Here is a 72089-nt window from a genome sequence, read left to right on the forward strand (position 1 = left end):
AATATGGGGGGGGGGGGGATGCTTTTGGCCACATTTAATTATTGGAGGGGGGGGGACTTGTCCTCCTCAATGTCTATGGTGGTTATGGCCCTGCTTCTAATTATGTTATGATGAATGCAATGCAAAGCAATTTAAGAAAAATTCTGACTTCAGAAAAATCATGGATGGATCTGATTAAATGTAAATGTTTGACTTTAGTTTTACTACTTTAAAGTATATGCAGCTTTTGGCTAACTACAGTTTAACTACAGTGTCAACATAGCTTCCCTAACACATTTTTGACTGATACATTTCCAAAGCTTTTCCAGATTTTCAAAGATTGTGGGAATCCTACTGTGATCAGTGATTTTGTCAAGTGCTTGATACTATTTAAGGGTTAATGTTTGGGGTTATGAACTTATAATGAAGGCAATTTGTGCTATTGCCTCATTTTCAAATTTCCATACTCTCCAAATGTTTTAAATATATTTCCCATCAGAATATTTTTAGACTTTTTATGGACTTCAATGACAATCACATTATAAATTATATGTTAGTGCAATCAACTGTGTCAACAAATCTTTTTAATGTGGGAGCTTACACTGACCTTTCTATCTAAAGTGACCCAGAAGCTTCAGTAGAGGGAGTCCTGTTGAAGCTCTGGCAATGACTATAATTTTCCAAAGCTCTAAACATCTCCAGTAGCACTTAATGAAATAGTTTTTTGGTTAATGTCAAATAATAGAATGAATTAATTGTATTCCACTTAAATTAAATAATAAATATATATACACTACTAAAAAACCCCACAATATTTATATACATATAGTTTTATGACATGAGCAAGTTGAGGTCATTTGTACATTTAAAAACAACTAAGACTCTAATGACAAATGTCTCAGATTTTTATGTTGACCAAATTATTGCTCTAGATTAAGCCGTAAAAACACATTGAAAATGGGATGTGTCAAAGAAATAAAGTCATATAAGTTTGGAATAACAAAATAAATATTGACTGAACAATCTTTAATACTCCTGCAACCAGCAAGTTTGGCAACTATCTGTGAAATATTTAGCAACAGTGCAAAAGCTGACAATAAAAAGCCCATATCTGACAGGCTTTTTAGATCTTGGCATCAAATCAAATAAAAATGTAAAAAATACAAGTCAAAACCCATACAATCAAAACCCAGTGCATAACAATAAAAAAAAAAAAAACACCTGCATTACATAATGGAAATCAGCATAAAATAATAAAATACTCCAAATATCCCCCCCCCCCCCCAAAAAAAAAAAAACATCAGGATGATGAAATACAGACCCCGTAAACACAACTGATTTTAGAATATTCAGAACCACACACACAAAAAAAACTTGCATACCGGAAATTTAAACACATGGCCAATGATATGGTTAAATGACAAATGTTTCAAGACTGCTATGGATATAGACAACCTTAATACCAAACATTGTCTCTGTGTTCCATATTGTTATCCATTTGTGCATTTCAGATTACAATTGAGCTCAGATCATATGGAAACCCTCACATTGGGTCTACATCGCAAGTGAATGATGACATGCAACAAAACTGAAACATTCCTATTATAAATCTTCACATCTGTCTACAGTGCTGCAAGCGTACAACTGGATGCTGACAACTGGAACATTTTAGTTTTTTTGCGTCTCATACTTGTTTGCAGTGCAGACACAGCGTTTCAGCCTCTTCTGCCAGTTGAGTATAAATTAAAACAAATGAAAAATAGTAAATAATCCTCTTGGTTAGTAGTATACTATGAGCCAAAAATAAACTATGGTGAGAAATGAAGAATCCAAGGATGAAACCAAAGTGTCTCTTTGTTGATATGAGTGGTCAGAATGTTTTTTTCCCACTCAGTATGGCTAGTTTATGGACTTACACTTACCCACACCCATCCAATCAGAGTCCCATAGAGCCAGGTATTGAGATAGAGTTTTCTACCTGACTCTGTAAACAGCATTGGCAAAGTGAGGCCACCCAAAATCAGCAGAGAAGGCAATGTCTTTGTAAGACTAAGATTTGATGTTTGGCTTTCTCCAGGGAACCTGCCCTTTTTCTCAGGATCTTCAGGATCATAGAAAGTAGTCAGAAGCCTTAAAAGAAAGAATAACAGATTTTGAAAACATGTTTTAAACTTGCAACTAAACCACCATTTTAAAATAATCCAGAATTTCCAGTACACAATAATTTGTTAATCAACAGCGATTTAGCATGAAGAATGGCAGCACCACTATTCTTGTCACAATGTTCTGTACACAATTTTTTTTTCTGTTCAGCAAACTGAGGAAATAACTCAACACTCTCCTTAAATGTTTATGTGGCTTGACTCTAGTTTAACCACTTTAAAGTATATTTAGCTGTAACTCTTGGAAACAGTATCAAAACACTTTTTTTTGACCAATGAACTTCTAGGACTTTTCCAAGTTTTTCATGATTATGGGAACCCTGATGTGATCACTGAATTTGTAAACATACCATATCCAAAATAAATGGATGTAGGGTACATATATTTTTTTTTTTACAGTGTCCTTGTTACACTTTACATGAACTTACTATAGTAATAACAATAAATTATGCAATTAAGCCTTACATGCAACTAACCCTAAACTAAACCCTCATCCTAACCATATAGTAAGTACAGGTAGTAACTTAATGGGGTCATATGATGTGATTTCAAATATTCCTTTCTCTTTGGACTGTTACAAGCTGTTAGTGAATAGATAGGATCCCTAAAGTTGCAAAGACTAAAGTCTCAAACCCAAAGAGATATTCTGTATAAAAGTTAAGATTTGTCCATGCCCTCCTAAAATGCCTTGGTTAAACGCCCCCACATGTCTATGTAACTGTGTGGGAAGATTTGCATATCACCGCCCAAATGTTCACGCAAAGAAAGAAGGTGTAACTTTGATTCTCGCTGCTGCTGCCTTGTTGTGGAGACCTCGTTTATAATGGGTTTTAAAGTTTTTTTTTAACAATTGCTATGACAATTTTTTAAATTCTCATAATTTTCCAAAACTCTTAATGCACCAACACACCTACAACACACAATTGGCAAAACAGTTATTTTTCATGCTCAAAATCACACATTGTAAACTAAACTCCAACACTAATTTTCAAAATACAATAATACACTAACACAATACACCTTCCAAAACACTGCAAACATATCTCAAAATCAAATAATTATTCCAAAACACTAACACGTTCTCTTCCAAAAGGAACATTAAGTCAGTCATAGCACAATGTCATAAAAACACTAACATAAGATGGAATTACAGAAATTGCATTAATTTGTGCGTCAGATCTTCCCTTATACAATAGTATATTGTAGTGATCATAGAATGTGTTCTGCAGTTTTTTTAAGCCTATCTACATTTTTTTTTTTTTTACATTTTTTTGGTAAATGCATGCATTTAGTTTCTTTTGCTGCAGAAATTCAATACAAAAAAAAAAGAAAAAAAGGATGACCCATCCTGGAGTAGCTTTATAGAATGTACGTTTTATGAAAAAGATGACAGAGACAGAATTATTTGTGTGTAATTATAGCTTGTGTGTAAAAGAAGTTCAAGCACTTTAAATTTGTGTTAACTGCATGCATTTTGTGTCAAAGCAACAAGAAATGTGTTAATTGTATAGCCTACACAGACTGATGTTGTGCTAACTGTGTTAAGAGTTTAGGAAAATTGTTGAAAGTATTGAAAAAATGGTCATAGCAATTGTAAAAAACTGTACTGTTTTTGTCTCGTCGTCGGCACAACAATATGGTAAGGGGCGTAACATTTTCGTCACACGCTTGAGGCATCCTGTCAATCACAATGCATTGGATAGCTGGCCAATCAGAGCACACCTCGCTTTTCAGAACGATGAGCTTTGTAAAATTGACGTGTTTCAGAAAGGCAGGGCATAAGATGAGAAACAATAATGTACAATATGTGGAAAATAATGTTTTTTGAACCTTAAACCGCATAAACACATTTCATTACACCAAATAAACAAAATAATGTTCTTTTTTAGCAACATCATATGAACCCTTTAATATTACCAAGCAGGGCTTGACACTAACACCCGCCAACCCGCCAAATGCGGGTGGATTTTGCTCGTGGCGGGTAACACAGTGACTCCAACTAGCCACTTTGGCGGGTTGAATAATTGAAGTGTTTTTAAAAGGCATCTGAAACTACAACTCCCATGAGTATTACATGCACACGAGTGATGCGCGGGTCAGGTTTTTTCCAACCCGTGGGTCCCGCTTTTATGAAATTATTTGGCCCGCCCCGCAAATAAAGTAAAATTTCCTTACCTGCCCCAACCCGACACGCAGGTTATGAGGCGGCCTTTTATAATTCAGCTATCAAACTGCCCAGCTATTTCACTTCAGCACCGCATTTCACACACACGCGCGCAAGCGCACGCAAATGAGGATTAGCGCATGTAGCCGGTGAAGTCTCTATCCACAAACAGACATATATCATCTGCAGATATAAGGTGTTTCATTGCCCTTTAACAAGTAATCTGAAGGGCCTATATATGTGCAATATTTTAAACGAGCCCTCACTAACTGAGTTTATGGCACAGTTATGTTAGAATGCATCTCCTCCTTGTTTCTGTGGCGGCGTGTCGGGCTCGTCATGGGGCGCACGGGCCAGACCGCTGTATAACTGATGCATCAGTTTAATTCAACTTTACTCCAAATATATGAACTTACCTGTTTTGAATAGCCTACTTTATATTTAACGTGTTTGTTTATGTCCAATATTAGTGTCAAACTGTTGGACTTCAAATGAAATCTACTATTGATTTTCACCGTTGACTGATTTTGCAGAACATTTTGACTGATAACTTCCGAGCGCAGATGGGCAAATTTGTCACAGGACGAGTGATATGACAATTGCGTCCAACTATATATGAACTAGCTGTTTTAAATACAGTATTTTTATATTTAATGGTAGTTTATCAGTATGTTTGAAAGTATATATTTTAGATTATTGGTGATTCCATAGGCTCCCTCTCGGGCATCTGCGCAGTTTAAAACAACAAATAGTTATGCTATGAGAAGAACAAAGAGTCTCTCTCTTGCTCCACCCATGCACGATAATATCGTGTATCGTCGATCTGATCTGATTTGAAAAATGACCATATCGCCCAACACTACAACACATATGGATTTTTTTTTGTTTTGTTTTTAATGACCCGCCCCAACCCGACCCGCAGGTAACCCGAGACGACCCGCGCATCACTAATGCACACAGTGTTGCCTTGCGCACTATTGACAGAAACGAAGAGACAGCTAGCTGCCCTGCTGGAGTAACATCGTTAGACGCTAGTGGAGCTATGTGGCGACACATAAAAGGTGTAACAAAACCCGGTGAGCAGACCACACACAAGAGAAAACCTGACGATGAAGAGACAAAGAAAAAACAAAAGACTTTTCAACGAAAAGTGGAAGTCAGGTCGAGAATGGCTGGCATATGATATGAGAGTATATTCACAACAACAAAATTGTGGCTAGTAAAAATGCTGTGTAGCTAGTAACTTTGGAAAACCACTAGCCACATTGGCTAGTGAGCAAAAAAGTTAATGTAAAGTAACCAAGTTACCAAGTACTTAAATGTGTAATTACACTGTAACAAGGACGCCAAAAAATAAAGTGTAATCATAAGTAGTTACAGTATGTATATGTTATTGTATGTAGTATATGTAGTTCGGATACTCACTTGTCCTTGATTTCAAATCTTTCATGCAGCCATCTGCGGAAGAACACTGGCTCTGCAGGAATCTCCCTCATGTTCAAGCGGCTGAAGTGGATGTGCACCCTGGGGCATTCCTGGCACAGGAACTCTATCAAACAGAGAATACAAATTAAAGGCATTTCAGACAACCATCAGATAGAAAACAATCAAACAGAAAACCGAACACAACAATTAAAAACTGTTTATGAAAGTGAAAATAAAAATGATTAATAATTAAATTATTTCACTTTAACATAGTAAAATTTGTTCACTTCCAAGGTTTCATTTTTGACAGAAAATCTAGTAACATGCTGTCTGTCTACAAAAATGTTATAAAATATGCAAATGTGAAATGTCTGGCACACACTGTGTTCCAAATGCACATTGTGTTCCAAATAAATGTATCTGTTTGCTACATTTATTGTGAATCGAGTCACTCTAAGACAGAAACACCTAATCATGAGTTGCTTGAATGTAAATGAACAGACTACAGTTATTTAATGAAATCACAGCCTTTCATGATTTGATAAGTGCATTAAGTCATATAACAATTTATATGACTATTAATATGACTAATATAAATATATTAGACAAATTAGACTGTGGTGGGCCACTATTGGCTCTTTTTCACTGCATGGTACGGTTCACTTTTGGGGGGTTTTCCACTGGGTACAGTACCTGGTACTTTTTTTTAGCACCACCTCGGTTGAGGTTCCAAGCGAACTGTACATTACCAAAACGTGAAGTGTAAACTCTGCTGATCACTGATTGGCCGGAGAGAATCAGCACTACCTGCATCACTGAACTTACGACACAAACACAACAGAACAGCTAGATTTAAATCAGCACAGCGAAAGATAAAACACAACTGTTTTGAACGAGCGCACCTTTTTTAACAACCAAAAATTGACTGTTTCGTTGTCTGTTGAGGAAGTACAGACGTTCCTCTCGTTGATAGCCGAGCAACGGATCCAGCTTGAGCTTGATGGGGCGATGCGGAATGAAAAAGTTTTTCCAGGAGTCGTGGCAGTAGAGGCAGCGCAACAATAATGGCATGTGAATAATCTGCCCACTCTAAAGCGGCACTAAACTGCAGTGGAAATGCAAACTGAGCCAAGCCGTGCCGTACTAAGCCGTGCCGAGCTGAGCCGTACCACGCAGTGGAAAAGCTCTATATGTAATAAACAAGGAAAACAAAAATGTGTGACCAAAAATAAAATTGACAGTGAAAGTGAAAGCAACATACAGCCAAGAATTCGTGCTCTGCGTTTAACCCATCCAAGTGCACACACACAGCAGTGAACACACACACACACCATGAACACACACCCGGAGCAGTGGACAGCCATTTATGCTGGGGCGCCCGGGGAGCAGTTGGGGGATCGGTGCCTTGCTCAAGGGCACCTCAGTTGTGGTATTGCCGGCCCTAGACTCGAACTCGAAAGCAAGACTGGACTTTTTTTCCCCCCTCACTGAGTCAGTTGGTCAGTCTTGTAGGATACTCTATAAACTGTAAAAAGTTGTTTTCTATATTTAAGATATTTTCAGATTTTACCACATGCATCACTGGATGAAACTGGGTGTTAACTAAAAAATTATTAACATTAATTCTCTCTCTCTTTTTTTTTTTTAAAGGATTATGAACAATATCAGAAGTTTTTACTAATATCCGCTAGCCAGTCATTACGTAATGAATACTCTTTCTGCATTTAATCTCTACAACGTTTCAAGAGCAATTTATGATTACCATCCATTTATAGCATACCTGTAAGCAAAGCTTTAAAAATGTTAGGTGAACACTACCATCTCCATGCTAACAGTGTCCCAGATACCAATATTTTAATGATTCATAAAAGATGAATCACTCAGGATCAGGATCAATGTCAGGATCACGATTTTTAAGTAGTACTACAGCACACCGTGAGTGTAATGTATATAAGCATCATTTTTTGTTTGCTTCTGACGGAGCACTTGGACTGGGAAATGTGACGCATGACTGAAACTTTTAATATGGTGACAGAATCATTGCTTACCAGTTTTGTTTTGTTTAGTTTTTTATAAAGAAAGGTGTGACAATATCCTAACAGCTACCTAAATGTTGCTACTCTTTATGTTTTTATGTAATGTTTTCTACATGAAACCTCTTACTGCTTTAGTGATTTTGGGACCCAATGGAAAAAAAAAACACATTGTAACAATCACTGTTTACAGGAAGTAACAGGAAATTCACATATCTATATTTTTACAGTCCTAAATCAGTGGTTTAACACTGTGTGTTTGCCTTCTTTCCCGTTTCATTTAAAGAAAGTAAACATGCTGCTTGCAAACAATGTATGGCAATAACAACATACCTGGCATTGTAGGAGCTGGATGTCTCTGGCCGTCTGCTGTGAGTGTTCCCTCATATGCAACGGTTATGTCATAGACAGCATCCAGGTGTTCCTTCATAGTCTCAATGGCAACATGTGATGCTTTCATTCTTGGTGTTAAAACGTGCTTCAGCACAGCAAGTCCTGCAATAGGCAAGACAACATGATTATTACAAGTAAATTAGTTTGAGAAATTGCAATGTAGTACATTGAGAAAACATTCAGAAATGTTAGCCATCTATTAGTGATTGAAAAATAAATTATACATTTTTTACAAAATTCTATATATTTTTACGATGCCTTTGGGAAACTCTTCGTACTTAAGCACTAATAGTCTCTGCTTACTGTAGGCCTAAAAGTGAGCAAAGAATGGTACCTTTACAGCAAGGTTGAAACAATTAGTCAACATTATCGACAATGCCTACAGTTATTTTTTTATTTTTTTGTTGACGAATAATCATTTGATCTCATATCAAGAGCGTGGAATACACTAGTCAAACCACACTATTGCAGAACCTTACATTAGGTCTAATGTAAGGTCCTGCAGTAATGTGGTTTGACTAGTGTAATCCATGCTCTTGGCTACAATCCAACAGAAGGAGACATGAAATAAGTGCAAACGAAGCTGAACCAGTAGAGTTTGGTAAGGTTTTATAAAACTACAATTAAAAATGCTGTTATGAGCAAGGGCTCACTGCAAAGTTCTTTTTCGTTCTTCGGTTAGGGGGAAGCGAACATCCCAATGCAGCCTGAACTGCTGAAAGCGGTGTTTAGATGAATGTGTAAATATGTGCAGTGTGCTTCCCTCTCAATAACAAAACAAACACACAATAATCATGATGCTGTGGGAAAACAGCAGTTAAGAAAGCAATCTGATGATAGCGATGTGGATATGTTTGCACCAGCTTTGCAATCGGCATTCTGGTAAAGTCATGTTAGCTTTACATTATTAAATGTGAAAAAACAGTGTCGTTTTCAGTTACAACTTGATTTTCTGCAATAACGCAGCTCTGTGTATATAAAAAATTTATAGAATTTGTATAACTATTTTAAATTGCAAAAGCTGAATAATCAAAGCCTACTGAATAATCAGTGAAATAATCAACGATTAGTCGATTAATCTTTCTAATAATTGAAAGATTAACCAATTATCAAAATAATAGTTTGTTGCAGCCCTACTTTACAGCATAACTTGTGCAAAAACTGTTATAGCCCTTAGTCAGTTTATATGCCATATTGAATTTAATGTGCTGAAAATTAGGCTTTGAGGGATAGACTTTACAATCATTACAATGGCACGCACTATATAAAACATCACGTAATTTTCACCAACTTTCGAAAAAAAATTTTCGGGTGGCCTTCAAAGTTTACTAGAGTGCTCCCCATAAATCTTGAGGGCCCAGACTGGGCAAAGAAATTTAGCTCCCTGCTTGTCCTCAGAGGGAGGCAAGGCTAGCGTTGTTTGGGGAACCACAACTGCTTTCGCTAGAGTGAAGCCACAAGTAGAACTGAACATCCATTCTCCCTCATCCGTCTGATGACCTGAGGGAGCAGAGCAATCAGGGGAAAGATGTACAGGCGGGCTTTGGGCCATTCGTGGGCTGGCATGTCCTGTTCCTTGGAAAAAAAAATTGGGCAATGAGAGTTGTCTTCTGAAGCGAAGGTCTACCTCTGCCTTTCAGAAGATCTCCCAAATCAACTGTTTTGGGGGTAAAATCTCCATTCTCCTGGAGACACACTGCCCCGGGACAGCATGCTCCCTGGTTTAGTCTGCTAAGCACATGCACCGCCCACGATGAGCCCAGATTGCAGTCCTAGGAGGAGGCATCTTGCCATCTTGTAAAGAGACCATGAACAGAGGCTACCCTTGCAAATTAATGAAGGCCACCACTGTTGTATTGTCTGAATGGACGATGACATGGTGCCCTTTCAGGGCAGGCATTAAGGTTTTAAGGGCTCGAAAAATCACCATCATTTTTAGACAGTTGATGTTCAGGCATTGCTTCAGCCTGGACCAGGAGCCGAACACCGAGCTGCCCTCACACAGAGCTCCCCAACCCAAGTTTGGAGCATCTTTCGTAACAACCTTCCTTCTGGAGGTCAGTCCCAATTGGACTCCTATTTGATACAGGCGAGGGGCCTTCCAAGGGGGAAGGCCCAAAGGTATCACAGGGGACACAACTGCCATCAGCCTCTGGATTCTCTGGAAAGCTTTGGGGGAAAGAAAGCCCCTATCTTTAAAGATGATGCTAGCCAATGAAATCTCAGTGAGCATTCTGGCAAGAACCAGGATTCTAGCCAATTGGTCTGCTCTCACTGTAGTAGTTTGCTTGGGTGTGTGCAAAGTGAGAGTTGGCAGTGAGAACAAAGCCTCAAACACCCACAGCTGAATGGGGGATTGGAAGGCAAACGCAAGGCCTCAGTGGGACATAACCGTCTACTCTCCTGACAGATCAGGATAGTTTCTGGCACATGGCCTTCAATGACATCTGAACTGCTGTGAAGCATTCAATAAAATCATCAACAGTGGATCTTTGTGATCGCTGGCTTTGCCTACAACTTACTCCAATCTGCAGTCCATTGGGAACACCTGTCACTGTGGTTCAGATGCTCCTTCAAAAGAGATTGGTAACAGAGTCAGAATGGGGACGTGGGCTTGGGACACTCTGTTGTATTTGTTTTGAGCATTTTACAACACTACAACAGCAAATTACACATTCAGCCAGGTACCTTGCATATCACACTGTTGATGTTGATGTTTACAGAAATATCATTGACGTTTTTGCTTAGTTTTAGCTTTATTATGGAGTTAATTTTTTATTAATAAAGCCTTACTCCTCTGAGCCTAAATCTGATCGTGTGTGTCCCTCGTTTTGTTGCTTCCATTTGATCCACAGGTCATAACAATAGGCAATCGGCCCACCTGTTTTGGTGGGCTGAAATGCCATAGGTTTATGCAGCTGCACAAACATGAACAAATCGGGCTTCTGTATTTGGAGGAAAACTGAGTATGTCCCAACCATCATAAACTCAACTTGACAGATAAATTTGATAGGGAACTCTTTGTATTGTGTCCACACTTTCTTTGTTATAATGAGATGATTTGCGAGTGTGTAGAACGCAGTCAGTAAACTTGAGGCAAGATATTGAGATTGCAAATACTTCTGATTAGTCATTGCTTTCAACATGCCTGTAATTGGATATGATACTCATCACTGCAAAAACATATAAACCAGAGCAAACACACAAGTACCATCACTCCAACCCCCAAATCACACAACTGACCTATTTTGAATTAAAAACAAAAGTTTGCATTCGTATGTTCTATAGATATGTCAAATAATAGTGTAAATATTATGCTTTTCAATATCAAATAGAAGTGAATTTTGAGTAAAAGGTGTTTGGTTCGTTCGCTATACTCCAAACCATACTGTACTGTATAACAGCTGACTCAATCATTAAATAACACCATAAATAATATAAAGAAACACACAATGTTAAATAACTAATGGCTGATTTATCTATTTATTTATTTGACATTAAATAAAAAAAATCACTATTTTCTAAATGCATATTATTTACATTTTTTTTTTTTTTGACCTTGTAAATGCTTAATCAAAATGTCATAACCGGATCTTCAAGTGAAATGACTTCTATCTGATGACATATGCAGGACTTCTTCAACTAGGGCTGCACGATAATGGTTAAACTGATAATCACAATTATTTTGATTAAATTTATAATCACGATTATAAATAACGATTATTCTATCCTGCTGAAAAAAAAAAAAAAAAAAAAAAAAAAAAAACACTGCTAAAACCAGCCTAAACTTAGCTGGTTGTTCCAGCTGGTCTCCCAGCCTGACCAGATAAGGAAGTGGTCAAAACCCCTCTAAAACCAGCCTTCTGACCAGCTTTGACCAGCAAAGACCGGGCTGGATGACCAACTAAAAGCAGTCAACCAGTTTTTTTTTTTTTTTTTCCAGTAGGGAAATGCAATATTATTTCATGTTTCCTTTAACCAACCTCCACTGACTGTACACTGACTTCATTTAACCAACTATGATAATACAAACTCATGGTTTTGGTTAGTGTTTTGTAATATGTATTCACATTAAATTTTCTAAGTGACAATTTGTTCACAAATGAGAAAAAGCCACTCAGATCGCACAGTAAATTTGCTCAAAGATCGTTAATACACACTGAAAACTAACATTGCCATGCCATTTTCAACATGAAAACTAGTAAAAATTTTAGAAACTCTTAATATAAATTCCAACAATTTCAATTTATGTACATTTTTCCCCATTGTATTGTCACAGGAAGGAAACGTGCATTTATTCCTCAAACACAATAGATCCATTATTGAAACTCAGTAAAAGTTTGATCATGGCACATTTGGTAACACAAACAGTACAAATGGCTTGTGAAAAAACACACATTGTCTATATCAGGAGTTTTCAACCTTTTAGGACATGCGCCCACCCCCCCACAAGTTTGTCTAATTTCACTCCCCCCACACCCCACCATTATTCACACCGAATTACTTTATTAACAATAACATAAATGCAAATATCCATTAAAACTATTAAAGCACTGAACAATTTTTCTTTTGCTCTTTTTGATTAACATTATTTTAATAAGAAATGCACGGATCCATTATACTGATGTAAATTTTATATTTTCTTTACTGTTTAAGTTCACTTAAAACAACCGACTGTGCTTACAAAGATACTTGTCAAGACAACCATTGGTATTCACCTGCTGTCTGAGAAGGCTACGGCTATTTGTTTGTGCACTTCACGTGTGCATGCGCGGTGCGCATAGAAACGCTTTATCACAGCGTGTGAGTACCGCATTGAGATGTCTTGGGCTTAAATGGCTTAAAATTACTTTAGTGTTTAAACTGACAAGACTTAAAACATGTGAGAATGAAAAACCTTCTTGAGGAAGCAGCACTGGCCTGATTGTTAAGACAGTTTTTGGGGGCTAAGGTGACAGACAGAGGGGCTGAAACCCACGTAAAAAGGGTTTAGAACCGCCCCTGGTATAGCGTGCATAATTATACTGAAACATAAATATATGACCAGTTTACCTGATTCAGTGTGATGGCTGAGCGTGTTTCTGAGTTAACAACATGCCGACACGGCTAACCGTAATTCATCTTACACTGTCAATAAGCGTGACTGATACCAGAGCCCGTCTACGGAGAGCCTTCCCACTCCCTATTAAGTCCTATTGTACCGAATTTTGGTTGCAGTTCCACCAGAGTTCCACTGGGGGCGATCGCCATGAGTGCAAAATGAATGGGTGTCTATGGGGCTAGACGGCTAAATTTGTCACTTTCACCCGATTGCCGTTGAGAAATCTCAGATCTGATCGTAGGTTTTGCAAGTTCAACATGTGTTATAGGTCGAAAGTTGAATGAACGAGTACTTATGTCCTTTCGATTTCTTACAGGTTGAGTTGTTGTTGCCCATAACACGCTAGCATTCTGCTAAATGAACGTATGACGTATGACGTCATTGACATTTTAAAAGACTTTTTAAAGCAAATAAGTGACTCTAAAAAATCTAACACCCAGCAATGTGTAATTTATTTGCATCTCCTTTCGAATACAACATTCAAATTACTAGACAAAAAATTATATCCTGAGAAAAGTGGATTTTGAGGGGTATACCGCCATTGACCTCCATTCATTCTGCACTCGTCCTGTGAGCACCTTCATATGGAATCAGAGTGGAACTGCAACCAGTTCAGAAGCCGGAAGTGTAGTGAGAGTGAAACTTCTCGCCATATTAGACATTCTCTGCTGATACTCCAGCCGACTCTGCTCTAACTGTCTACAAGCAGTGGGAGTCAGATTGCCCCCTAGTGGATGGCTAAAGATTTGATAACTCATATTCATAAATCCTCAAGGGAATGTATCTGAATTAACTGATGCTCGAGCCCCCCTTGACAGGAAAACCCCTGGTCTATATGACACTTTCATGTAAGCAGAATATCGTTGTGGAGACTACGCTAAGCTCGTATGTTTTCATATCATCATCAGCACTTGTTCCGCCATCAGTGAGCGCGCACAGGGTTGCCAGATTGCACAAATTAAATAAAACACCGGGCAGAAAGTGTTCTGTTTTGGGGCTTAAAGCTCTTTAAATCTGGCAACCACAAGACCGCTAGTGAAGACTTGTTAGCAATGGAAGATAACGCAAATGCCAAATTAAAAACACGTTTCAGGAAAAATAACGAGCTGGCTAATATCGTGACGATTATTTTTAATTAATCAAGAAAGGTGGATATCGTTATCGAGATTAAAATACAATTAATCGTGGAGCCCTATCTCCAACAATCTGCTTAAACCCTGCCCCTGCAAGCTTGCATGATTTTACTTTTGAATTTAATGCCCACATCCAAAACAACAAAAAACATGATGCGTAAAATCTTCCAATAGAAAACTCTCTGCCCTATTTTTTTCCAATAACCTGTTACACTCACAATATGGAAAACAGCTGTTGCTACTTCTGATTCATTGTGACTTTAATACAAAAGTTCAGATCTGAATGGTGTCTTTATAGAGAGGAAACAATACCTTCTTTAGCAGCAAAATCCTGACTGTCATTGATAATTTTCTGGAGCTCAGGGTTGTAGCGGGTTCCCTCTGGAAAGATGACAAGATACATCTGTACAGAAAACAAACAGTTAATAGTCGTAAAACTGCAGCAATTACTAATATTACTAAATTATAGGTCTATCACAGTCCTGGGACAGTGGTAGATTTTAAGTTTCTCAGTTCTGTCATGGAGTAAAAATACAAAACTTGGGAATATCAAATATGGGAAGCAACAGAGAATTCCATTATTCCCCTTGCTTATGAAAGAGAAAGGGCTTGGCTCCAACCCACAGTATGATAGGAACATTAATGACGCAGCTGGATAGCCATGAAAAAGTTTCATGTCTGGGGAAAAATAAATAAATAATAATAACAACAACAATAAATATCCGACAGTTAATTTATATTTATCAAATATTTTTCCCTGCAACTACGTGGATTCATTCTGGTACTGCATGTAACACCCACTGTGGTAATGCAACTACTGACAATGGTAATGATAATATAACAATGGTAATGACATACAATGGTAATAACTATTCATTATCTTTACTTTCAGTGTTTGGGCACTAATAATCTTAAGGAAAAGAATAGGGTCCTGCACTACAGGGTTTCAACACATTTTCCATTTCAAAATTACATACATTTCCAGACTCAAACTTCCAGACTTCTCTGTAGATTTTTCAGATCATATTTCATGGTGAAAAACAAATTATTTAGTGTGTAACAATTACAGGTTCAAATTCACAATAATGAATTCAGAATTTGATACTGTTACAATAAAATATCTATCTATGTAACAGTAAAATATCACAGTTCTGGGTACTTTAGCAAAAACTACTGGAACTATTTAACACTTTGAAAATAAATGAACAAACAAACAAATTAGTTAATTATTAATGCTAATAATAATAATAATAAATATAGCTGCAAGCAGCAATTATGGGGCCAAGCACTACAGGAGCAAGCTTCAGACGAACGGCTGGAATGAGTAATTAAAACCGTTTTAAGATTATTTTAGGCAAAATGGCTCGAAAACAATAAAGACAACAACTCGTAATAAGATTTATTGGCTTATCACGGTTGACCAGTAGGTGGCACTGTTACCAAACTAGTGTGGAATGGTCAGTGTGAGGTGACTATTGCACATACAAAATTTGGTGTCAGTATGTCAAAGCTTTGAAGAGATATAGCCTTGGAGTCATTTTGACGCAGTGCTTAAAGTTTATAGCGGCGCTGTACGAAAACAGTTGCGTCTATCGACACGAAATCCACAAGTTTTTGTCAGCACAGTCTGAAGATGATTGTACTCGACTTTGTTCATAATTGGACCAACGGTTGATGAGGAGTGCAAAAAAGTAGGTTTTCAACATAAATCAAAATGGCCGACAGAAAGTTCGGCTTATTATGACATAATTGATATGTATGTTGTCGGCATGACCCAAGGAATATTTTGAGATCAGTTTAATTACAATAGGTCAATGAAATCAAAAGTTATGAAATTTTCAAAAATGCTAATAATTAAGAATTAATGAATGTTTATTACTCCAGACCAATAGGTGGCGCTGTTACCAAATTGATGTGGCGTGATCAATTTGTGGTGACAATGGCACATGCAAAGTTTGGTGTAAATATGTCAAATCTGTGCCGAGATACAACCTCAGATACATTTTGGCATCCTTCCAACAAATTCATTGGTGCGCTAAACAACAACTGTTTCGTATATCGACACGAAATCCATAACTTTTTGCCAGCATCATCTGAAGATGATCTGAGTCACATTTGGTGAAAATTGGACTAACGGTCTAGGAGGAGTTTGACAAATTAGGTTTTCAACATGAATCAAAATGGCGGACAGGAAGTTTGGCCAATTTTGTCGTAATTGGTAACGATGGTCTTCACATGAACCAAAGAATTTAGGGAGACCAGTTTCATTCCAATAGTCCAATGTATTCAAATGTTATTAGCATATATGTTAAATTTCATTATAACTTTTGACCACAAGGTGGCGCTGTGCCCAAAGTTTTTGAGTACCATCAGGGCACGGTGTCGAACATTTTTGTAATTAGTGTCGTAACGATACGCTAATGGGTTTGTGAAATACAGCAACTTAGTTAATAATTCAAAATGGCCGACGCCCAAAATGGCTGACATGGGAAAACTGGGTATCATTTGATTCAACATGATGCACCAAATCTGAAGAGACCAGTTTTGTGATGATTTTTTGGCCAAACCATTCAGAAGTTCTGTGCAAAAATATGCATTTTTTCATATCTCCTGACCACTAGGGGGCACTGCACCAAAAAACAGTGCAGGTAGCCTCAGGCTATGCTTGTTACAACATACACCAAGTTTGGTTTCAATATGCTAAACCGTTACGGAGATATGGCCTCATAACTATTTTTGCGTGCTTTTTCTTGAATTCGGTTGCATGTTATTCCAGAACGTTTTGAATAATCAACTTGAATTCCATAACTTTTTGCCAGCATGGTCTGAAGATGATCTGAGATAATTTTGGTGAGAAAAGGACTAACTGTCTAGGAAGAGATAGAAAAAGTACTTTTTTCGAATATCTAAAAATAGAAAAACTAAAAAACCTTGCGATTTTTGAATTTTGGGGTTCAATCGACTTGGCATGAGCCAAGGATTCAGAGAAAAATATAATGTTCCTAATGTACCTTAAGCTTCAAACGTTATTAGCATAAAAGTTTTGAAAGTTTGGACAAGCGGTGGCGCTAGAGAGTTTGAATTAGAGACTTCACATTGGCTCTGGTTAATGTTGACACTGTCGTCTATTAACGTTCCAAATTTCATAACTTTCCCGCAATCGGTTCTATGGGCTGCCATAGACTTGCGGCGGAAGCGGAAGAATAATAATAATAATAAATATAGCTGCAAGCAGCAATTACGGGGCCAAGCACTACATGAGCAAGCTTTCAGACAAACGGCAGGAATGAGTAATTAAAACCGATTTAACATTCTTTTAGGCAAAATGGCTTGAAAACAATAAAAACTACAAGTAGTAATAGGATTTATTAGCTTATCACGTTTGACCAGTAGGTGGCGCAGTTACCAAATAAGTGTGGAATGGTCATTGTGAGGTTACTACTGCACATACAAAATATGGTGTCAGTATGTCAAAGCTTTGAAGAGATATAGCCTTGGAGTCATTTTGAGAGTGCTTAAAGTTTATAGCGGCGCTGTACGAAAACGGTTGCTTCTATCGACACGAAATCCATAATGTTTTGTCAGCACAGTCTGAAGATGACTTTATTCGATTTTGGTGAAAATCGGACCAAAGGTTGATGAGGAGAGCAAAAAAGTAGGTTTTCAACATAAATCAAAATGGCCAATAGAAAGTTTGGCTTATTATGACATAATTGATATGTATGTTGTCGGCATGACCCAAGGAATATTTTGAGACCAGTTTCATTACAATAGGTCAATGAAATCAAAAGTTATGAAATTTTCAAAAATGCAAATAATTAAGAAATTAATGAATGTTTATTACTCCAGACCAATAGGTGGCGCTGTTACCAAATTGATGTGGCATGATCAATTGGAGGTGACAATGGCACATGCAAAGTTTGGTGTAAATATGTCAAATCTGTGCAGAGATACAGCCTCAGATGCATTTTGGAATCCTTCCAACAAATTCATTGATGCGCTAATCGAAAACCGTTTTGTATATCGACACGAAATCCATAACTTTGTGTCATCTTGGTCTGAAGATGATCCGAGTCAAATTTGGTAAAAATCGGACTAACGGTCTAGGAGGAGTTCGAAAAAGTAGGTTTTCAACATGAATCAAAATGGCGGACAGGAAGTTTGGCCAATTTTGTTGTAACTGGTATCGATGATCTCGGCATGATCCAAAAAATTTAGGGAGACCAGTTTTATTCCAATAGTCCAATGTATTCAAACGTTATTAGCATTTATTGTAAATTTCTTTATAACTATTGACCACAAGGTGGCGCTGTGCCCAAAGTTTTTGAGTACCATCAGGGCATGGTGTCGAACATTTTTGTAATTAGTGTCGTAACGATACGCTAATGCGTTTGTGAAATACAGCAACTTAGAAAATAATTCAAAATGGCCGACGCCCAAAATGGCTGACATGGGAAAACTGGGTATCATTTGATTCAACATGATGCACCGAATCTGAAGAGACCAGTTTTGTGATTTTTGGCCAAACCATTCAGAAGTTCTGTGCAAAAATATTCATTTTTCGTATCTCCAGACCACTAGGGGGCACTGCGCTGTCACACTGCAGGAAGCCTCAGGCTATGCTTGTTACAACATACACTGAGTTTGGTCTCAACACCCTAAACCATTGCGGAGATATAGCCTCATAACTATTTTTGCGTGTTTTTTCTTTAATTCGTTTGCGTGTTATTCCAGAACGTTTTGTATAGTCAACTTGAATTCCATAACTTTTTGCCAGCATGGTTTTAAGATGATCTGAGCTCATTTTGGTGAGAATCGGACTAACCGTCTAGGAAGAGATAGAAAAAGTACTTTTTTCGAATATCTAAAAATAGAAAAAAAACTAAACCTTGCGATTTTTGAATTTTGGGGTTCAATCGACTTGGCATAAGCCAAGGATTCAGAGAAAAATATAATGTTCCTTCTGTACCTTATGGTTCAAACGTTATTAGCATACATTTTTTGAAAGATTGGACAAATGGTGGCGCTAGAGAGTTGGAGTTAGAGACTTTAAATTTGCGATGGTTAATGTTGACACTGTCCTCTATGAGTGTGCCAAATTTCACAACTTTCCCGCAGTCGGTTCTATGGGCTGCCATAGACTTGCGGCGGAAGCGGAAGAATAATAATAATAATAATAATAATAATAATAAAAAGAAATCTAACAATTTCAATAGGTGCCTCCGCACCTTCGGTGCTTGGCCCCTAATAAGAATAATAATAATAAATATAGCTGCAAGCAGCAATTACGGGGCCAAGCACTACAGGAGCAAGCTTCAGACAAACGGCGGGAATGAGTAATTAAAACCGTTTTAAGGTTATTTTAGGCAAAATTGTTTAAAAACAATAAAGACAACAACTACTAATAGGATTTATTGGCTTATCACGTTTGACCAATAGGTGGCGCTGTTACCACATTAGTGTGGAATGGTCAGTATGAGGTGACTATTGCACATACAAAATATTGTGTCAGTATGTCAAAGCTTTGAAGAGATATAGCCTTGGAATCATTTTGACACAGTGCTTAAAGTTTATAGCAGCGCTGTACGAAAACAGTTGCTTCTATCGACACGAAATCCATAACCTTCTGTCAGCACAGTCTGAAGATGATTGTAATCGATTTTGGTGAAAATCGGAACAAAGGTTGATGAGGAGTGCAAAAAAGTATGTTTTCAACATAAATCAAAATGGCCGACAGAAAGTTCAGCTCATTATGACATAATTGATATGTATGTTGTCAGCATGACCCAAGGAATATTTTGAGACCAGTTTCAATACAATAGGTCAATGCAATCAAAAGTTATGAAATTTTCAAAAATGCTAATAATTAAGAACTAATGAATGTTTATTACTCCAGACCAATAGGTGGCGCTGTTGCCAAATTGATGTGGTGTGATCAATTTGAGGTGACAATGGCACATGCAAAGTTTGGTGTAAATATGTCAAATCTGTGCAGAGACACAGCCTCAGATGCATTTTGGAATCCTTCCAACAAATTCGTTGATGCGCTAAACGAAAACAGTTTCGTATATCGACACGAAATCCATAACTTTGTGTCATCATGGTCTGAAGATGATCTGAGTCACATTTGGTGAAAATTGGACTAACGGTCTAGGAGGAGTTTGAAAAAGTAGGTTTTCAACATCAATCAAAATGGCGGACAGGAAGTTTGGCCAATTTTGTTGTAACTGGTATCGATGATCTCGGCATGATCCAAAGAATTTAGGGAGACCAGTTTTATTCCAATAGTCCAATGTATTCAAACGTTATTAGCATTTATTTTAAATTTCTTTATAACTTTTGACCACAAGGTGGCGCTGTGCCCAAAGTTTTTGAGTACCATCAGGGCACGGAATCGAACATTTTTTTAATTATTTCCGTAACGATACGCTAATGCGTTTCTGAAATACAGCAACTTAGATAATAATTCAAAATGGCCGACGCCCAAAATGGCTGACATGGGAAAACTGGGTATCATTCGATTCAACATGATGCACTGAATATGACGAGACCAGTTTTGTGATTTTTGGCCAAACCATTCAGAAGCTCTGTGCAAAAATATTTATTTTTCGTATCTCCTGACCACTAGGGGGCACTGCGCCGAAACACTGCAGGTAGCCTCAGGCTATGCTTGTTACAACATACACCAAGTTTGGTCTCAATACGCTAAACCGTTGCGGAGATATAGCCTCATAAATATTTTTGCGTGCTTTTTCTTGAATTCGATTGAATGTTATTCCAGAATGTTTTGAATAATCAACTTGAATTCCATAACTTTATGCCAGCATGGTCTAAAGATGACCTGAGCTAATTTTGGTGAGAATCAGACTAAATATCTAGGAAGAGATAGAAAAAGTAATTTTTTCGAACATCTAAAAATAGAAAAAAAACTAAACCTTGCGATTTTTGAATTTTGGGGCTCAATCAACTTGGCATCAACTTAATGTTGACACTGTCCTCTATTAGCGTTCCAAATTTCATAACTTTCCCGCAATCGGTTCTATGGGCTGCCATAGACTTGCGGCGGAAGCGGAAGAATAATAATAATAATAATAATAATAATAAGAAGAAATCTAACGATTTCAATAGGTGCCTCCGCACCTTCGGTGCTTGGCCCCTAATAATAATAAGAATCCTAACGGATACAATAGGTGCCTAAGCACCTTCGGTGCTTGGCCCCTAATTATACATTAAAACAGCATGTAGCCTTCAAATATTTAAGTAAACATTGCTTCACAAAGATCAACTGAAAAGTTAGTAATAAAATGAAGAACAAAGAAACTCATTAGAACAAGTGGCAAGTCTATTAGTCTGCATTTACACGCCAAGATCTGTTTTGACATATCAGATTTTTTTTTATTTTTATTACCTTCATTACTTATGGTTATCACTGTAACAATCATCACAATTTTGGATTCAGATCAGAATGTAACTATCTTGCACTACTGCAAAAACTCCTGTTATAATAGATAAAGAGTTTTACACTGCACAATGAACACATCTGACTGGTCATTACGTTCACATGTTCAACAGACATGTCTGTGATTGGCTACAATCAGAGGCGTAGCTACGTGGTGGCCATGCTTACTGAAGCTTGGCCACCCCTATTGTGCAAGTATTTTGACCGCATTAACAGCTGACTTTTCTCCGTTCAAATAACTGACACTGGCACAAAAGCCACGTACAACACTTCAACTCAACTAAGTTGTCACTTCACCTCTTACTATTTTGGAACAAAAATAAGCCCAAAAATGCATATTGAAGTGGACATGGCAACACTGCAAGTTGGATCTATGCTGCAAATTGGATCTACACTTTTGGTCTTAAAGTGAAAGCAGACCAACAATAAACCTGCTGCTGTCAACGAAAAAAAAAAACAAAAAAAAACAAAAAAAAAAAAAACCTCTCACTGTTCTCGACTGAACAACTTAAATAAGGATTAATCTGTATTTAATTTATACAGTGATGACTATGCAGTGTTATTTTACATATAATTATTACATTTCTGTACCTAAAAACGTATTTTAGACATACATGAAAAATTTAAAATGCACTGTTTATTAGAGCCCGAGCACCGATGGTGTGAGGACCCTATTGAATCTGCTATGTTTCTTCTTCTCCAAAATGAATCGCATTTTTGAGGGCCTAAACATGTTCGAAAAGTCATGAAACTTTGCACACGCGTCAGACCTGGTGAAAATTTACGTCTGATCTAGGTTTCAGAAGAGGGTGTGGCAAAATGGCTCAACAGCGCCACCTATTCAAAAAAGAAAAAAAAAATCAACAGCCCTCGAGCTATGTTTCACGCACATGCACGAAAATTGGCACACACATGTAAAGCATCAGTACCTACAAAAAAGACTCTTGGAGCAATATCCGAAACCCAACAGGAAGTCGGGTATTTTTAATTTTATGAGCAAATTTTGTGTCATTTTTGTCATTTCCATGCGTTGTATTTTAACGAACTCCTCCTAGAGATTTATTCAGATCAACACCAAATTTGGTATGCCTAATCTAAAGGCCTTTGCGATGTTAAATTTGCGAAGATCTTGAGTTTTCGTTGAAGGGCGTGTCCGTGGCGGCCTGATGAATTTCAATGTTTCGCCATGTAAAATGAAGTTGCTATAACTCAGACATACAATGTCCAATCTGCCACAAACTTCACATGTTTGATAAGACTCCTGACCTGAACAGATCAACATGCCCATATTCAGTTATAGTCATAGCGCCACCTACTGGCAACAGGAAGTGACATATTTTATGCTGTAACGAACTACTTCTAGAAATTTTATGACATCATTTTTTTTTCGGTCAGTCTAATCTAAAGGCCTGGGCGATGTTAAATTGTGAAGATCTTGAGTTTTCATTGAAGGGCGTGTCCATAGCGCAGTGACAAAGTTCGATGTCTCACCATGGGAATAAAAGTTGTTGTAACTCAGGCATAAAATGTCCGATCTCGCCCAAACTTCACGTTTGATAAGAGTCCTGGCCTGAATACATCTGAAGGCCAATATTCCATCGGGTGTGACAAAATTGCCCGATAGCGCCACCTATACACTTTCAACGGAGTGTGCCTCGAGCTACGTTTCACGTACATGTACAAAAAAATGGTACACACATGTAACACACCAATACCTACAAAAAATTATCTTGGTACAAAATTCGAATCCCAACAGGAAGTCAGTTATTTTGAATTTTCCCTGCAAAATTTGTGATTTTTGCCATTTTCAGGGGTTGTACTTTAAACTCCTCCTAGAGATTTATTCAGATCAACACCCAATTTGGTCAGTGTAATCTAAAGGCCTTTGCGATGTTAAATTGCGAAGATCTTGAGTTTTCATTGAAAGGCGTGTCTGTGGCGGCCTTACAAATTTCAATGTTTCGCCATGAGAAAGGAAGTTGCTATAACTCAGACATACAATGTCCAATCTGTCCCAAACTTCACGTTTGATTAGACTCCTGACCTGAATATATCTACATGCTCATATTCATTGTTGGGAGACTGCTCCACTAACCTAGAGTTTCTCATGGTTAAGTGCAGACCTTTTTATCTGCTGCGTGGAGTTCACTTCCACCATTATAACTGCAGTCTATATTCCACCGGATGCTAATGCCAAGCTTGCTATGAACGAACTATATGCGGCCATTAGTAAACAACAGACTGCTCACCCGGAGGCTGCTTTTATTGTGACGGGTGATTTTAGTCATTCCAAATTAAAGACAGTACTCCCCAAATTCCATCAACATGTTTCCTAACACACTAGAGGAGACAAAACTTTAGATCATGTTTACACAAACATTGATGGAGCTTACATCGCGACCCCCCTCCCCCACCTGGGACAGTCTGATCACCTTTCTCTGTTTCTCACCCCCAAGTATTCACCCCTCATCAACTGTGTGAAGCCATCAGTGAGGACCATCAAAGTGTGGCCAACTGGAACAGACTCTTTACTTCAGGACAGATTTCAATACACGGACATTATATGTTTGCTTCTCAGGCTGCCTGTGGGTCTCACACTGACATTGATATCTATACCTCCTCTGTACTGGATTACATCAACACCACCACTGACAGTGTTACAACAGAAAAACAGATCACAACATACCTTAATCAGAAGCCATGGATGAACAAGGAGGTGCGACTCCTGCTGAAAGCCGCAACACTGCCTTCAGATCAGATGACGCTCAGGCCTACAGCAAATCCAGGGCTAACCTGAGGAGGGGCATCAAAAAGGCCAAGTACTGCTACAAGCTAAAGGTAGAGGAACACTTTTCCAATTCTGACCCCTAACGCATGTGGCAGGGCATCCAAGTCATCAGTGGCTACAAGCCAAGCAACTTTACTCCAATGGTCACAGACATCTCCTTCCTTAATGAGCTAAATGACTTTTATGCTCGCTTCAACAGCGACACCAAGATCACACTCTCAGCAGACCACCAACCCCTCAAACTCACCTCCCACAGATGTATACACAGCATTGATCAACACATGCAAGGCTGCTGGCCCGGACGGCATTCCTGAATGTGTGCTTAGGGCGTGTGCAGAGCAGCTTGCAGGGGTCTTCACGGACATTTTCAACCTGTCCCTCATTCAAGCGACTGTGCCAAAATGCTTTAAGTCCACATCCATTGTGCCAGTGCCGAAACACTCCCCCCCCGATGTGCCTGAATGACTACTGCCCTGTAGCACTCACACCTATTGTTATGAAGTGCTTTGAGTGACTGGTTCTAGAACACCTCAAGGACTGCCTCCTACCCACACTGGACCCACACCAATTTGCCTACTGTGGCAATAGGAGCACAGAGGATGCAGTATGCACAGTGCTGCACTCTGTACTCACACACTTGGACAATAACAACACGTATGTACGGATGTTGTTGGTTGACTTCAGCTCAACATTTAACACTGTCATTCCCGCCAAGCTGAGCACAAATCTTGGAGACCTGGACATTAACACCTCCCTCTGCAACTGGATTATGGATTTTCTGACCAACAGACCTCAGCATGTTAGGTCTTGCCCACCTGCTCCACCACCACACTCAACACCGGCGCACCACAGGGCTGTGTGCTGAGCCCATTCCTCTACTCCCTTTACACCCATGACTGCAAGCCTGTGCATGGATCCAACTCCATCATTAAGTTTGCAGATGACACCATGGTGATTGGCCTCATCAGAGACAACGATGAGACTGCCTACAGGGAGGAGGTACAGCACCTGGCTGCATGCTGACAACAACCTGCTTCTTAAAGACAAAGGAGCTAATTGTGGACTTCAGGAAGAAGAAAGGAGTAGGGCTGCACGATTAATCGCATGCATTTGTCATGCGTGTCTCATCAGTAAAGCCGGTTCCGTGATTAGCGGTAAATGTCCGTCACCTGTTTTCAAACGGGAGCGGCAGTTAATACACAGAGCCGTAGTTCACTGACAAGCTACGCAATATTCTGTTCATAATTGAGATTAATCGCATTCGATTATGAACATGATATTGCGTAGCTTGTCAGTGAACTACGGCTCTGTGTATTAACTGCCGCTCCCGTTTGAAAACAGGCGACAGACATTTACCGCTAATCACGGAACCGGCTTTACTGATGAGACACGCATGACAAATGCATGGGATTAATTGTGCAGCCCTAAAAGGAAGCACGCATGACCCCATCAACATTAACGGGATGGTTGTTGAACGTGTCTCCAGCTTCAAGTTCCTGGGAACCACCATCTCGGAGGACCTGTCCTGGACCACAAACACCTCCAGCCTGGTCAAGAAGGCTCACCAGCGCCTCTTCTTCCTTAGGACAATGAACAATCAAGAACCAGCTGTCTTCAGCCATCCTGGTGAACTTTTACCGGTGTGCGATCAAGAACATCCTGACCAGTTGTATCTCAGTCTGGTATGGGAACTGCTCAGCTGCTGACCCCAAGGCACTGCAGAGGGTGGTGAAAACCGGCGAACGCATCACAGTGACAACACTTCCTGCTATCGAGGACATCCAGAGAAAATGCTGTCTACGTCGAGCTTGCAGAATTCTTAAGGACTCTTCTCACCCTGAGCATAGACTGTTTAACATCTACATGTCTCCACTTAATATTCACTTAATCAGTAAGATATTTATCATTCTCTACCTCATATTGACATTTTGACAGTGTCACAACCTCTTTTCCAAAGTTAATCACATTTTTGAGGGCCTGTTTTTTCTTTTCCAAAGTTAATCACATTTTTGAGGGCCTAAACATGCTCGAAAACGTACAAAACATTGCACTCACATCAGAACTGGTGAAAATTTACATGTGATATGGGTTTCTGAATTGGGTGTGGCAAAATGGCTTGATAGCACCAAAATATCAACAAAGCACCCCTCCCGCTACATTTTATGTACGTGTACACCATTCAGTACATGCATGTTATGTCCCAATACCTACAAAAAAGTATCTTGGAGCTACAGGAAGTCAGCAACGCAACAGGAAGTCAGCCATTTTGAATTTCCTCTATGATTTTTGTCTTTTTTTTTTTTTTTTCAGGCCTCGTAGGTCAAGTGTAATTCTAACTGAAAGCAACACTGACTCTAGTTTTTCATGTTAAATATTGTAAAGCCTCGTCCATTTAAAGTGTTAATTCACCTAAAAATGAAAATTCTCTCATTAATTACTCACCTTCATGTAAATTCAAACCCGTAAGACCTTCGTTCATCTTCGGAACATAAATTAAGATATTTTTAAGATTTATTTTGATTGTTTTACAGATCTCCTTGCTATGTTTCTGGACTTGGGAACATTTTAGTTGTGTTGCTATCTATGCAGGGTCAGACAGCTCTCAGATTCCATCAAAAATATCTTAATTTGTGTTCCGAAGATCTTACGGGTTTAAAACAACATGAGGGTGAGTAATTAATGACAGAATTTTTTTTTTTCAGGCCTCGTACTTTAAACTCTTCCTACAGTTTTAATTGGACCATCTTCAAATTTGGTGAGTGTAATCATAAGGCTTTTGTAATGGTAAATTGCGAAGATCTTGAGTTTTCGCTGAAGGGCATATCCCTGGCAACCTAACAAATTTTTATGTTTCGCCATGCAACAGGAAGTTGTTGTAATTCAGGCAAACAATGTATAATCTGCCCCAAACTTGATAAAAAGTTTAAGCAAGTATTAAATAGGCTAGCAACATGCTAGAAACATGCTAGCTACACTTGCTAAAGCAGGGGTGTCAAACTCAATTTCTGGAAGGCCAGAGCCCTGCAGAGTTTTGTTCCAACACACATACCATTTAGTTTTCAAATAAGCCTGAAGAAATTAATTAGTTGGATCAGGTGTGTTTAATTAGGGTTGGATCTAAACTCTGCAGGGCTCTGGCCCTCCAGGAACTGAGTTTGAAACAACTGGGCTAAAGCATGCTATTAATGAAACAAAACAAAGTTGTTGTAACTCAGGCATGCAGTGTCCAAATCAGCCCCAAACTTAAGATGTTTGATAAGTTCTGGCCTGAACACATCTACATCCCCATATTCGGTTATAGTTATAGTGACACCTACTGGCAAAAGGAAGTGACATGTTTAATACTGTGATGCACTATTAGAAACATTGTAAATAGGGGTGCACAATAAATCGAAAATAAACCGCACGATTTGGTAGTTGGCTGTGATTTTTTAAGAGCAGCTTGTCAGTGAAGCATGGTTGAATGCTGCTGCATCTTAAAGCTAGAGTGCACTCTCGCACAGAAACTCCAAATATGCACTGCAGAAGAAGTACCATAACACACGTAGTTCCAGGAAATGCTCTCTTATTCACCATTTAGTTAGCTATAAGAAAAAGTCACTGAATGACATCATTCTGCCTGACATCTCCTTTTGTAAGTCATATAGATACGAAACAAAATAGAGTTAAGTGATGAGACACTTTATTTTTGTATAAACTTTTATTCAAGCACAACCTTAACAACATAATCTCTCTTAAAATACCTTATAGGGTTATGATAATCAAAACAGTCCTGAGCTAGATCAAGTTTTGATCTCTGCAAACCAAACTATCACTTTAATTACATTTTTTTTTCACAAATCAAAAGATTTTATCATTAACTAGCTCCACACTGGAGAGCTGCTTTAAACAGAAAATCAAGTGTAATTCTAACTGAAAGCAACACTGACTCTAGTTTTTCATGTTAAATATTGTAAAGCCTCTTTCATTTAAAGGGTTAATTCACCTAAAAATTAAAATTCTCTCATTAATTACTCACCTTCATGTAATTTCAAACCCGTAAGATCTTCGTTCATCTTCGGAACATAAATTAAGATATTTTTAAGATTTATTTTGATTATTTTACAGATCTCCTTGCTATGTTTCTGGACTTGGGAACATTTTAGTTGTGTTGCTGTCTATGCAGGGTCAGATAGCTCTCAGATTCCATCAAAAATATCTTAATTTGTGTTCCGAAGATCTTACGGGTTTAAAACAACATGAGGGTGAGTAATTAATGACAGAATTTTCATTTGTGGGTGAACTAACCCTTTAAGGCTATCTGTTGCATAAAGTACTATGTAGCGTATGAGCAGTTCATTCATTCATTGGTTCTGAATTAATGAATCATGGCTCGTTGAATCTAAAACAATGCACATTCCTTGGCTAAAACCCAAAGCTTTTAGCCCCTGAACTCATGCAGGTAAATCAAACTCTCTGCAAGCTGAATGACCGGCCTGGTGCCAGCATGGCTGGGTTTAAATTCCTGACCAGATCGTAAAACTTTATTACCCCCAAACTGGGAGAAACAGAAAAAGCCCAGCTCGCTAGGAATTCTTGTAAGGAAAAAGGAAAGTAAATATATTCTAAATGTATTGACTGTATTTCCTTTTTGTGCTTAGATGTCTTCCATATCAAATTGGAGTATCTACAATTTTATTGTGTTAATCAAACTTTAAATGTGTGTAATTCTGCATATGAATGTAACTTTATGTTTCTCCTACCTTTACCTGCCATTTTTGGTATCTGTTTAACCGTCTTGCCTTGACCGAACCACTCATACATAGGAAATTACAGTAAAATGTATTATTCTGGAATTACCATCTTGTTGGAATATAATTGCTGAATTCTGACAACACCATAACTCACTCGAGTGGGTGTCTCCCCAGACAAAGGAACTTTTTCCCGCTTCAGATCGTGGACGTTCATTGGTTGTTCGCGCAAACAGAGGCGTGAACCCAGTCGCTCCATAAGAGACTGACACAGAACTTTCTCGTTGCACTTTTTGTTTCGGCACTTCGTCGAGAGAACGTCTGTCGCAATGGCTCCTTAGGGAGCTTTTATCTCCGTTTTTCTTTGCTTTTCTTTACTAAGTTTTTATTCTTATATTCGCCTCTCCCTACACGAGGGAGACGAACTCTGAATTATTTCTTTGGTAACTCCACGTTCGTTGAACCTTTGAAACTTCGCGCGAGTCTGCTCGCCCCGGAAGACACGAGAGAACACGCCCAGCTCTAAAAGCACGACGCACGCAGCTCTTAGCAGGCACAAAGATACCCACATGCAAGTATTATTTCCTATAGAGATTTAAACGCTGCTTAAGGTTGTCTATTCCCTTTTCAAGGTGATCTGATTCCTTGTTGTCTTTCAAAAAGGTTACTGTATGTGATTTTGCCATACTGTGCGATCATTCTGCATGATTCTGCCTATCTCTCTCTCATCTTCTCTCGCTCACCCTTTCACTCACTCACTCTCTCTCTCTCTCTCTCTCATTTTGTTATTCGTTTTGTATTGTATTTGTTTTTATGTTTGTATCAATGAACGCATATTTACTCTGTGTGAATCGTAGTTTGATGTATTATTAGTTCAATTATTAAAAGCCAATATATTCATGATTGCTTCTGTCTAAAATGCTCACATTACGAAGTCAATGAAATGTTTGATCTTAGCTACAAAGCTTATTTGTTACTTTCCAGTAACCTAAATTTTATAAGGACGGGAGAATGGTTTCATGGCCAGAAACTATTTTTCCTGGAATTATAAGAAGTGATAACTTTATTGAAGTTGATAAGTTAATCTTACGGCCGTTTGCTGGACAAACCACTGTTTGATTTGCATTAATTCCCAGTAAAAGATATCACTTTAATTGATATGAAGAATGGAATATTGACATATTAATGAGTAAATTACAGTGCCTTGTAATGAGTTATTGATATATACAATTGACCTATTTTTCATCTTCAATAATTTTTAATGTAACTGTTACGCGAGATATATATATTAATCATATTCCTGATTAATTATTAAAATTCCCTATATATCATTTGAGCTAACGTTAACGTACTACCCAGTGCGGCTACATTATTTTGGTGGAGATGCCGGGGCATTTCAAACTTCGTTTTATGAGCAATTCAGTTTCAATCTGTTTATATGGTTATTAATAATTTCTGGTTAAGCGCGCTATGAAATTATGAGATTGTGAGATAAGTCGCAAGACGAGAACTCACTCCTAACTGACTGAGGCAAAAAGCTGATCAGTCAGCACATTAACAGTTTCTAGAAATACAAGTACACTGCAGTATAATGTTAAATGTCCTGTTAAGAGAAGATCAAGATCTCTCTGCAGTGAGAACATTTTAATATTAGTAACCCGCCTATTAAAGACGAAGAAATCTCTTTTTTTAGGACGAGACGTAAATCTGATCAGAGCGACGTTCCTTTGATTCAGTAATTAAAAGGCCTTGTAATTACATATCGTTATTGAATTCGTGGTTAACCACAGTGATATTAAAAAATAAACGATAAAAATCCTGGTCGAAAAATTGGCTTAGCTACCCAATTTTTAAACCTAAAACATTTAAATCATAAGTGCTATTTTGATAAATGTGTATGGGAGTGCAACAGACGGACCATTCCTGTTGTTCACATTTGCGTGTTTTGCAGCGAAGAAAATCCTGCCTCACGCTCTTGTGCAGTATAGCACCTTAAAGGTACAAACCTTTGTCTGTTGGAGAATCAGCGCTGACAAACGCTCAGATTCTAAACCACACTGAAGTAGGGTGTAATTCCGCTAACTAAACACCAGAGGGCGTCCTTTAAGGGTTTAGTAGTCTCAAATTACGCCCTGCCTTCTGACTTCAGTCTGCATGAGTGCAATTACGCCATCTCGTGGCTGTTTCAGATAATGCTAATTTTTTTTTTCCTGTGGTTGTTGAATAAGCCCGTCTAAATTCTCAATAATTATTTGCATTTACAGCTTTGCTCGTGCGAATATTATTTTATGTTAGACAAATTTTCCTGCCTTTGACTGTTCACACTTACTTTGAGTTTGGTTCAAACATGATTTGAATCAAAATTTAATTGTTTAATAGTGTAAATTAAGTGTCTCAGGTTAACCACTGATTGACCCACTTAGAAGGAAGTGAGCCATCTAGTGGCCGTCTCCTGTTAAGTCGGTTCATAGCTTTCAGCTCTCTTCTTGCTTATTTTAAATTTCAGTTTAAACCAGTTTTGAATTTTTAATTTGAATTAAGTTTTCTGTTTACCAGGTGAAGCACAGAGAGGGAGTTTCACCCGCTTGTGGTGAAAACCAGCTACTGCGGCCTTCTCCCGTGTTTCATCCTGTCTATTTCTATTTTGATTTTGATTCTTTTTCTTCTCTCTTTTGGGTTAGGTTATTTTGATAATTACCATCACTATCATAATTCCTTTTTTGTTTTATCATTATTAGGTAAAGCTGTTACCTCTCATTTCTACATTTATATTTACTCACTTGATTTTAAAACAAACAAGCCTTAATTCTCTTTAAGTTTCCCTTGTTCATCCTTTGTGTATTTGATTGTAGAACTCCCTTGGTGATTGGACAGTCATCTCAGGTTTCCAGTGAGCAAGCGTTGCCCGACCAGCGTTACCGAAATGTGATAAAACCCATCCACTTATTATAAGCCACAGAATATTAGATATTCCCCCGGATATATTTTAAGTGTTTGGCCCATCTCTTCTCCAAGCCACACCATCTTCCTAGGTTTCCTACCCCGATAGCCCCACTCACCTGTTGGCCCTATCGTAAAACCTAGCAGTAGGCTTAGGCCTCCTTATTCTCTCTAACACATATCGTGTTACTACTGTTTTATCTCATTTCAAGTGTTTTGTTTCACTTTGATCTTTTCTGTCCTTTGTTCTGTTGTGATTTGTTTCTTTCATTTCACAGAAAGACAGTAACCTATGAGAGCCACCAAGGAAGCTAAACAGTAGAGTGACAACCAGCAGCCGGTGTCATCACGTGACCCGCTAGGCTACTGCCTGTCAAATCTCCGTTTCAGGTCCTCCGTTGACCCAAGTTAATTGGCTCCGCGAACTGTCTGACTGTTTGCATCAGTTAGCCCCAAAATTCTCATAAACGGCATAGCCCGTATGAGTATAGCTCGTTAACCGTAGAACGAACTTGCATTGGTCTCTTTGTGTGTATGCTGTGTTTCCTCTCACCTACAGTGAGCCAGGATGTTCCGTTCATCCAGTCCAGCAGTCCATGGGGGCAACCTCTCGACATGGTTGAAAAGCAGTGATGACCCCCTTCCTGCCCAAGGACGCCAGTAACCTGCAGCACCTAAACAAAGAGCAACTGGACACCGAGCCAGAAGAACTGATGGCACACGATCCAACCCAAAGCTACAACTACAAAGAGCTCGCCAGGATCCTCGGAAGCCTAGTTCACATTCTCGTCACCCAGGCACGGCTCAGCGAATGGAGCAACATCGACCTGGAACAGCAAGCAGCAACACTTATGCTTCAAGCGGAGGAGGCCTGGAAGGACCAGGCCCGAACCCAGAGTCACCTTGATCAGCTCCTCCTCGAGACCCAGAACCAGCCCGAGAAAGAGGACGCCACAGATCCAGAGCTACAGAAAGAAGTAGAAAGACTTCAAAATGCCCTGCAAGATCTTCGCCTCGACACAGACCAAAGAGGACAGTTGGAGAGAGAAGCCCAAAAGGAACTCAACGAAAAACTCCAGCAATGTGACACTCTCCTAGAGAGATCAAAGACTGAACTGAAAGAAAGAGACTCTAAAGCCAGGGCCTGTGAAAAACACTTGCAAGCGGCCCAAGCTAAAATCGACAAGCTTACTCTGCAGAGAGACGAGCTCCAAGATGAACTTGACACTGTTCACACTGAACTGAAACATTCTTACAGATCACAGAGTGGCTGGAACAGAGAAACACACACCATAGAGTTTCTCCCGGCCCGCCACTCCAACCCTTTCAGCCAAGAACCCAGAGCTGAAAAGGGGGGCGTAAGCCCACGGCTCAAGACATCACCAGCCAGCTTCCAAGAACACCTGTCAGCAATAGAGGGGGAAGAGCCCTTCCAGAGAACGCATGCCACTAAACCCTGCACGGCTCCCCGAGAACTTGACAAGCTAGCCAGAAACGTCCCTACGTTCAATCCAGATCCTGCAGGAGGTCATGACGTTCACGCTTATTTACAAGACATTGACCTTTCACTTACAAACTGTCGCCAACGTGACAGCTTTGGACAAATTGTACCTGTTAAGAATCACGTCCCGCCGTGATGTGCATAGGATTCTGGATCGTCAACCAGAGACTGTCAAAGTGGACTACCAGCAACTGAGAAAAACTTTGATTCTTGAATTCTCTGATCCAGACTCCTTAACGCTATGGACCTCAAACAGGGCCGACTTGAAAACCCACAGACTTTCTACAGTCAACTACGGAAAGCCTACTTCGGAGCACGCAACGAACCAGGTATGCAACAGGATGTCAACTTTAAAAAACTTTGTTCCTCCCAGAAACCTACATGCCAGTTGGAGTTTTCATCTCGGAGTCTCAGCATGTCCGTGTAGCATGTCTACACAAGAGTCATGGAACTTAGCCCACAAAGCTTACACCAAGCAAAAGACGATTTCTGAAAAGACTGTGAAAACCCCCCAATCTACTCTGTCTCTGAGCACTGCTCGGAGTTGACCCTAGAGGGCGCCCCACAACACCACAGTCACAGACCTTTTTACAGAGAGTCAAGACCGTTCCAAGCCAGCAGAGGGCTACATAATCGTGGTGGTGCTCGTCCAAAGCACCAGAGCAAGCGCTATGAAAGATTCTGGGACCGGCGACCCAAAAAGAGCCGATCCCCACCGTCCAGGACACAAAGCCTCGACAGCCTGCAGTGGAACCACTCTCGACACGACACTGGTAAGCTCAATCCTGAGCACACATCAGAAAAACACAGGGCAGCCACGTCTTAGAAAGCAGAGATCCTGAGGGTGCTGAAAGAGCTTCTTTACATGAAAACTCGCAAGGAAGACAAGGAAGACAAGAAAGACGAACACCAGACCTCCTATGTCTAAGCATAAGAACTGAAACCAACACCCTGTCTAACTGCCATCTGACTGAGCCAAGCACCCCGAACACTGCTCGTCATCCACAGACCACAGAGCTAACTGTCACATCACAAGGTGACAGCATCACCCAAGCTCAACAGCTGACAGCTGCACACCCTGAACGAGACAGCACAGTTCCTCACGCCAGGTACCACAATCCGGCAATCCCAAGGTACCAGAAAATGCTGTTTTGGCTACCTGCCTCCGCAGCGAGCTACACGAGACCGGTCCTAACCACCCATCGATCGTCACACCTGCCCCGATGCCAACATTCCTGGGCAACCTTGTCGAAAAGGGGGTAAGCCGAAAACTCCACCTGAACATCATGCTAGGAAAAGTAGTGAGCATGGAAGCCCTGATCAACACAGGATCAGACCTTACAGTGATCTCATCTCAACTTTTCAAAAGACTCCAAGCTCGAGACTAGATCGAACTCTTACACCTCAAACTTGTGAACTGAATGTACAGTCATACAGCCAGAATGACATCCGGTTTGACAAGGTAGCTTCCATTCACCTGACGACGATTGGTCCTATGAGTCTAGTACATCCTGTGTACATTTCACCAATGGACACTTACCCACTCCTCATCGGCAAAGACCTGCTAGATCGCTTTGAACCTTTACTGGACTTCAAACAGCTAAAAGTCTGGGCTCAAGTGCGAGAAACTCTTCCCCTCCAGCCACACAGGTCACCGGTGACAGACTGTCAGGTCACAGAGGTCACGGGAACTCCCACAGAGCCAGACTGCCAAGTCACAAAGGTCACGGGAACTCCCACAGAGCCAGACTGCCAGGTCACAGAGCTCACGGGAACCCCAGCAGCCAGCCATGTTTACACAGCCTCAACAACAAACCAGGGCTCAAGTTCGCTCCTCTGCACCTTAGTCAACGAACAGGGAACGGTGATACCAGCTTACACCAAAGGGGTCGCTGCTCGGCTCAACATGCGATGGTGGTCAAACCTTAAACCACACGCTGGGTTTCTTCCAACCCTCACCTGAATGTGTGGAACTCGGACTCACACTTGAAGCCACACCCCTCACTGAAGTGTCATCTCATATAGTTTACATCCTGTGCAACAACTGCACAGTAACTGACATCAACATTCCCAAGGCCTACCGGCTGGGATGGCTAGTGAGCCATGACTTTCATGACTTTGAACGTGTACGACCTGTCATAGGGCCCATTTCACCTGCACTGATACCCGAGGGAATACAGACAACACATTGTTCACTGCACCCTTCAAATTCATCGCCATCACATCTGTCATGTCAGTGACCAAAGACCAGGTGTACAGAACGGAGCTGACCGAGGACCAACACCTCGCAGTATACACAGTATCCCACCAGAGCGTCGGTGAGACTGATGAACCTGCTACACCTCTTAATACCAAACCGACTGATGACAAACCGATGGAGGAGCCGTACCCAGGTTTTGAATCTCAAGTGCAGCAAATTCTACAAGACGCTAATGCACTTCAGAGCGATACAGCTCATCAAGGACTCAGACAATTTCTTTATGAATTCAAAGAATCCTGTGCCAAAGACTCTTTAGACTGGTGGTCTTACCAACCTCCACATGGTGCACATCCCTACGCACCCTGATGCTCCTCCCACTTTTGTCAAACAGTACAAGATTCCCATGGCCTCACACGAACCAGTGCAGGAGATCATCGAATCTATGATTGAGAAAGGTGTCATCCGTCCACGCAACAGCACCTACTCAGCCCCCATCTGGCCCGTCCTCAAACCTAACGGCGAATGGCGAACCCACCATTGACTACAGGAAATTGAATCATCAGGTGCCGCTGTCACAACGGCCCCATGACCCAGCTAGAACAAGAAATCCCCCGAATCAGAGGAGCCACAATCTTCTCTACACTTGATGTGGCCTCTGGATTCTGGACCATTCTGGTGCACCCGGAAAACCAACACAAGCTGGCATTCACATTTGGCAACCGACAGTTCACCTTCAAACAGGTGCCCGTTCAGCTACGCCAACTCACCAGCTGAATTCAACATCTTTCCGAACAAAGCATGTACAGACTCTAACCTATGCCAGACTCAGTTTTGTGTGTCCATCTTCCGAGCTGGAAACAGAATGGTTTCAAAACAGCAAACCAACAAGCCAGTCAAACACCAACACCTGTTCCAGGAACGTGATAACATCACAAAAACACACAATGTGACTGTGTACTGGAAGAAGGTAAAAGGACACTCGAAGCTACCAGGTCTCGACAAGGACTTAAATGTTCAAACTGACACCCTCGCCAAAACTGGCGCACTAAACAACAGGCTGTGGTCACGGCCAACCCACCCACCACACTTTCAAGGTTAAAGTGATTACACACACAGCATAAGAACTTTACAAACTAGACTGCCTACCTCAGAGCTGCTTACGCTGGCTCCGCTGTTTACAAATACCAACATAGCAGACGAGCGGGTTTCTGACACCTCCATAAAGACTTTGCTTAACCACCTCTCAAACCCCTCCATCCACCCTTGCACGCTGTCTACACTCACTGACACCCAGCGCCTCAGACCACTGCATGAAACAAAGCACATGCTGCGTGCACAGAACAACACTGTGGGTCGTGCACCGTCTGACATCACAATGCCAAGGCTTGTTATGCCACGGCGCAAAAGGGGGATAATGCCAATGTGTATTCCATGACGCATCATGTGCTGCACAACGCAGCACCAGAGCCACTGACGAGACACTGAAGCAAGCGTCATGCCAGCAGCAAGATGTGGCAAAAACATGGGCCAAGGCGAGCTAACCCAGTCGCCGCCGCCCACAAAGTAAAGAGACTCTGCCTGTCCCAACCAAAGACAACCCTCGCTTGTTTCTTCCTCCCCTTTTGTCTCTCTCTCCCTGTTGTCTGTACCAGGATGCTGCTGTGGTTCGCCATGCTGTGCTGTCAGCCAACCAGAGGACGGCTGCCACCGAGAGAACAACTGAGACTCCTGACCACCGACTACAGACCAACACTACCCCAGCACCGTAGCCCAATACAGCTGGGCAGGTGCCCGATGGACAGAGAACTCCCTCACTCACGCTGAGGCCGATGTCAAACACGTGTTCAGCCAACGTGAGAAAATGACTGTTACACAAGTGGAGTTAGTTGGACACAACCACCACTCCAAACGGTTCCTGGGAGCTTTGCTCGGAGCCACCGCTGCCGCCAGAACTCTGTTTAACATTGGTATGTCCAGTGTCAATGCAGCGAACCAGGCCGTGAACTCCATGAAACCGCTGTTTACTGCCTTCCAGAATGACTTTGCCAAGACTCAGCTGGTTACAGCGCTAACGACAGACATGCTGTGGGAGGTTAACTCCTCCAATGACAGCCTAACCACGGGTAGAATCCCACCATACATGATACCTTTAAGCCTTGTGCTAACCTGTGCTGGCTTCCGCCATCACCACGCCAGCTGACCCACTACAAATACACCTGGCCTACTCTCTGGGTAGCGCCATCCTACTGCACGTCAATCCCGAGCAGAGGGAAGTGGATGTGCTCCTGAACCAACCCATCCATGAGTCAAGCCAAGTCTACAGACTTAAAGACACTGTCAATGTCAGGTTTTGGAAAAGCAACACCCACACCAAGACACACATTCCAGATGTGGTGGCCTACCACGACAGGGACACACAGCTGTACCTGGCCCCAAACCTGCACATGTGTACTTTGACCAAAGACATTCATTATCCCTGCCTTAGCAAAACCTTCCTCAGAAACACAACACTGAAGGAATCTGCGGGTTTGCAAAGATTGTAGGTGACAGATGGCTCGTCTGCCGAATCCAAGCCTCGTACACAAACAACAGAGACGCAAGCAGAGATTGTAGGTGACAGATGGCTCGTCAACACCCTCCTTACAACAACTACCACCAACAACAACCATCACAAAACAACCAGCCTCAACAATCCCAACAACAATAATAGGATTAAAGCAACTACACAAGGGTGCCACACCCTACCTTCACGACCTGGCCTTATACCATTTTCCGAGTGAAGAGTACCAGACAGCACTGGAACTCCCATCCTTCAAGAATTACAACTTCATCTTAGATCCAGAACTGGAACTATGGATTGAGGAAAGGGGGTCCCGACACATTGACATTGCTCCCCGTCGACACAGCCCTCCAAGCACTGTCTCGACGGCACGTTCTGAACCCCATCATCTGCGGTCCGAGACTGGACCACTCCCGACATTGCACTGTGCATCTCTACAGGTCTCAGACAGAATCCCCGGAAAGGGGTGCCAGGGTGCCAAGTCCGAGACCACACCGAACCTCATCAAGCTGAATCCTCAGGCTCCAGGAACCACCTGCCATTATGATCCACCTGCTACACGACCATCATGATTCACCTGCCACCTGCCCATCGTGATGATTGCCGTCCGATGATGTCCACACAGGGACTTCATCCGACGGAAAGGGGGACTGTAGCGTATGAGCAGTTCATTCATTCATTGGTTCTGAATTAATGAATCATGGCTCGTTGAATCTAAAACAATGCACATTCCTTGGCTAAAAACTCAAAGCTTTTAGCCCCTGAACTCATGCAGGTAAATCAAACTCTCTGCAAGCTGAATGACCGGCCTGGTGCCAGCATGGGCTGGGTTTAAATTCCTGACCAGATCGTAAAACTTTATTACCCCAAACTGGGAGAAAAAGAAAAAGCCCAGCTCGCTAGGAATTCTTGTAAGGAAAAAGGAAAGTAAATATATTCTAAATGTATTGACTGTATTTCCTTTTTGTGCTTAGATGTCTTCCATATCAAATTGGAGTATCTACAATTTTATTGTGTTAATCAAACTTTAAATGTGTGTAATTCTGCATATGAATGTAACTTTATGTTTCTCCTACCTTTACCTGTCATTTTTGGTATCTGTTTAACCGTCTTGCCTTGACCAAACCACTCATACATAGGAAATTACAGTAAAATGTATTATTCTGGAATTACCATCTTGCTGGAATATAATTGCTGAATTCTGATAACACCATAACTCACTCGAGTGGGTGTCTCCCCAGAGACAAAGGAACTTTTCCCGCTTCAGATCGTGGACGTTCATTGGTTGTTCGCGCAAACAGAGGCGTGAACCCAGTCGCTCCATAAGAGACTGACACAGAACTTTCTCGTTGCACTTTTTGTTTCGGCACTTCGTCGAGAGAACGTCTGTCGCGATGGCTCCTTAGGGAGCTTTCATCTCCGTTTTTTTTCTTTGCTTTTCTTTACTAAGTTTTATTCTTATATTCGCCTCTCCCTACACGAGGGAGACGAACTCTGAATTATTTCTTTGGTAACTCCACGTTCGTTGAACCTTTGAAACTTCGCGCGAGTCTGCTCGCCCCGGAAGACACGAGAGAACACGCCCAGCTCTAAAAGCACGACGCACGCAGCTCTTAGCAGGCACAAAGATACCCACATGCAAGTATTATTTCCTATAGAGATTTAAACGCTGCTTAAGGTTGTCTATTCCCTTTTCAAGGTGATCTGATTCCTTGTTGTCTTTCAAAAAGGTTACTGTATGTGATTTTGCCATACTGCGCGATCATTCTGCATGATTCTGCCTATCTCTCTCTCACCTTCTCTCGCTCACCCTTTCACTCACTCTCTCTCTCTCTCTCTCTCTCTCTCTCATTTTGTTATTCGTTTTGTATTTTATTTTTTTTTACTGTTTGTATTGTTATACGCATATTTACTCTGTGTGAATCGTAGTTTGATGTATTATTAGTTCAATTATTAAAAGCCAATATATTCATGATTGCTTCTGTCTAAAATGCTCACATTACGAAGTCAATGAAATGTTTGATCTTAGCTACAAAGCTTATTTGTTACTTTCCAGTAACCTAAATTTTATAAGGACGGGAGAATGGTTTCATGGCCAGAAAACTATTTTTCCTTGGAATTATAAGAAGTGATAACTTTATTGAAGTTGATAAGTTAATCTTACGGCCGTTTGCTGGACAAACCACTGTTTGATTTGCATTAATTCCCAGTAAAAGATATCACGTTAATTGATATGAAGAATGGAATATTGACATATTAATGAGTAAATTACAGTGCCTTGTAATGAGTTATTGATATATACAATTGACCTATTTTTCATCTTCAATAATTTTAATGTAAGTGTTACGCGAGATATATATATTAATCATATTCCTGATTAATTATTAAAATTCCCTATATATCATTTGAGCTAACGTTAACGTACTACCCAGTGCGGCTACAACTATATAAATAAATATGACGTGACTTCACTGGAGTACCGAAATGCAGAGCTCGTGCAAACATCCACATCGCTGTAATCATATGCGTTTTAGACTGCTGCTTTCACACCGCAGTCAGTTTTTATTGTTTATTTTGTTATTGAGAGGAAAGCGAACAGCATATGTTTACATAATCATCCAAACGCCGCTGAATTACAGAGCTGAATCTACAGTGCCACACTGGTCAAACCACGGTATTGCAGGCTTTCACATTAGGTCATATGAGATCAAACGACTACTCGACAACAAAAATATTTTTCGACAATTTTTTGTTGTCGATGTTGTCGATAATATCAACTAATCGTTTCAGTCCTAGTTGTAACTCTGCCATACAATGTTCGATAAGCAACAAACTTCACACGTTTGATAAGAGTCCTGCCCTGAACAGATCTATAGGCACGGGTGCACATAACTGGTACGCAGGTACGCATGAGCGACAAAAATCAGGAATGCGTAATACCACTTGTGTTACACCACGCCTTTGCGTACTGACGATCTTTTCATCTAAAAAAAAAAAAATAAAAAATAAAAAAATAAATAAAAAAAAAAACTTTCAACTTACATGTTACTTGTCAACTACTGTCAGCGATCTCCAAAAAGCAACAGACATTAAGCAGCTTCTTTGGCGTTTCGCCACCTACAAAGAAATGCCAACTGGAGCCAGAGTAAAAAAAAAATACTTTTTTTGGAAAAGTGGCTCAAAGATGTGCAGTGGCTTGAAGCTAACGATGAGCACACTGAAATGTGGTGCAAGATTTGCCGCTCAAATCCACATCTAGCAGACAAAACAGGTGCGTTTTATAAAGCCTCAAAGAATTTCAACCATCCTTTATTTGACAAACATGAAAAGAGCAAGGAGCCCACGAATGTGGCGCAAGCCATTGCTAATAAACATGCTAGCCGGGAAGAAATGTCCAGTCGCTCACTTGCCAGATGGCGAGACAAGCTGAATGAAGAAAAGCGGCAAGCTCGGTTTAATATTTTTCTCCTCGCCTTCCATAAAGCTCAACACGCACATCCCATGTCTTCTTATTCTGAGGATATTCCGTTACTGAAGCGGCTAGGAGTAAATGTCGGAGGTGCTTATTCACGTGAAGGGGGCACATGGATCATGCAAAGCATCGCTTACGCCATCAGCGGGGAGTTACGAGCCAAGTTGCATTCTGCTGAATTTTGGGTGCTGCTTTTTGATGGATCTGAGGACTACACAAAAACTGAGCAGGAAATTGTTTACATTGTGTCTGTGTCCAGCAACGGAGAGTTTACCTCAGACTTCATTGGACTGATTGAATTTGGTGCTGACCGAACTGCGCAGGCCATAACAGACAGACTTGTGAGACTTTTCCAGGACACAGGCTTGGATGACTGGACAACAAAGGTGGATTGGAAAGAAATCCCGATTTTGTTTTTGTATTTTTCGACAAACACATTGCTAGACAGGTAATGAACATATCTAATTAACATTTTTTATTAATATTCGGCTGAAATGTTGTAAGAACACATAAAAGAACAATGTGTTTAACAAAAGAATAAAAAATAATATCAAAAAGAGTTTGGTCCTGCTTGTTGTTGATTAATAACATTCTACAATGTTGTCCGCTGACATTGTACATAGTCATGTCACCAGAAATTGAGTAATTACTGTCCCAATGTGCAGTGAGCCAGGGAACTTACCAGTGACCGGATTTGTGTACATGATATATTGATTCATGAGCTCGGCAGCTGATTGAGATGCACCCATTGATAATCTCAGGTACTGATTATATACTTCATTCCAGGGGCGGTTTCTTCATTAGGGCAATTGGGCGATGCCCCACTAAAGTGAAAAAGGGAGGTCTATTTTTTTTCTATCACAGCTGTCACTGCTTGTTCTGCCTCTGGATATATAGTCCAATCAGCATCGAGTCACGTTCTGTGGAGTACCGCCCCTTTTTGGGCGATTTCTCTTTGACCAAGAATCGCCCGGACTATTCTTAAAGACTTCCATCCAAAGATGTTTTTTTTTTTTTTTTTTTGTCTAACTGCAGGCACCGCAACAAAATCTCTATGAGTTCTGGGAGGGCGAGCACTAACATGCTTTTGTCATCATATGTAACCTTAACCAGTGCAGCGACTGGTGGGAACAAACTCTATAAATAAGAAATATGAAGTCAGAACTACTCTGTATGTGCTGAATGAAGCAAACCAGTGAAGTTTTGATGGATGACTATTGTAATGGAGGTAAAGATGATTACAGTGACAGAGTCGACGTACATTAGACAGGTGTGTTATTATTAATGTGCAAACAAACAGACCGTCTATGTGTGCTCTCCGATAGCTTTTTGCACAAGCACATTTGATTATGCCTACATGTCTGGCAAGTGTTTCATAATGGACACTTGCTGAAGAAGCATTATTTATAGGAGTTTGCTGCAGTCAGTGGTGTTTATATATGGGCATGAACACTGTTCTGCACTGGTTATGTCGCGCTGCCTTCAGATCACCATATTCGACAAACTGAGGAGTTTATTTTTTACTTTTTAAATTTGTGTTTTGCTTTGTTTAATAATTTGGAATGGATCAGTATACATTTAGATACAGTCAGGTTAAGGTGACTGGTATAGTGGTCTGTTAGAGTCTCCGTGTGGTCGTGTTTGGTATTGCAGCTTGACTTGTAGTTATTTCTATACTGTATGTATAGAAAATGCCCTATAAACAAATTTATTTTTCTCACAGTTTTTGCTGTTGCACTGTATAGATAAATTGCGAATTTTGAAAATTAAAAAAAAAAAGTTTTAATTTATCTTGAAAAAAGTTTTGTGGAGATCATCCTCAATTTTTTACCTTGGTAAAACAATTATCTTTATTTAAAATGTTTCAATTCTTACTACTTTTTTATAATGGGAAAAATCATAACAGGATGTACGCTAAAATTTCTGGAAGAAAATTTTATCAGCCGCCATTGCTTCAATGTTGAGTGTGTCTAATGTGAGTTTGAATATCATACTCCATGACATTTATAGTCATACTGACAAAAGAAAGTTTACCTCAGATCTTGAAGATAAAAGCAAACATGTTAAAACTGTGAGCTCAAAGCGAACCAACAAGTCCTTTCCATGACAAAGATGGTATCAGTCACTCATTATATACTTTTATTAATGTCAAAAAGGTTTGACATTTATGAATTAGATTATAAACTTGTCCATTTCGTTGGAAGTGCAGTGCCCTTCTGCATGGCTGTGATATTTGAATTTTTCTGTCACAATCACATTGTCGTGTCACATCTGGTGTGAACAGCCAAATTGCTTGGTGCTGGAATCTTGTCACGTCATGTCTGGTTAGGACATGGTGTAACTCAAACATACTATGCTCAATCTGCACCAAACTTCATATCTTTGTGTGTGTATGTATATATATATATATATATATATATATATATATATATATAAAGTGACTTTGAAATGTTCCTTCTATATTTACCACTTTAAATGCATACTGCCCACCTAAGGCCACCTGGTGGAGGTGGCTCTAGGTGCAAGGGCCCTTTTAACGCAGCTTGCAGCTTTAATCCTTAAAGTAAACTTATGCTTGTATGGTGATAAGATTTACTGTTTAGATTGCTGCCTAGAGGATGCAAGCACAGAATGACAAGTCCAGTATGCGGTATCAGCAAGTTCTCATGAATATCTCGCTAGCTATAGCATATTGCATTTTTTTTAAATATCGTGCAGCCCTAGTTGACACACATTCTGAACAACCAGAAGCCATTATTTGATTTACTGATTGATTATAATTTAGAGCCATGGCAGCTACCATGGCTATATTAATGGTGAGAACCAAGTGAAAAAAGAAAAAAGTAAATAAACTATATAAAACAACAAATAAAAAAGTAACACTTTTTAAAATGGTGTTATAAAATAAAATCAAATCTATAAGAGTCACCTGAAAAGTAAAGAGTCCTAGAGGAGCTCAAGACAATATTTAAAATATGCTTCAGAGATAATGGATCCTGGCATAAAGGAGTATCTTTATCCATTGAAACTAGGGCTGGGCTGATATGGCCAAAAAACTATCACTATATTCACAATATAACTACTCACAAATTTTCACGATTATCACAATAACTTTCAAATCTTTATTTAAAGATTCTTTATTTAAAGGCAGATTTCTTCTCCTGAGTGAAAATTGTAGAAACCAGACCGTTATTTGTGGTTTTAAACTACTCTTTAAATGGTCAGAACATGACAAATGCTTCACTTTTCCAGTAATTTTTCTTAAAATAATAATAATAATAATAATAATAATAGATTTCTCTTAAAGGGATACTCCACCCCAAAATGAAAATTTTGTCATTAATCACTTGTCGTTCCAAACCCGTAAAAGCTACGTTTGACTTCGAAAGACATCGTCAGAATAGTCCATCTGCCATCAGTGGTTCAATCTGAATTTTATGAAGCGACGAGAATACTCTTTGTACGCGAAGAAAACAAAAATAACTTTATTCAACAATGTGTCTCCTCTGTGTCTCTCCGCATCACCATAGCGCCATTTTGGAGAACATCCGCTGAACACAAGCATCGTATGCTCTTCTGTGTCAGCCGCGCTGCATGGATGTGCTGTTTTCATTCAAATTAAAGCATACACATAGAAAACATATCCTTGTGTGGCAGCTGACACAGAATACCGTACGCAGTTTGCTTTCAGCAGATGTTCTCCAAAATGGCGCTACGGTGAAGCGGAGAGACACAGAGGAGACGAATTGTTGAATAAAGTCGTTATTTTAGTTTTTTTCATGTACAAATAGTACACTCGTCGCTTCATAAAATTCAGCTTGAACCACTGATGGCAGATGGTCTATTCTGATGTCTTTCATACTTTTCTGGACCTTGCAATTTACTTGACAGTCAATGGGACAGCCACAAGTCTCCAGGTTTTCATCCAAAATATCCTAAACTGTGTTCTGAAGATGAACAAAGCTTTTACAGGTTTTAACGACATGGGTAAGTGATTAATGACAAAATTTTCATTTTGGGGTGGAGTGTCCCTTTAAAACCACACACATAGCACCATAATAACAAGGCAAAAAATAAACTAAAAAACTCCAAAGCATTTAAATAAAAAAAAAATAAGTATAAACAAAAAAAATAAAAACAAACTCAGTAAATACCTTCATCACAAAACCATGTATGCAGTTAGTGTAACTACATTAAATCCATGGTAAATGGCGGCGAATTGTAGACTGAAAAGCCTTCTGACTGTATCATTGCACTCAGCATTTCTTCTGTTTGTGCTGTTTCATCTGGCCTTAAACTAGTTTAAATAATTTAGTTCTTTGATTTCAAGCACTTCACAGTGGATCTCACAGCGCTGTTTAGTGGTTGATTGACCGAGGCTCATCAGCGAGTAAATGCATCTGCTCTAGTGGATAAATGGTCCGTGTGGTGCAGTTCAAATGAGCAGCTCTGTTTCCTTCCGCTTTTGGCACATAAACATTATATCGAACATTTATCAAAATGTTAGTGGAAAATTATATTTCAATAATTATTGTTATTTTATCGCCCAGCCCTAATTGAAGCCATTATATAAAACATTTAATATACTGGAGACAGACATATGACTGCACATCACATGAAATCTATATACATGTGTCAAGCACTGCTTTCTGGATTTTCAGTCACTGAGTGCTATGGACATATACTCACAGGTGTACCCAGTTTGGTCTGAGATGATAATTTCTTTTTCATGGCTTTCTCATCAAAGTTGGCACTTCTCTTCACATACACACCTCCATGCTGTGAATGACAACAATCATAGTCATAAACATACAACTGGTCCTATTAATGTAACACAAGCAGAATAAACTTGTATGTATTGTTTATAAAACCATTCAAAAAACATGAATGAGATCTAAAGTTTCAAATTAGATATGCACACTACCTGTGAGAAATACCATCCATACAAAGGAAGCCACTTCAGACCATCTTTCAGGACGTATCTCACGTGTCCAAGTGCATTTTGTCGGATGGCTAACATGTCAGCAATAATCCAATCAGCTACAATGGAGAACACAACCCTTACAAATGGTACAGTGATGGTGTCTGATACCATGATATACAGTGCGGTACCATAGTATTTATTTACCTACATGGAACAAATAAAAAAATAAAGGTTTTCACATGGTCTGCATTACACATTTAGTAGCACACATTTTGGAGCATATATACATTTATAGAGCGTTGAGACTTACCTGTTGATTGATGGTTTGACACGTAAACCACATTCTCCTTCTTCTTTGGTATGTCCCCATAAATGACAATCTGGACAGATAATTACATGAACATTTCAATACATTAGACAACAAGAACAATATGGTTAGAATGAACATGACTTAGAAGACAGTACTGTCTGAAAAAAGTTTCCAGTTTTATAGTAAATGGAACAAAGCTGTTTTGTTCAGTAAGCTTTATTGATATGGATTTCATGCCCTTAAAAGGTGCAGTAAGTGATTTCTGGCAAACACTGCTGATAAATGAAATCAACATCCAAACAAACACACCCCTACCCAAAACAAACACAGCACTTTATTGCTTTGCCCATAAAAATCACAAACACGCTAAGTAGTGGACGCACATCTTTAAAACCTTACACAGCTGTGCACACACATATGTGAGAATAAATACATTTCAAAATTCCATGCTTTATAGATTTTTGTAGGACTACACAGATATATCGGTATCAGCGAATATGCCGCTGATATATATATTTTTATTTTTTTTACAGAACACATAACGCAGATGAAATGCTTCTGAATGGTGCAATTACTTAGTTTGTCCAGCAGAGCGCACTCCATTGTTTGCTACTGGTGACTCAGGTCAGTGTAGTGATTAGCTCAAACTATATGGAGGGATTATTTGGTCAGATTATAAACTAAAAGTCTAAAACTAAAAGTCTTAAACCAAAACTAAAAATCTAAATTCGAAACTTAAAGTCCAAGTCGAAAATTAATTTGGTATTTAGGATTGGGCATTTGGTATTTAGGATAGGGCATTTGGTATTTAGGATAGGGCATTTTGTATTTAGGATTGGGCATTTTCTATTTAGGGTTGGGCATGAGCTGCTCCCGCTCGATCTTCTCACCTGCTCGCTCGAACACTTTTATTTTTGTCAGTCGTGGGGCGGGGCTTGCTGTTTTAATTGTTATCTCAAATGTCATCATTTAACAACATTATCCTCAAATAATAATTTCACGCCTGTTATAAGATTATTAATAATTCACTAATTCACTGTCGGGATTTGTCGTGTCACGTCGCGCCACATCCAGTGTAGACAGCATCACTGAATGTAATGGGTTCTATTGTATTTTGTCACACCGCTCACGTTCGGTGTAGACATCCAGTTTGGAAATGTGATGTGACCGATGTGATAAGCATGAGTTCTGGGCCACAGCGTAGCCGGTATGAACACAAGCATTGACTGAGAGGCCGCGATCAGCTCCGATGGCCATGGAGCAGTATGTGCTGCAGAAGCGTGCCGTGATGCACAGATCAGCACTAACGCCGCTGAATCTGCTGTTAAAAATGAACCATCCATTCATCATATCATCATGCAAAACTAAGAATTAGAATCATTGTAATGTGATGATCAAATATACTGTAGGTGCGGTGGGTGGCGGGTGGATAATTTATTTGAAGTAGCGGACTCTGGTGTAGTTTTATGGAGGGATTATTTGGTCAGATTATAAACTAAAAGTCTAAAACTAAAAGTCTTAAACCAAAACTAAAAATCTAAATTTGAAACTTAAAGTCCAAGTCGAAAATTAATTTGGTATTTAGGATTGGGCATTTGGTATTTTGGTATTTGGTACATCACACCAAATGCATTCAATCCTTTTAGAAACAGTGAAAATTGAAATAAATGTATTGGTTTAAAATAGGTTTTTCAGAGTCATATGATCCTTCAGAGATCATTCTAATATACTGATTTATTACCAGTGCTGGAAACAATTTGTATGCTGAATATTTTTGGAACCTGTGACAGTTTGTTTAGGATTCTTTGATGTATAGAAAGCTAAAAAGAACATAAACATGTTCTAAAAAGAACATCATTGATATAAATCAACGTATTTGAATGATTTCTGAAGGATTATGTGACACTGAAGACTGGCGTAAAGGCTGATGAAAAAAAAAAAATTATATATTTATATATATATTAGGGGTGTGCCGGTTTCAGAATTGGTGATGACGGTTATGACGTGAGTCAAATGTGACGGTTTGTAACATAACCGTCGGGGGGGGGCTTGGGGTATTAGTTTGAATAAGCGAGCAGACACTGATTAGCTACTTGCTCTACGTTTATTTAAAATTCACAGCAAGACAACTAGCAGTGAATGTGCTTTCCATTAAATGAATCACACACAGTGAACAAATCCTTAACCAAAAAAAAAAAAACTTTGCAATGAACGTGCTTTGTTTTTAATAAATCACACACAGTAAACAAAACCTTTTAAAACAGTAGGCTACTTGTAACAAATACAGTTTTCCCACATATTCTGCACACAGGCTCCTCAAGATTTTCTGGTTTTCCGTTGCCATCTGGTTTAAACCCGAAATGTGCCCATATAGGCGATGTAACATTTTTTTTCGCAACGAGATCCATCGGTTTTACCTTTCTTCACAAAGTTTTAATTTGAGCCGGAACATGTTCCGTCACCTCCGACGTTGGATCCGGAACATTTTTTATTGGATCCGGCACCTCAGTCCTATGTCACTATGGGAAATTAATCGCCTAAATTAAAAACATTCAATTAATATTTGTGTAGTGTTAAATGTTGTTATCGATAGAGATACGCAGATGGGGTATTATTTCATCCGCAACCACATCACAAAACTCATCATCCGCGCCAACGTTTTTTGAGCAAATTTCAAAGCCGCAACCGCCCGCCATCCGCTGATTGTTTTGCGTCTATGGACGATGCAATGCTTTGCTGATGCGAGCCGCAAAAAATGCCCTTGTCTGTTCTAGAAAGGATGCAGCAAAGATATTTAATGCTAATGTATGAGGCATAGGCCTACGCTGAGTTTCATTTACGATGAGATGCGCTCTAGTTCACAGTGCAGTGCAAGTGAACGCAGCGCGCTGGCGCTTCCATGTCACGGTTATCATTGTCTGCTATATTGTCTGCAAATACATGCAATTGGTTGATGAAACATTTATTAAAATTAAGATAAAATTTGTACAAAACAAAATTTGTTTTTAAGAAGGGTTTTCTACAAAGCAAAATTTAATGAAGTGGTAAATATCATGTCTGACGATTTACAAAACTTCATTAAGTGGTAAAAACCATGTCTCCCGATATATTGCGCATCTTATAATCCTACCTAAAAAATGAAAATAATTTTTGATTAAAAATGTTTGTAAAAATTTTTTTAATGACACGGTTTTGGCGGTTATAGAGTTCTAATGACGGTGTTCAACTATAACCACCGGTCTCACGGTTATATACTAACCGTCACACCCCTAATATATATAATATATATATATATATATATATATATATATATACACACACATACACACATTACATAAATTGTATCTATACATCTAAATAAAAATAGACTATAGATATACAGTATATGATCCAAAGTAACTAACTACTTAAGTAGTTTTTATTATCCAATATTTTTTTTTACTCTTACTCAAGTAACTATTCAGACTATTACTTTTACTCAAGTAAATATTTCTATAAGTACTTTTACATTTATTTGAGTACAGTTTTTGGTACTCTACCCACCTCTGGTCTGTAGTATGTGGTGCTTGCAGAGCTTACCATACAGAATATATATATATATATATATATATATATATATATATATATTATATCCATTTTTATCCTACTATTACTCATATCTGTTTGCTTGGTCAGTGTCTTTTGTGGTTTATATATCACAGATATATATATCTATGATCTTGTGTGATATTGCCAGTCATACCATTGGGCTGAGGAATGCTTGATTTTGATTGGGAGAAGTGAAGCGTCAGCGTCACTCAGTTTTGCTAGTCAGTTAAGCCTCGCAGGGTGGTGTTCAAAGTTCAAATAATTTCAACACTTTGTTTCATTCCTAAATGAATCAGCATTTTTGAGTGTATTCGTTGGCCTTATGACTCACTCTTAAGCCTTCTACACACTGCAAAATTTTAGCAATCCTATAAGATCATTGCAAATCACACTGTGCCACATGGATCTGATAAACTTGGGTACAACATGTATGCAGACTGTACGATGATGACACCTAGTGACTCATCGGCTACAAGGCACGTTACTATAGTAGCATGAACGTCATCAGCATGTGTTAGTGGTAAACAAAAAGAGCATCTGTGAAGACCGTCTGTGAATCTCTCTCACATGGGGGGGGGGGGGTTGGTGTTTAATTTAAGATAAACAACAAAATAGAAATTATGCTGGTTTTAAAATAAATGGCATTCGAACAAACATTAGTTAATTGAACGTGTGAAATAGTGGTACATTATTAAGCACTATTTGATGACTTATATATGCCAAAATATCCTAAACAAGGGGGCCCGTATTGTTTTTAGTTCGATAAATCATTCAGAAGTTATATGTAGTTAGATAGAAAAGGCTGAAAAAAGGTAAACGCACTAAAGTAAGAAGTTACATGTAGTTAGTTAGAAAAGGCTGAAAAAAGGTAAACGCACTAAGTAAAAAAAAAAAAATAAATAAATAAATAAAAAAAATCATACTAACCTCCACTCCCGTGTAGTTCTCAAAGAAGAACAGGACCATACTCTGATAAACTGAATACACACGGTCATCCACAGTGTGATAGAGTCTGGACGGCAGCACAGTGGACAGCAGCCGCCAGACGCTCCAGGACAGCAAATAAGCAGGAGCGGTGCCCAGCATCACTGCCGCTGGAAGCCAGTACCGCAACGAGTAAGTGTGCACGACCAGAGACAGCAGCATTTTCACTGGAAAACCAAAATGACTCAAACGACACTGATCCCTTCACAGCTGCAACTCAAATTATGGCAGTGTTCCCAGTAATCCTGCCCGACACGCATCGATCTTTTCGCCAAATTCAGACGGTTTTTCAATTATTAATCGCACAATAATTTCGGCAAAGAAGGTTTAAAAAAAAAAAGTTCATGCAAAATTTCACGCTGCTCGTCTTCCGGATATGTCCTCCAGGTTTAATGCAGCGCACTTCCTTAACTGTAATTCTAGTCTAATAAGGCACAGGTTATAATACCTTAACATTAAACAGACATAAACTGTGCTGCTACACCTTGCGCAAACTACACTCTGAATTTTCCTTTGCACTACTTTTAAAAAATGACTAGAAGTAGATGCAAATTACCCCAGAGGACACTTACACTGACACAAAAGATACTATAACCACGGAGACTAATTTTACAACTTCTTAATGTATAACATAACAACATATAAACAAACGCGATGTTTTACAAATACAACCAGCCACATTACTCGCTCTCAATATTCACACACGACTTCCAGCCTCCATGTTTCAGTATTGTCATAAGCCACCAGCTTGTATCGTGGTCGCTGACTGGCTGAAGCACGAGTTCCGGTGTTACGTAATTTTCGGCGAAAGGTCTTTGCCTATGCGCAGACAGTGATCCAGAGGAGTGAGACAAGGGTGTCCCGATTCTCCCTATTTATTTCTTCTTTGTGTACAGCTACTGTCAACATTTGTATGTGAAAGGGGTATTCAGGGTATCTGTATAGCGGATCGAGAAATATTTATTAGTCAATTAGCAGATATCCCAGCTAGTATTTTTTTTCTTTTTTTTGTTCAAAACAAGGCCGCAACCATGTATTCAACATCGGGGGGACCAACTATATATATATATATATATATATATATATATATAATATATATATATATATATATATATATATATATATGTGTGTGTGTGTGTGTGTGTGTGTGTGTGTGTGTGTGTGTGTGTGTGTGTGTGTGTGTGTATAAACAGTATTTATACAGTATTTATTCAAAATAGAAATTACTATTCAAAAGTCTGGGGTCAGTAAATTATTTTTTATTAAAAAACTAATTTAATACCTTTATTCAGCAAGGATGTGTTAAATGGATACATGTTTATTTTTAGAAAAGATTACTATTTTGAATAAACGCAAAGAGAAAGGAAAATTTTAAATCGTATCATATGACCCCTTTAACATACTTGAAGAATATCAAGAAAATACTCTTTAGGTTTGTGATTAAAAAGTATTCCAATCTAACAACAATAGAAAAGGTTTTAAAGAGCAGGTCATAATGGCCTGGTTTCACAGACAGGGTTTAGGTTAAACCAGGATTAGGCCATAGTAGCTTTTATAAATGTGCCTTAGATAAAAACTTTACTGATGTGAGACAAATCAATGGCACTGACAAATTTTTTAAGATCAGTCAGTGCAAGTTTCTTTCAGTTAAAACATTGGAATTTTCTCAGAATATACATTTAATATTAAAATAATTTTTCGCTGATTTTGAAAAGATTAGTTCAAAGCAGTTCTGAGTTTAACCCTCAAATGGTCCTCGTTTCCTGTTTATTAATCTTGTCTTTGGGGTCAGTGTGTCCCCAAAATTGAAAGCATAATTGTAGAAAATATATACATTTTCAATAATACAAATAATATATAACTTTTTATTTTTGTTTACTCCTCATCTATGCATTAATGCTGTGTTTTGGGAGATTCGAAGTACTTTTGTACCCATTTACCACAAAAATCTGCAACTACACCATTAGCTTGCATGTGAACTAATAATTTTTTTGTTTTTTTTTTATGAAAAAATCACTTAAATGATTATCTAAATATAATTTAAATTGTTTCTGGATATTGATCTAGGTGTTAGGTGTAGAATTCTGCCATCTGGAGGTTAGTGAAAAAACTAAGGAGATTAGTGTTTAAGCAATAACTTGTTTTGACCAGCAGAGGGCCATTGAAATCCATTCATTTTACTAGATGTGGCCAACAACTCATAAATGCCACCTAAAGGACAAAACTCAGAGTCAGACTGTAGATAAATAAAAAAAAAAATTAAAAAAAATAAAAAAAAAAAAAATAAATGAATAAATTAATTAATAAAAATAAATAAATAAATAACAAATAACTTTAGAATGTCAACAAAATTTTAAAAAGTGTAAATAACCAACAGCAATATCCAAAAAATAAACAGGAGTAAAAGTATAGGCCTACAACAAAAAATTTTTTTTACAGTCACATTCTGAACACTGAACATAAAAGCAATAACAAAGTACCAAAAATATGTAAAATACATGGTGTAAAACACATAAAATAATCATTCCACGCACATTTTGTGAGTGAGTGTGAGTGTGAGTGAGAGAGGGAGAGAGCGTGTGTGTGTGTTTCTGTGTGAGTGTGAGTGTGTGTGTGTGTATGTATTTGTGTGTGTGTGTGTGTGTGTGTGTGTGTGAGAGAGAGAGAGAGAGAGAGAGAGAGAGAGTGAGAGTGAGAGAGGCAGAGAGAGAACGTGTGCGTGTGTCTCTGTGCAGAGGTGGAAAGTAACGAATTACATTTACTCGCGTTACTGTAATTGAGTAGCTTTTTTGTGTACTTCTACTTTTTTAAGTATTTTTTTTAAATCTGTAATTTTTTACTTTTACTTAAGTATATTTTGTTTGAAGTATTGTACTTCGCTACATTTTAAAACACATTAATTACTGAGTAAAATAAATAAATAAATAAATAAATCGCTCCCTGGAAACTACGTCAGTAAATAATGGGCAGAAGGGCAAACTGGCGCTAAAATCACAAGAAAGATGCAGACGCACAAAACAGGCGTTAGTGGTGCAGACACCGCTGAAAACGAAACCCCGTCATCTGAAGTTGAACTCGAAGGAAATGAAGGGAACCCCTGGCCATATTCATGCTTTATTGTGCAGTGTAAGCTGTGCTTTCCTAGGGAGACCAAACTAGCAGCTTATAAAATCTCGACATCAACCCTTCGCAAGCATGTAGAGGTAAGCTAAATAACTGCATCGTTGCATTGGTGGTTAAAATGAAGCTTTGACATTTTAGCAAGAGGTTTTGCACAAATTAGCCAAAAAGACAGTGTGCGATATCGTCTGCGATAATATCATAATTGCTGTTTTAATGATATGCGCGCGCATTTATAGTGCGTTCTATCACTGTGTGATTCAATCTGTTGAAATGCATTTAGAATGATCACAAAATTGAAGATATAGGGGCAGAAAATTTACATATTTATATCATTTCATATAGTAAATCAAAATCACACAAAGAATGCCGTCTTTTCCTCTAAAAACCATCTTAATCACACACACATATATATTAGCTATATATATATATATATATATATATATATATATTTTACAAAATGTCAGTAAACTAGTTAATTAAGAGACTTGCGTTTTAGACACCATATTGCCTGTTTTTTTTTGCTCTATTTATACAACAAAAAATAATCCCAAACACAGCCACCAAAGCACAGTTTTGCAACATGACAGTGTTTCGTTCCTGAATGAATCAACCGTTTAAATGATTCGGTTCAATCGCAATGACTCACTTATTAACAGTGACTTGCTGACACATACTGGCCATTTTAATTTCACATATAAAGTATCTTTTTTTTTTTTTTTTTTTTTTATAATTAATGTCTTATTTCAAATGAGTATTCAACATTTTATGTCTTGTAAATCAAAACATTATTCATGCATTTGTAACAGCAGGTTAAATGCATTCTTGTCCTGCACTAAACAGTGTGTAAATACATCTAAATGCCACTTCCGATGAAGCTTCTGCATTTCCTCTGCATTGAAAAGATGAGTTTGTTGATACTGATTTGCCTGGTAACAGCCCAAATGTCTTATTATTCTAAATAACTGATTCCTTTAATTAAAAACAACTAGTTTGAGATTAATAGGCCTATCCCAGGGCTGTCAAACTCAGTTCCTGGAGGGCCGTAGCACTGCAGAGTTTAGTTCTAACCCTGCTCCAGCACACATACCATGTAGTTTTCAAATAAGCCTAAATGATTAGATTAACTGGATCAGGTGTGTTTAATTAGGGTTATATCTAAACTGTGCAGGACTGTGGCCCTCCAGGAACTGAGACCTCCCTTCCAGGCTTCCACTGTTAAAATGTAACTAAGTAACTTTTACTCTGAGTAAATTTTAAATGAGCTACTTTTTACTTTTACTTGAGTAGATTTTTAGACTGGTACTTTTACTTGTACTTAAGTAAAATTTCATTAATGTAATGGTACTTTTACTTGAGTAGAATATTTTTGTACTCTTTCCACCTCTGTCTCTGTGTGAGTGTCTCTGTGTGAGTGTAAGCGTCTTTGTGTGTGTGTGTGTGTGTGTCTGTGTGTCTGTGTGAGTGTAAGTGTCTTTGTGTGTGTGCGTGTGTGTGTGAGTGAGAGAGGGAGAGAGAGAGCATGTGTGCGTGTTTCTCTGTGTGAGTGTGTGTGTGTGTGTCTTTGTGTGTGTGGTTGTGTAGGTGTGTATGTGTGCACATTAGGTCTCACCCCTTTATATCTTTTTTTTCTGCATTTGTGGCTGATTTTATTTGACAAATCTTATTTGCCAAATTCTATACAAATGCTCTCTGTGGCATACCTGTGTGTGTTTTTTGTGTTTTTTTTTTTTTATTTTTTTTTTGGACAAATGGAAAAAAACAATTTTTTTGTGCATTTCCCATTCATTTTCAGCTGGGGTCATATTGACCTCAAAGACAAGATTAATAATTTTTTTTTTTTTTACACAGCCTTCAGAACAACCGAATCAAGCCCAGTTTTTTTGTGTATGTATAGATAGATAATGTAGGAAAAATCACAACATTTTATTCCTCTGAGATGAAGGGAACCCTTTTTTTTAACTAATGAAAAGTCGATTGGGGTCATATAGACCCCAAGGACAGATTGAGGGTTAAGGTCTGTAAACTTCTCCCTTTCATAAGCCTACTCAGCTCTGATTGGTCAGCTGGCCAAGTCTGTTGTGACTGGTCTTTCCGTATACAATGCGTTTCGGAAACGCCCATTACCATAATTAATTTTTTGCTCCGGAGGGTTACTTCTAAACAAAGATGCTAAAGGATACAAAAATGGCATCGATATTACATTATCAATTCAAGCCCGAGTCCAAGGATGATACTGATGCAGTCACTCAACCGGAAACTCCATCGCAAGCACGACTTGATCAAGACATTTCTCAGTGGTAAGTTTAAACTTTATTATTATTATTATTATTATTATTATTATTATTATTATTATTATTATGCATCAAAAAATGAACAGAAAAATGACAAAACAGACAGAACTCCTACAGGAATGACATTAAATAAACTCTTCATGTAAAGTTCCACGGTAAATTTAAACTTTGTATGTGCTACTTTACGTGATGTGACATCAGTTTTATTGCATTCATTATTATTACTATATACTTATTTGAGGTGCTCGTGTTAGAATGCCCAGTGAGGCTGAAAACACATCGTCTTCTCGACACGATGTAAACACACTAACTAGTGGAGGTGTTTGTGGGCAGTATTTTGTGGTCAGGCGGGGATTATGCAAATGCGTTACCTTGTGACATACGGTAGGCAGAAGATTCGAAAATATAACGACTCATTAAAGCAGTTCAGAGTCTAAACTTTCTTTTAATAGACAATATCGTTATTTATCATGCACTTTTTTGATTAACAACTTAGCAGACTGTTTACATTGAAGGATGTGCATTACAAATTGCAAAAAATATATTTTTCGAAAATCCATATGACCTCTTTAATGTATTTTACAATATCAATTATGTGCGAGCATGCATGGGGATTGGAAATAGGCCTATACAATAATGAGTAAAAAATAAGTTTCATTATATTCTGAATTTCTATGTTATAAAATGTGTTCAATGAACTTCTAGCAAGCTCATATAAACCGACTTGTCAATGCCGATATGAAAGGAAGCCAAACATACATGAAACTACTATATGTGAAATTAAAACCACCAGTAGGTGGAGGCAAGGCACTGTTCTATTGAGATTACTTAAAGACACCATGAAATCAAAAATGACAATTAACATTTTTTTTTTGCAGTGTTTAAGTGTTTATATTTAAGGCATTGTCCATGCACATCATTATTTTTTAAAATTAATTTGCACCAATCAAAAACATTAACCCCCCACCCCCTTCTCAACGACATCTCTTCTCTTCATTATTATTATTATTATTATTATTATTATTATTATTTCACTTTTATTCACTTTTTTGACAAATATAAATGTGGGCTAAAACATATGTTTAAAGTGAAAATAAAAATAAAAATGAATAATAAAAAAAACAAAACCATTTTTTATGTAAACAATGCTTTGTACTTCTGTATGCTGTGAGTGAGCGCATGAGGCATCAGCATGATCCGTTCATTTTGTTAAAGGGTGGACTGAGGAGCTTTGTAGGATGCCTACAGCAACAGTGGTTTTGTGGAAATGCGTCTAACACATTACTTACAGATATGTTACTCTGGTTTGGGCTCATACTATAGGTTTGGGCTCATAACATTTAGCGCTTTGATTTAGTTACATTTATTTTTTTGTGTGTGTTAAATATCACATTTAAGGTGCGGGCCAATGTGCAATACACATTACATCGAGCTTCGATATATAAATGAACAACCACCGCCCCCGCCGGGGCTTGGCGGGGGGGGGGTCTTGGGGGGTCTCAAGACCCTGCCAAAAAACGCCTTGACCCCCATTTTGACCCCCCCACCCCACCCTCTTCCTGATTAAAAAATATATATATATACCTTTTCTGTCGGGCACGTACGATTCGAGAACCGAGGAGCTGATGATACTGTAATTAATAATTCATTAGACATTTATTCGTACACTGAACCGAGAACCGTTTCTGTCGGGCACGTACGATTCGAGAACCGAGGAGCTGATACTGCGCATGCGTGATTCAGCCTGAAGCAGACTGACACACAGCGCGTCTGAACCGAGCTGGTTCTTTTGGTGATTGATTCTGAATTGATTCTGTACTAATGTCATGAGCGTGGCTAAACCGAAGGCTTGAATGAAGGGCAGTCATGCCAATGGCATTACGTCGAGCGCAAAAGAACCGGTGAACCATTTTTTTTTCAGTTTGTTTATTGAATCGAACTGTCCGAAAGAACCGGTTCGCCGAAAAGAACCGAGCTTATCACTACTGGTGATTCGAAAACCGATGCAACCGGTTTCAAAACCTAAAATCACTCAACATTAACTCAACCTGCGTCGGTGACTCTTCAAAAAACCACTCCTCTCTTCACAGCAGTTTAGTCAGTGTACTGTTTGAGTAAATGAATAACTCCAGGATATTGGTTTATTTTGACTCAGAGGGAGTGTCAACCACGTTAAAAAAGTTAACAGCTTAAGTAAATTGTGGATTAATCAGGGGCGTAGTTTATGGGGGGGATGGGGGGTAGGTAACCCCCCCAATATTCAAATCCATCATTTACAACCCCCTCAATATTTCAACATGAAAATCACAGTAGATCAAATATGTAGAATTCATTTATTTTGTAACAATAATTTTGTTCATAATCAAATATGAGTTTGTCATAATAAATCAGACAAAAAATACTCCCCCCTCCATTGAACCGATTGGTAACGCGCGCACCAATGAGTCGCACTTTCACCGAAACAACGCGAGTGGTGTTTGAATGGGAAAGCACACGGGTAACGTTAGCACCAAAAATGAAGAGAAGCGCTGCACAGCGGACTATATTTAACTGCTGGTCAGAGAGCGATGCAAAATAAATAAATAAAGCATGTACTGAAAATGAAGTATGAGAATATTGTGTAATAGCTAAGTACACACCACATATATTTTAGCTAGCTAATCCATTGCAATGTATTTAGCTATAACTATCAGTATAACAAGTTACCAAAGCAGCTGTCTGTTTTGCTAGTTTATTTTTCAATAGTGTCTGTAATTATCAATGACAAAAGTATTCACATCGGTGTTTGTTTCCTTCCTAAATTAATCTGACTTTTGAACGAATTGGATGAATGAATGATTTAAGTGGTTAACTCATTAAAACAGTGAAACGCTACCGCCTACTGGCGGTTTCAATACTTAATTTATTTCTTTATATAATCTCTACTATGTTAGAATTTTATGAATGATGATTATACACAAATTCCATAACGTTATGAGGTGTATAATCTCTTAACATGTTTTTTATAACAGATTCGAGGTAAATATAGCAGCAGGGTAGAAAAGTCAGCAGAGGGAGAGGAGGAGCAGGTGATCAGGCAAAGAAGATGCCATTCAATCAATAAAATAAAATAGGAAACAGTATAGACAGTTGTTCAAGAGCCGATGTGTTTCCCTTAAAAAAAAAAAAAATGCATTAAGGTGGAATGTAAAAATCTTAAAATAAATGTCTAAATGTTGTCTCTTTCATATTTGTATATGTTGAATTTGTAATCAGTTAAAGCATGTAGATAGATAGATAGATAGATAGATAGGAAAAAAAATTATGAATCCAATAACAATACACTAAAAAATAAAAATTGAAAAAAATAACAGGCAGCATACAACGTTCAACCCCCCCAATGTTCAAACCAAATCTACGCCCTTGAGATTAATGCTTATTGGAGACGCGAACCGTTTCAAACGATTCAGTTTGATTTGGTGAACTGGTTCAAGAAGAACCGGTTAAATCGAATGATTCGTTCGCAAACCGGACATCATTACACTGCAGTGTTGTGAACGCGCCCACAAACAGACCCGGAAGTGAAGACAATGCTGAATAAAGTCGTAGTTTTTGTTATTTTTGGACCAAAATGTATTTTCGATGCTTCAACAAATTCTAACTGACCCTCTGATGTCACATGGACTACTTTGATTATGTTTTTATTACGTTTCTGGTCGCGGACAGTATACCGTACATACATTTTCAATGGAGGGTCAGAAAGCTCTCGGACTAAATCTAAAATATCTTAAACTGTGTTCCGAAGATGAACGGAGGTCTTACGAGTTTGGAACGACATGAGGGTGAGTCATTAATTACATAATTTTCCTTTTTGGGTGAACTAACCCTTTAAAGTTTGAGCATATTGTTTGCAAACTGCAATTGATTAATTAATTAAAAAGTAGTTGATATGCTGTGTTGTTTTTGTTGTTTAGTAGCAGTAATATGCAGTTACTAGCCGTATCCACTGTATTTTTTGTTGGTTTTCATGAGACCCCCCTTGAAATGACCAGGACCCCCCATTGCCCCCCCAATCAAAATTGTCTGGAGCCTGGCCCTAAGTTAACTTCCGGTCTGTGTTTGTTCATCAGTCTGGCTATGACACCGTCTACAAACACAGTTAAAGTTAAGGTGATGAGTAGACTGAAGTTGGGCTCAGGTGGTTGTGCTGTGGGACGTGTTTCCCATACATTCATTTATTTGTGGCGCTCACAATATCAGAACTGACCGATTTTTCAAAAGGCTTTGTTGAATAAACATGAACACGTACTGCATGTTTAAAAATAAAATGAGGCGCGGGTGTTTTTATATCACTGGATTTCTGAAGGAACAATATCTTTAATTAGTCTATAAAATTTTTGATGTCATTTTCATTTCATCTTTCATGATATAGGCCTGATAAAGCAGAGTTCGTGAGCTCAGCACTGCTTTGTGTACAGAAGTTACTGGGGAAACCTCTGTTTCTCCTGCTTTAAAGCACCTCCTGCTGGCAGAGAATGAATTTGCCTTTTTAGTAAGTGATTTACGCAGCAAGTATATTTTGCTTGTTATCAGAAATAATCTACTCTAGAGGGACTACTTAGCTGTTGTTATTGATTCTATTTGAAAGTCTACCGGAAGTTAAGTTAGAACCACAAACGCGTGCATGCGCAGTAACATTTTTTTTTTTTTTTTTTTTTATGTTGTTCCCGTTGAAACCGTCTATACAGTGAAGCAGATAATATAAAACAACGCAGACAGCAGAACCAGCATCCAGACAGTCATTCACAGTGGCGGCTCCAGACAATTTTGATTGGGGGGGCAATGGGGGGGTCCTGGTCATTTCAAGGGGGGTCTCATGAAAACCAACAAAAAATACAGTGGATACGGCTAGTAACTGCATATTACTGCTACTAAAACAACAAAAACAACACAGCATATCAACTACTTTTTAATTAATTAATCAATTGCAGTTTGCAAACAATATGCTCAAACTTTAAAGGGTTAGTTCACCCAAAAAGGAAAATTATGTAATTAATGACTCACCCTCTCCAATAAGCATTAATCCCAAGGGCGTAGATTTGGTTTGAACATTGGGGGGGTTGAACGTTGTATGCTGCCTGTTATTTTTTTCAATTTTTTTATTTTTTTTTATTATTTTTTAATAGCATCTTCTTTACCTGATCACCTGCTCCTCCTCTCCCTCTGCTGACTTTTCTACCCTGCTGCTATATTTACCTCGAATCTGTTATAAAAACATGTTAAGAGATTATACACCTCATAACTTTATGGAATTTGTGTATAATCATCATTCATAAAATTCTAACATAGTAGAGATTATATAAAGAAATAAATTAAGTATTGAAACCGCCAGTAGGCGGTAGCGTTTCACTGTTTTAATGAGTTAACCACTTAAATCATTCATTCATCCAATTCGTTCAAAAGTCAGATTAATTTAGGAAGGAAACAAACACCGATGTGAATACTTTTGTCATTGATAATTACAGACACTATTGAAAAATAAACTAGCAAAACAGACAGCTGCTTTGGTAACTTGTTATACTGATAGTTATAGCTAAATACATTGCAATGGATTAGTTAGCTAGCTAAAATATATGTGGTGTGTACTTAGCTATTACACAATATTCTCATACTTCATTTTCAGTACATGCTTTATTTATTTATTTTGCATCGCTCTCTGACCAGCAGTTAAATATAGTCCGCTGCGCAGCGCTTCTCTTCATTTTTGGCGCTAACGTTACCCGTGTGCTCTCCCATTCAAACACCACTCGCGTTGTTTCGGTGAAAGTGCGACTCATTGGTTGCGCGTTACCAATTGGTTCAATGGAGGGGGAGTATTTTTTGTCTGATTTATTATGACAAACTCATATTTGATTATGAACAAAATTATTGTTACAAAATAAATGAATTCTACATATTTGATCTACTGTGATTTTCATGTTGAAATATTGAGGGGGTTGTAAATGATGGATTTGAATATTGGGGGGGTTACCTACCCCCCCCATCCCCCCCATAAACTACGCCCCTGATTAATCCACAATTTACTTAAGCTGTTAACTTTTTTAATGTGGCTGACACTCCCTCTGAGTCAAAATAAACCAATATCCCGGAGTAATTCATTTACTCAAGCAGTACACTGACTGAACTGCTGTGAAGAAAGAACTGAAGTTTTGAACACCAAGCCGAGCCAGATAACGAAAGATTGACTCATTCTCGAGTCAAAAACCGGTTGCATTGGTTTTCGAATCACCAGTAGTGATAAGCTTGGTTCTTTTCGGCGAACCGGTTCTTTCGGACAGTTCGATTCAATAAACCAATTGAAAAAAAACGGTTCACCGGTTCTTTTGCGCTCGACGTAATGCCATTGGCATGACTGCCCTTCATTCAAGCCTTCGGTTTAGCCACGCTCATGACATTAGTACAGAATCAATTCAGAATCAATCACCAAAAGAACCAGCTCGGTTCAGACGCACTGTGTGTCAGTCTGCTTCAGGCTGAATCACGCATGCACAGTATCATCAGCTCCTCGGTTCTTGAATCGTACGCGCCCTACAGAAACGGTTCTCGGTTCAGTGTACGAATAAATGTCTAATGAATTATTAATTATTATTGTTCTGCGTAGTTAGAAGAGAAACATTTTTAAATCTTTATCCCGGCTATATATATATTTTTTAATCAGGAAGATTTATTATTAATTAATCCAAAACTTCTGTCAACTACATTTAACATAAAGAAATTTAAATACACCAAAAACAACCCTTTCTCCTCATTTTAAGGTACGTGCATCCGATGAAATTGTCTATATCACTGAACCGTGTTGCTGCGACTGCTATCGGGTATCTGGAAGTGGAGGAACACGGACGTGGACCCTTTGCTGCTGGATTGGACTGGCAGACTGGTGCTATTAACTCGTCAGTAGCAGTTTGTGTGCCTGTGCTTGCAGCGTTTGAAGCTTACGGGATCAGTTGGATTGCTGGTTTGGACCTGTGGTGTGGGGCCTCCACCTTTGGCTTTAATGTGCTGTGAGTAACAAATTTGAAATAAAACCTTAACTGGTGAGTAAAAGACGACCATCCACCTACCTGTCACCAGTCATTTCTGCAGTTTTTTACAAAATAATTAAGATGACCAATGTAACAATAGGAGTAACACAAAAGACCAAACGCAAGACAGGAGACCACGGGCAAGATCATGACCCCCCCACCCCACCCCAGGAGCAGATTCCAGACGCTCCAAAATAAACACATAAAATCCAGGAGGTTCAGGTCCATGTGCCAAAGGAGGGCCTGGAGACTGAGGCAGAGCTGGCCGAGCAGGGTGCCAGGGTGGAGCAGAAGACCACCACAGAGCAGACGGGATTGAAGATTCCCATGGAGGAGTGGATGACCAGAGCATAGTCCAGACCGCAGCCATGATGGAGGCCCACGGTGGAGTCAATGGATGGAGGAGCCATGGTGGAAGAAGGGCTATTGCCACCAGGGGCCCAACTGACGGAGACAGAGCCTAGGGCAGAGACAGAGAGACACAGAGCCAAGGCAACACTGAGGATTCGGAGGGCCATGGTGGAGCTTACGGCCCAGGTGACTGAGGCGCAGGTGAAGATCTGGAAGACTGTGGTGGAGCCGGAGCGACAGAGAACCAAGGTGCAGCCCAGGGGAGAGAGGAGTCCAATGGAGCCAGAGGAGTGAAGGGACGAGGCGAAGCTGGAGGAGTGTAGTCCTTAAAGGAGCCGTATGTAGGATTGTGGCCTAAACTGGTACTGCAATCACTATAAAAATACTGTAGAGCGGTGTATCCCCTCCCCCTACCCCCTGACTCGAGGTGGCCAGATGAGCTGCAGGATTCAGCAGAAACGTAGGCTGCTTCAATGAGCTTCCAATGGCAAATTAACGAACAGAAGTACACAGTAAGTTTTTTTTTCTGTTAATTATGTTTATGCTTCATGAGAGATATTTTGATAAGTAATTATGTATTTAAAAAATTTACTAATTGTCATTAGTTAAATATAATCATAAAGATTTATGCTCGTATGTGACAGTATAATCGTAAAGATGTATGCTCGTATGTGACAGTATAATCGTAAAGATTTATGCTCGTACGTGACAGACAGAACGGTAACTGTTAGTCTAGGCTACTGTCTCAATTACGTTTCAAATTGCCATAATGGGCGTGCTAATGTTGTTTTCCTCAGCGTCTCAGCATAATGACAGAAAGAAAACGGAGAAACGGGCTCCTGTAATGCATTGCTAATGTTAGCATACGTCCATGTGAGCTAACGTTATGTTACTTTGCACAAACATGCATAACTTTGTTCGACTGTCGTGAATATATGAAATGTCCATTGACATCAAGTACAATTTAGCCAAGAATAGATGAATCTTACCTGTCCAGGAGAAAATTAGCAACGTTGGCATCTGTGTTCAAATTCTTCTCCGTTTTCAGCCGTCTCCATCTTTCAAAAGCATCTCCAATACAAATTCTGGTTTTATTTCGGACTTTGTCACGATGAATTTCTGAATTATAACGAGGTCTTTTTGATTTAGTAACATTAGACATTTTTATCCGACTGGAGTTAGGGTAGGTTACAGCAAAGCTGGCAACACGGATCCCGAAACACTACTGACTTCGTGATTGGTAGATAGGTGGAGGGAGGGGGCGTCAGGCCAAAACACAAAATGACAACATCAACATCAGTTGAGGGCTGCAAGTCCACTTTTTAAATGACAATATCCTGGCCGGACTACTGTTGTCAGTGATATAAGTATTTGAAATTAACATGATTTCTTAATGTCTAGTGACACCTCAGGGCCATTTTATGATTAATTGAAATAGATTTCTTACATACAGCTCCTTTAAGTGTAGGCAGGTGGACGAATGACCAAGGTGGAGCCGGAGGGATGAGGGAGCCTGGCGGAGCTGGTGGGCTAACGGGCCACGGTGGAGACAAGGGAGCCAGGAGCCAAGGTCAGTCGAGTGGGTCAAAGGGCCGAGGTGGAGTTTTTTTTTTTTTTTTTTTTTTTATTTTGGTTATGTTTTTGTAACGAAATAATTAAGAATTAATTAATTTTAAATATCATTAAGTATCTTAATTTAATAATTGAAAAAGTCATCAAACCCCTACCTTTGATTGTGGCCTGTCCATTTTATTGTGCATAGACAAGGTGAATAATCAGTTAAAAAACTAACACTTGAACTTACATCAGCATGATAAAAACTACATAAAATATTTGAAGTGAAATTATTTGAAGTGAAATTAAGATTTGAATTAATTTTAAAGAAAAATTTTATTTAGTTTGTCTCAATTCCCATTAGATTACATTAGGGTGACCAAACGTGCCATTTTCCCAGGACACTGGCCAGGATTCCTATATTGCCTAAAATATCCACTTTTTGGCTTTGGTTTCCTGCTTTCATACTTAATGAAGGTAATGATCATTTGACCAATAACATGCAGACATTGTATGTAATTGACCAATCGTTGTGCGTGAGAAGGTGGGATCTACAGAGAACGGTCAAAGCGATGCAAATACGTGTACATATTAGTGTTCGACTTGAAGCAGCACTGAGCATACCAATCGGTGTATGACATCAAAGTACCGTGAGAGCGATTCACGGTACTTTGTCATACAACAATTGGTCTGCGCAGCGCAAACAAAGCCAAAACGTGGATATTTTATATTTTATTTTCCAAGACTTGTGTGGCAAACTTGAATACAATTACAATGAAATGCAATCACAACAACACAAGTCAGGCAATGGGTACAGCACTCTGGAAGGCAAGCTTCAATGTGGAAGTCACGTCAAGCTTCTTTTGATTGTGCAGCCTTTCCACATTAACGACTGCTGGTGTGAGCGATCCACTCTCTCTCCTCCACACCTGATTGAGCAGCACCTAACACAAAAGAAAGAAAAACCACAACAGTGACCAACACAATATACACACCAATAATGTACAAATAAACAACCACAGAACGTAACATAAACACACTGGTTTGAAGTGCAAATAGTTTTACTGTTAACTAGAATTTGATATTCTTCTAGTTATTTATAGAGTAGCTAATTAATTAGAAGTCTTGCACATTCACAGAAAACAGCGTACTTCCGTGATACAAAATCAAGGTGGATAGACTACCTGCACTGAGCTTAAGCAGACAACAGAATGACACATAACCAGACTTGACATATATGCACAATTTTCTTGGTTGCTTGGCAATCATAACCCTGCTCCATTTATGCATAAAATCTTGTTTATTAAGGAATAGGTTGTCGAATTAGGGTCAGTGGTTGAGATCTTCAATTACACCCCTGACAGGTTCCAATAACAACCATGTCATTAAACAAAATCAATAGAAATACCTGAGCTAAACAGAGGAAAAGACTGTCCAGAGGCTCAACAACATGTTTTGCTCTGGTAGATTCAATCACATCACAGATGTGAGGAGCATGTCACTGTGCACTTGGACTATTGATCAGCCTGGGCAATTGTTAAATCTCTAAATTTCATATCTTACAAATTCAAGGAATTCCAATGAGCTGAATTGGTGGTTAAGTTGTATACTACACATTTTAATGAAAGGGGACGTATTTTTTATAATAAAAAAAATGTAAAATTTGTGTACTGCAGAAATAGTAAGAATTGTATACTGTACTATCCAAACTCCGTTTTGGTTATAGCCATTTTGCATTTGTACCAGTCAATGTACCTTTGGGCTGCCTTTACATTTGTCCATGTTCCACAGTTTAGTCTTCAAGTCCTAAATGCAACTTAAACTGGCTTGTAAATATTACTGCATTACATTAAGCCACAAGATTTTGAAAAGCAAATAACACAGTCCCTCTTCTGGCTTTACTGACTCAGAATTGTCTACTGGTTTGAAATCATAGTTTGAGTACAAATTTGTAGTGTCATGATCTTCTGCTTTAATGTTATTTTAACCTATTTTACAATGAAAAGTATTGATCTGATGAGTTGTGTGCCCAGAAAATCAATTAATAATACATATTTGTAAACCTGTCTGTCCTATCCACCTATTATAGTTAGTCATTAAAATTAGCATTTACATAAAACAACCAGTCTAGACTCTTTCATATACTAAATCTAACAAAGAACTGATGTGAGACAATGTCATGTCCAGAAGAGTTTCAAAATCAATTTCTGTAAACAGTCTGTCTTTTGATATTGGAGAAAAAAAAAAAAAACACGGAAAAGGATTTCTAGTTCAGAAGCACCACTTACACTTAAAACTGTGTATATAGAATTACTTTTTTTTTTATGTAACATCCACAAAAACAGTGAAATATATACACCAAATCGATATACCGAAGTAACTATTTACTAATTATTATTATTATTATTTTTTGTCAGCTTGTTTACGCAAACAATACATTCCACAAATATCTTGACAATCTCAATCTGTTGTAATGGCTTCCCAGCCTATTATTTCCCTCAGAGATCAAAGGCTGCATTTGCACCAGCTGTCGGTGGATGGGCACAGATCAATACAGAAACATTTATTATCAATTTGACTGCTATGTCATGACATAAACTTTCACTACACTCTAAAAAGATGGTTCTTTAAATGTTCTTTACATATATTTAAAGTTGTTTAGAACCATATCATCCTGAAGAACCCTTTTATGCCTAAATGTTTTATTTTTTTATTTTTATTATTATTATTATTATTATTATTATTTTATTTAAGGTTCTTTATTGCCACTTTTTTTGTTTTTCAAATCTGTAACAAGCCATACCATTTCTGATTTTCTGCAGCTCTGGACTTAATAATCAGACTTTGTTGATGCTTTATCAACTTTTAATAAACAACTCTCAACTACATGCTCACTCACATCTCTGCCGATCTTATTCTCATTCTCTTCTTGTGATATTACTACACTACATCCCTCCGTAAAGAACTTAAATACCACTAAATAACAAATTATCTTCAAAATTAAACATCTTTGTTACTATTACTTAAAAACATATTTTCTATGTTTACATAACATCAGAGGTGGAAAGAGTACAAAAATATTCTACTCAAGTAAAGTACCATTACATTAATGAAATTTTACTTAAGTACAAGTAAAAGTACCAGTCTAAAAATCTACTCAAGTAAAAGTAAAAAGTAGCTCATTTAAAATTTACTCAGAGTAAAAGTTTACTTAGTTACATTTTAACAGTGGAAGCCTGGAAGGGAGGTCTCAGTTCCTGGAGGGCCACAGTCCTGCACAGTTTAGATATAACCCTAATTAAACACACCTGATCCAGTTAATCTAATCATTTAGGCTTATTTGAAAACTACATGGTATGTGTTGCTGGAGCAGGGTTAGAACTAAACTCTGCAGTGCTACGGCCCTCCAGGAACTGAGTTTGACACCCCTGGGATAGGCCTATTAATCTCAAACTAGTTGTTTTTAATTAAAGGAATCAGTTATTTAGAATAATAAGACATTTGGGCTGTTACCAAGGCAAATCAGTATCAACAAACTCATCTTTTCAATGCAGATGAAATGCAGAAGCTTCATCGGAAGTGGCATTTAGATGTATTTACACACTGTTTAGTGCAGGACAAGAATGCATTTAACCTGCTGTTACAAATGCATGAATAATGTTTTGATTTACAAGACATAAAATGTTGAATACTCATTTGAAATAAGAAATTAATTATAAAAAAAAAAAAAAAAAAAAGATACTTTATATGTGAAATTAAAATGGCCAGTATGTGTCAGCAAGTCACAGTTAATAAGAGTCACTGCGATTGAACCGAATCATTTAAACGGTTGATTCATTCAGGAACGAAACACTGTCATGTTGCAAAACTGTGCTTTGGTGGCTGTGTTTGGGATTATTTTTTGTTGTATAAATAGAGCAAAAACAGGCAATATGGTGTCTAAAACGCAAGTCTCTTAATTAACTAGTTTACTGACCTTTTGTAAATATATATATATATATATATATATATATATATAATGTGTGTGTGATTATGATGGTTTTTTTAGAGGAAAAGACGGCATTCTTTGTGTGATTTTGATTTACTATATGAAATGAAATAAATATATACATTTTCTGCCCCTATATCTTCAATTTTGTGATCATTCTAAATGCATTTCAACAGACTGAATCACACAGTGAAAGAACGCACTATAAATGCGCGCGCACATCATTAAAACAACAATTATGATATTATCGCAGACGATATCGCACACTGTCTTTTTGGCTAATTTGTGCAAAACCTCTTGCTAAAATGTCAAATCTTCATTTTAACCACCAATGCAACGATGCAGTTATTTAGCTTACCTCTACATGCTTGCGAAGGGTTGATGTCGAGATTTTATAAGCTGCTAGTTTGGTCTCCCTAGGAAAACACAGCTTACACTGCACAATAAAGCATGAATATGGCCAGGGGTTCCCTTCATTTCCTTCGAGTTCAACTTCAGATGACGGGGGTTTTCGTTTTCAGCGGTGTCTGCACCACTAACGCCTGTTTTGTGCGTCTGCATCTTTCTTGTGATTTAAGCGCCAGTTTGCCCTTCTGCCCATTATTTACTGACGTAGTTTCCAGGGAGCGATTTATTTATTTATTTATTTTACTCAGTAATTAATGTGTTTTAAAATGTAGCGAAGTACAATACTTCAAACAAAATATACTTAAGTAAAAGTAAAATTACAGATTTAAAAAAAATACTTAAAAAAGTAGAAGTACACAAAAAAGTACAGTAACGCGAGTAAATGTAATTCGACACATACAACATATACAAACATAAGACATTATAAACATATATATTATACATTAACAGAAGGAATCTGACTTGACCAGTGTCTCTTGAGTTCTTTGATCACTTTGATTTTCTGCAGGTTCTGGCATGCTGATCTCCAATTGAATGGGTACATGACACATATGCTTCACATTTCTCACAATCCTAGAGCCTCATCAGTACATAGTGAATATTTCTATTCTTAGAGTCTAGCTTGCCATCTTCCATACTTGCCACATATACTATGTCTACCAACCTAAAGTTGTGTTCTTTGGCTTGACTTGGCATGTCTACGTATGGTTTTTATGGATTAAATTTTTTTCTTTGTAGCTTATATGATGACTTTCAATGTCTTTTGTTTCTTTTTTATATGTGATGAGACTAGGCATACATCTTCTCCCAACATCAGAGAAGCTGGTGTCTCACCTGATGCTCTGTGATGTGCTCTGTGATTAGTACCTCGATGGCGCCGCAGACGGCTGCTTCAGTGCTTGGCTCTCCAGTGTTTGTACTGTTTTTGTTCGTTTTTCCTGTTTTTTGTTTGTCAAACACGATCTGTTTCACCAGGGATGAACTGCTGAACATTCGGCAAAACACACCAGAAAATCTTTTACCGGATTTCAATTATTCGGACGTTTAACTGAACGTTGTTGTCGGTGGAGCAGCGGCGCTGATCAAACGCTTCAAAAAGCGCTTCAAAAAGCGCAAACGGGGAAAGTGAGCTGGTGCGCTCGTTAGACTCAGGAAGCGCGGATTTCGAACGCCGTTGCCTAGCATCCATCTGGCAAATCTACGCTCTCTACCCAACAAAACGGATGAACTCCTTCTGCTTTCCCGGACAAATAAGGATTTATCGCACTCTGCTGCTCTGTGTTTCACGGAAACCTGGCTCAATGACGCCATACCGGAAAGCACGCTCCATCTGCCGGGCTTTCAGCTGTTCAGAGCGGACCGCGACGCAGAATCAACAGGGAAATTGCGCGGCGGCGGGAGATGCTTTTATATCAATGAACGGTGGTGCACAGATGTAACTGTGTTAAAGAAGATGTGCTGTTCAAA

The 72089-nt window shown here is 38.7% G+C and overlaps 1 protein-coding gene across 2 annotated transcripts; it reads right to left on the reverse strand.

Annotated features, from left to right (window-relative positions):
* Positions 1 to 988: 988 nt before the first annotated feature.
* On the reverse strand, positions 989 to 52651 carry LOC109105148 (1-acyl-sn-glycerol-3-phosphate acyltransferase epsilon-like). 2 transcript variants are annotated; one of them, XM_042768414.1, is made up of 9 exons: positions 51790 to 52651; positions 47275 to 47344; positions 46965 to 47080; positions 46730 to 46819; positions 42315 to 42413; positions 14703 to 14793; positions 8097 to 8258; positions 5731 to 5854; positions 989 to 2109 (listed from the first exon to the last, which is right to left on the reverse strand). In XM_042768414.1, the coding sequence occupies exons 1-9, from the start codon at positions 52006 to 52008 to the stop codon at positions 1884 to 1886; spliced, it is 1197 nt and encodes a 398-aa protein (XP_042624348.1). In that variant the 5' UTR covers positions 52009 to 52651; the 3' UTR covers positions 989 to 1883. The 2 variants fall into 2 exon arrangements, with proteins under 2 accessions (XP_042624348.1, XP_042624349.1); XM_042768415.1 differs by lacking the exon at positions 42315 to 42413 and having other exon boundaries at positions 51790 to 52628.
* Between the last annotated feature and the right edge of the window lie 19438 nt (positions 52652 to 72089).

Source organism: Cyprinus carpio, chromosome A13 (genome assembly GCF_018340385.1).
Source record: "Cyprinus carpio isolate SPL01 chromosome A13, ASM1834038v1, whole genome shotgun sequence".
Classification (NCBI taxonomy): domain Eukaryota; kingdom Metazoa; phylum Chordata; class Actinopteri; order Cypriniformes; family Cyprinidae; genus Cyprinus; species Cyprinus carpio.

Coding starts and splice junctions, on each gene's coding strand:
- LOC109105148 (XM_042768414.1), bottom strand. CDS start 52,008: ATGCTGCTGTCTCTGGTCGTGCACACTTACTCGTTGCGGTACTGGCTT. Junction 47,345..51,789: donor AGAACTACACGGGAGTGGAG/GTTAGTATGATT, acceptor TTATCTGTCCAG/ATTGTCATTTATGGGGACAT. Junction 5,855..8,096: donor TCCAGCTCCTACAATGCCAG/GTATGTTGTTAT, acceptor TCTGTTTGATAG/AGTTCCTGTGCCAGGAATGC.